This window comes from Oncorhynchus kisutch, linkage group LG8 (assembly GCF_002021735.2).
Source record: "Oncorhynchus kisutch isolate 150728-3 linkage group LG8, Okis_V2, whole genome shotgun sequence".
NCBI lineage: Eukaryota > Metazoa > Chordata > Actinopteri > Salmoniformes > Salmonidae > Oncorhynchus > Oncorhynchus kisutch.
The window spans coordinates 37,616,557-37,688,291 of NC_034181.2; the positions used below are offsets into that span (position 1 = coordinate 37,616,557).

The 71,735-nt window shown below is 44.5% G+C and overlaps 4 protein-coding genes across 6 annotated transcripts in view; 3 read left to right on the top strand and 1 right to left on the bottom strand.

The window, feature by feature from the left end:
* The first annotated feature begins 15,987 nt into the window (after nt 1-15,987).
* On the top strand, nt 15,988-17,096 carry LOC109894875 (protein FAM163B-like). Its single transcript, XM_020488539.2, has 2 exons — nt 15,988-16,096; nt 16,197-17,096. The coding sequence occupies exons 1-2, from the start codon at nt 16,004-16,006 to the stop codon at nt 16,614-16,616; spliced, it is 513 nt and encodes a 170-aa protein (XP_020344128.1). The 5' UTR covers nt 15,988-16,003; the 3' UTR covers nt 16,617-17,096.
* Nucleotides 17,097-20,512: 3,416 nt separating this feature from the next.
* On the bottom strand, nt 20,513-46,963 carry LOC109895734 (ADAMTS-like protein 2). 3 transcript variants are annotated; one of them, XM_031830273.1, is made up of 20 exons: nt 45,697-46,960; nt 44,111-44,163; nt 42,152-43,817; nt 41,592-41,734; nt 41,357-41,432; nt 40,939-41,041; nt 40,684-40,829; nt 40,341-40,464; nt 38,410-38,490; nt 36,240-36,415; nt 34,360-34,687; nt 33,301-33,655; nt 31,249-31,352; nt 31,045-31,171; nt 30,629-30,842; nt 30,293-30,448; nt 29,977-30,147; nt 29,531-29,707; nt 23,731-23,875; nt 20,513-23,335 (listed from the first exon to the last, which is right to left on the bottom strand). In XM_031830273.1, the coding sequence occupies exons 3-20, from the start codon at nt 42,251-42,253 to the stop codon at nt 23,214-23,216; spliced, it is 2,850 nt and encodes a 949-aa protein (XP_031686133.1). In that variant the 5' UTR covers nt 42,254-43,817; nt 44,111-44,163; nt 45,697-46,960; the 3' UTR covers nt 20,513-23,213. The 3 variants fall into 3 exon arrangements, with proteins under 3 accessions (XP_031686133.1, XP_031686134.1, XP_031686135.1); XM_031830274.1 differs by lacking the exon at nt 44,111-44,163 and having other exon boundaries at nt 42,152-42,254; XM_031830275.1 differs by adding an exon at nt 23,472-23,501 and having other exon boundaries at nt 23,222-23,335; nt 42,152-46,963.
* A 3,556-nt stretch (nt 46,964-50,519) lies between these two features.
* On the top strand, nt 50,520-56,043 carry mymk (myomaker, myoblast fusion factor). Its single transcript, XM_020489671.2, has 6 exons — nt 50,520-52,133; nt 52,878-52,992; nt 53,501-53,649; nt 53,874-53,990; nt 54,163-54,303; nt 54,626-56,043. The coding sequence occupies exons 1-6, from the start codon at nt 51,999-52,001 to the stop codon at nt 55,268-55,270; spliced, it is 1,302 nt and encodes a 433-aa protein (XP_020345260.2). The 5' UTR covers nt 50,520-51,998; the 3' UTR covers nt 55,271-56,043.
* A 13,905-nt stretch (nt 56,044-69,948) lies between these two features.
* Nucleotides 69,949-71,735, top strand: part of LOC109895730 (solute carrier family 2, facilitated glucose transporter member 8) — a 23,429-nt gene continuing 21,642 nt past the window's right edge. The window contains exon 1 of the mRNA XM_020489666.2: nt 69,949-70,531. Coding sequence (XP_020345255.1) covers nt 70,434-70,531 — 98 coding nt within the window. The 5' untranslated portion in view covers nt 69,949-70,433. The remainder of the gene's footprint in view (nt 70,532-71,735) is intronic.

Below are 71,735 nucleotides of genomic sequence, written 5' to 3' on the forward strand. Positions count from 1 at the left end.
CAGCCAGCTAGCTAGTTTAGCCTACTCAAGCACCCGCCTCAAACACAGCGGGATGCTATGTGAGCAAGCTGAATTCGTCAAATAGAAACTCTAATTTGCAACTGTTGGACTAATGACTACACCCTAGATTAGCTGGATGCATGCACGGGTGTGCAAGACGGTATTGAATGTGTCACTGTCTGTCACCTTGATTACTAAAAATGATCTTGAACCTACGTTGTAAGCTTTCATTCATAGGCTAGGTTGTAGCAACCTCATGATGGGTACGGGGAAAATGTTAGTATAGTGTAGTAGCCTAAACCTACAGATGTTACATTGAGCTGGGTGAATGGAATATGAATGACAGTCATCCAATATGCTGCAATAGACACAAGGCAGTTCATACATGTTTTTATCATCCTCTCTCATCTTAAACGGCACCGACGTGCACAGAAACACGCACACAAGCTGTCTCCTGGGTCAACAGTTTCATTGTCAAATCCACAAACAAGTCACTTCACTGAGACTAAAAATTGCGTCTCGCTGCGACAAACTCTTGTTCCTGAAATGATCTGTTACGTTTTGATCCTTACAGAATCTTACATGAGTTAAACCATAAAATGCGGCGTCTGAATTGTTCTCTGCTCCCCAGTAGTGCAACTGGATATCTTCAAGAGAGAGGGGGCATCTGTGCCCGCTACGGCTACAGCCAGGGATCAGCAAAAATTGCAAAATAGAATTACAAAATACAGAATCAAAATTCCATAAAGATCATGTATTTTGAAATGTATTGTATTTTGTAATGTATATAATTAAAATACATTAATTTTGTATTTTATTATACAAAAAAAACATTTGTATTTAGCTAGCCCGAACAGCAACAATGGTTACAAAAGCATTTTTCTTGCTATGACTGTGAAATGTTGTTTATCTAGCATAGATGAGTAATTCACTCTGGATAAGAGTGTCTGCTAAATGAACAACATATAAATGTATCTATGAAAATGAACATACCAAAATGAACTGCAAAGCACACTGGCTATTATTATTATTGCCGTTGTTTTGGGGCGGAGTTCATTAGTACAATACTCAGCATGCTTTGCAATCTTTCATATTTACATTTGTCATTTAGCAGACACTCTTATCCAGACCGAATTACAATTCGGGCATTCATCTTAAGATAGCTAGGTGAGACAACAACATATTACAATTATATCAAGTACATTTCCCTCAATAAAGTATTTATCAACATTTTTACATATACATTTATATTTAGTTCATTTAGCAGATGCTCTTTAAACAACAGTGCTATCAGACTTCTGATACAAATGCAGGGTGAAAGGGGGCCACAAAATGTGAATCACAATTTTTTAAAAATGGTATAGGAAATGTATTTTGAAAATACAAATGACAGTATTTAAAAATACAAAATACATTGGAGTGTAGTTCAGCCCAGTGTAATTAAAATGACCAAATTCATATTTCAAATACTTGTAACATAAATACTGCCGATCTCTGGCAACAGCGCATCCCAGTGAGCACACACAAGTGGTCACTGTCACACAGCAGAAACTAAGCTGCCTTGTTCTCCATTAAATATGCATTGACTTTGTCTTTCAGCACATTTGCATTTCAAGGCCTCAACGTTACTCGGTAACCTCCATCAGAGCTGTGTGCTCAGAGCTGTGTGTGTGTTTGTGTGTGTGTGTGTGTGTGTTTGTGTGCTACTGTACATGCATGTGAATGTGTGCATGACGCATGAGTGTGTGTGATAGTTGCAGATCTAAACCATGAGCCTCGTCATCTCAGATAAGCATTACAACTCCAATGAACTTTCTCTGCCACCTCTCTCTCCCCTCCCCAGCTCAACCCTCCCAGCTCAGGCAAGTAACGAATGCTGACCTGTCCTCCCTTTGAGCCAGTTCAGCCCACACTCCCCATGCCATCTGATTCATCTGCCCCCTCTCTCTTGATGCCTTTGTTTGTGTCGGAGGAAATGTTAATCTATATGAGGAAAATGCTAATGTCATGAATGCATATGAATGAGTTTATCATTGGCTTAAGGAGTAAGGACAGTGGAGCCAGAGAGTGATGTCATAGAGAGACTCTAAGGGGGTGTCAGGAGGACATGTGTCTGAGCCTGCTGGACAGAATTACCGTCTAACAACAGCTGCAGCATTACTCACCACTGTACTCCAATAGTACCGTTACAATAACTAACATACTAAGAATGCTTTGATTTGTGGATAATACGGTCCACCATTTTGAAAGTCCAAGTTGAACCCACCCCTGACTATAACGAAATAATATAAGTACACAATGAAGCATAGTATGGCGTATGTATGTCACAGAATGCATGTTATTGGTGCTGAGATGTATGTGGTGGTAATTGAGGCTGTGTACTACAGGCCAGGTGCTCTTAAGCGCTGTATACTTTAATAGCCTTCCAGTTCCTCTCCTCCAACGAGAAGTTCCTCCTGGGATGCTTTCCCATGCGCTTCAATGGATACGGGCCTGAATTCTTTGAAAAGCCTCTTCTCAAAGTAGGGGTCGCAGAACAGCTTGTAAGAGTATAACATCAAATTGAAACATTTTGATTCATTATTTATCTCCTGTTGGTTCCTAGTTATGTGCTCTGAGTGGGTTTGGGGAGTTTGTAATCAGTTGGGACATGGATGGTCTAGGAGATTAACTGAAGTGATGTAGCTTGGATTCACAAACTATACTGGTGTTTGTGTTTGACATATATATAAATTCTACATATAAATCGTGCATTTCCTCTATTTCTGAGTAGCTGCTCCAGTTATGTCATAGATCATACAGTGAATAACTAGAAACCAACATACACACTGTATTCAGTGCTGCTTTGTTATTATGTATACTCAAAGCAAGTGAGGGTCAAATGTCAGCATTCTGCTCTGAGTAAAGTTCTCCAGGGGAATTTAGGTTGAAGTCAGAGACAGCACACTTGCAGTGTTGAATTTACTCCAGTCAGTGCATTGAAACGCTTGACCCCAAACAGAAAACCATGTTGAGTGGTTCCGAAAGACATAGATCTAGCAAATTACTGGAAACAAATGAAAAGAAAGGAAAAACACAGTGAACCGCAAAGACAGGTGGAAGACAGGTTCTTACTTTGTTTTGTCTACAGGTGAGGGTGTTTTTCTAATGTCCGGGAGCTGAAAGATGTTTGAATGAATCCAGACTCTGAACCCTCATACCCAGACCCATTGGTGACGCATGGAGAGGGCGCTAAGTGGTAACCTCCCATGCATTCTGACATCAGAGACAGTAACTCGAGGCTAACTCTATATATTTTATAAACATTGAGGTTTGGGATTTTGGGGGCAGCTATGAGGTCTGGTATTTCCTTGCCCGCAGCACTTTTGGCGATTTCAACTAAATCCGTTTACACCCACCTAACTGAAACCTTCACACTAAAGTCACTGTCTAGCCAGGAGCCTGACCTTTAATGGACTACCTCCTATCCCCCTGAAGTTAACAAAAATATAATAAAGATACACAAGTATGTGGACACACCTTTAAATGAGTGAATTTGGCTATTTCAGCCACACCCGTTGCTGATAGGTGTATAAAATAGAGCACACAGCCATGCAATATCCATAGACAAACATTGTCAGGAAAATGGCCTTACTGAAGAGCTCAGTGACTTTCAACGTGGCACCGTCATAGGATGTCACCTTTCCAACAAGTCAGTTCATCAAATTTCTGTCCTGCTAGAGATGCCCTGGTCAACTGTAAGTGCTGATATTGTGAAGTGAAACGTCTAGGAGCAACAACGTCTCAGAAGCGAAGTGGAGGCCACACACGCACACAGAACGGGACCACCAAGTTCTGAAGTGCGTATTGTGTAAAAAAAAAAAAAGGTCTGTTGTTGACTGCAACACTCACCACCGAGTTTCAAACGGCCTCTGGAAGCAACGTCAGCACAAGAACTGTTCGTCGGAAGCTTCATGAAATGGGTTTCCATGGCCGAACAGCCGCACACAAGCCTAAGATCACCATGCTCAATGCCGTTGGTTGGAATGGTGTAAATCTCGCCGCCATTGGACTCAGTGGAAATGCGTTGTCTGGAGTGAGGGATCACGCTTCACCATCTGGCAGTCCGACGGACGAATCTGGGTTTGTGGATGCCAGGGGAACGCTACCTGTTCCAAAGCATAGCGCCAACTGTAAAGTTTGGTGGTGGAGGAATAATGGTCTGGGGATGTTTTTCATGGTTCTGGCTAGGCCCCTTAATTTCAGTGAAGGGAAATCTAAACGCTACAGCATACAGTGAATTCGGAAAGTATTCAGACCCCTTGACTTTTTTCACATTTTGTTACGTTACAGTCTTATTCTAAAATTGATTAAATCGTTTTTTTCAAATTTTTTGCTAATTTATAAAAATACAAAATTAATGAAATGTCACAATTACGGAAGTTTTCAGACCCATTACTCAGTACTTTGTTGAAGCACTGGTGCTACAAGTTTGGCACACCTGTATTTTGGGAGTTTCTCCCATTCTTCATTCAGAGCCTTGTCCCAAAGCCACTCCTGCATTGTCTTGGCTGTGTGCTTAGGGTCGTCCTATTGGAAGGTGAACCTTCGCCTCAGTCTGAGGTCCTGAGCTCTATGGAGCAGGTTTTCATCAAGGATCTCTCTGTACTTTGCTCCGTTCATTTTTCCCTCGATCCTGACTAGTCTCCCAGTCCCTGCCACTGAAAAACATCTCCACAGCATAATGCTGCCAAGTTTCCTCCAGACGTGACGCTTTGCATTCAGGCCAAAGAGTTCAATCTTGGTTTCATCAGACCAGAGAATCTTGTTTCTCTTGGTCTGAGAGTATTAGGTGCCTTTTGGCAAACTCCAAGCGGGCTGCCATTTGCCTTTTACTGGCTTCCATCTGGCCACTCTACCATAAATGCCTGATTGGTGGAGTGCTGCAGAGATGGTTGTCCTTCTGGAAGGTTCTCCCATCTCCATAGAGAAACTCAAGAGCTCTGTCAGAGTGATCATCGGGTACTTCGTCAGCTCCCTGACCAAGGCCCTTCTCCCCCGATTGCTCATTTTGACCGGGTGGCCAGCTATAGGAAGTCTTGGTGGTTCCAAACTTCTTCCATTTAAGAATGATGGATCTGTGCCTCGACACAGTCCTGACTCAGAGCTCTACGGACAATTCCTTCGACCTCATGGTTGGTTTTTGCTCTAACATGCACTGTCAACTGTGGGACAGGTGTGCCTTCATGTCCAATCAATTGAATTTATCACAGGTGGACTCAATTCAAGCTGTATTAACATCTCAAGGATGATCAATTGAAACAGGATGCACCTGAGCTCAATTTCAAGTCTCGTAGCAAAGGGTCTGAATACTTATGTAAATAAGGTATTTCTGTTTTTTATTTGTAATACTTTTCCCAAAAAATTTGAAGATTAGGCAGGTTGGATGCCGAAAAATAAAGGTAATTCTTCCCTATTTCACCCATATCTTTTCTTTTTGCAAAAAAAGTAGTATGTAGTTCCAGTAGTTAGCTACACCGCTAAATGGCAAATGATTTGATTTTAGTTCAACTACCACCAAGCTACTGCAAATATGTAGTTAAATGACTAGTTGACTACATGCTGTTTACTACTCCCCAACATGGCCAAGAGGTTGGTCACTGAACTTCTCATATTGAAACTTATACACTACTAGTTGTATGGATCTGTATCGATTCAATCAATCAGGAAAATGGACATTGCAAACAAGCAATGAAACATGTTTTCCCCAATTCTATCCATCAATATGCCAGTACACTCTACCCAGACAGGTTTCAGATAGGAGTACATGACTAAGGCCAATTGGTCTGGTTGCTCATGCAATGTGACCTCTCTTTATAAAGCCCTATACATTCATTGTAGGTTGGGAAACTGGCAAACAAAGGAGTCAACCACAGCAGCCCTTCTTCTCAATAGCTCTTTGGCTTCTGCGTCTCTAGTCTAAACTCTGTGAAGAACTCCCTCAAACTTGCCTCGTACCTCGTGCGTGGGTTATCTGGATGTGAATCTTTCCCAAAACTGCAGTTCATTAGAGCCTGCCTTGGGCTTGTTAGTCAAAATCTGATTGGGCAAAGCTGGAGCTGGATGCCACAAGCAAGAGGACTCATCTTGTCAGCCTAGTTATTTTGGCATTAACAAACTGCAATGTGTGCTGAAGAACTGTCAGTAACTATCATCATAACTGTGAAATGCAGCGTTGTCCATATGCCAAAAGTAATTGGTTATAAACATAGGACTATTTCTACCCCAATCTTATTCGGACAGTCACGATACACCACCAAAATTCACAAACGATCCTTAACATTCAAATTACTTCTGACTGGTTGATGTTTGAGATAGACTCCTCAGCAGCTGTATCAATCTGTATATCTGCCAGTTGCAGGAGCTCCTCTCATTCAGTCATTCGGTATGAGTGATCAGATGGGATGGGCAGTGCCCAGAGGGAAGTTTTATGGGCCCCGGGTGTCCATAGACTCAGCACTGCAGCACTACAAATCAATACCCGCAGCAGGGAGATAGTGTAGGGTTCTGTCAGGCCCATATTGAGCTCAGTTTTTTCTATGGCTATCTCTTATGATTGATTCTGCATAAATGGTTATTGCTATAATTATGGAGAATAAGCCTCAAGTGCAGCCGAAGAGTTACACAAGGAGGTAATATAGTGGAGCTGCAGGAGCAGCTGTGTTTGTACGCTACTGTACTGCAGTGGAGGCTGGTGGGAGGATCTGTAGGAGGATGGGCTCATTATAATGGCTGGAATGGAATCAATGGAACGGAGTATATCATGTGGTTTCCATATGATGTTTGATGTATTTGATACCGTTCTATTATTTCCATTCCAGCCGTTACAATGAGCCCATCCTTCCATGGCTCCTCCCACCAGCCCCCACTGCTGTACTGTAGCAAGCCTGCTGTTGCTCTTGTGGTCTCTTGTATAAGGAGTCAGACATGCTTTGGGTTTCAAATCATGTTCTCCGTATCCCTCTGAATGAGCCCATGCGTGTACAACACATCAGTGCTTCGGAACAGGGGACTTGTCAGAATGAGAGATACAGGAAGCGCAATAACAGTTGGTGGGTATCATTATGCCTGGCCACATTAAACATTCACCAGCTTGTTCATGCCTTTGTGTCTTTTTCTCAGTTCTAGTCAGTTAGGTAAGTCATGCATACATCTGAGCTTTGGAATGACACGAACCCAGATGGAGGGATCTTTTTTGAACCTCACATTTTCATAGACAGCAAAGAAAGAAGATCAGAAGGGAACATCATAGTAAGAGAAAGAGTAATGGAGAAATAGTGAATCCATATGATGGATTTGATTGAACAATATAAACAGTTTTACCAACCCTCGAAAAAAGGCATTTATAAGTCAAAATGGTCAAATCGACGTTGTATAGAGATTACATTTATTATAAGCACGCCACAAGCGATTCCAAAGACTCATGTTTCAGATGAGTGAACATCCATTCAAACCTATAGTGTGAATCGATTCAATTCAGAGGATACAAAGGGTTAGTTAGTGCACCACATATTAAACAGGGTTGGTATCTGTGGACTGGGCTTGTTAGGTGACCTTGACAGTAAGTGTCCGTACCCTAATGTACGACATTACCGATTGAACCAATGCTAAGTAGATGACAACACTGGATCCATGTTTGTTGTATTGAACTGTGAACAGCACAGCCAACGTTATCGGACATGCAATCAAATGAAAGAGGGGGGAAGAGAGAGAGGGGTGGGAGAGAGAGGGAGGGAGGAAGGGGTATGGGGTGGAGAGAGCCCAGGCAGACGCCAGAGCAGGGAGGGATATTGACAAGTACACACAGATGAGGTGGAGAGGATTTTAAAAAAGGGAAAGAAAGTCAAGTGAGCAGCAGGAGACTGTAGTGTATTTCTTTGCAGTTGGGTTTGACTTCATGAAGGCAGGAGCAGAAAAGTATTCCTTTACTTGAAATTGCTGAGAAGTTCTGAACACAGGACGCATACTTGCCCCGAACCCTGCCTCAAAGCCGTGTTTTATTTGTTTATTTAGACATGGACCATGTTCACTTGATTTTTGTATCTGCAGTTTCAGCAGGCCTATACTGTTCTATCATATTGCTGAGACCTGTAGATGCTGTACTACAATGGCTGACCCTGTAAAACAACACATTTCACTGCACCCATCCGATGTGTGACATATAATTATTTTTGATAGTCCCAAGGGAACGTTCTCTGGGGGATCTTTGTCTAGTTCCCTGTAAGTTCCCAGGACGTCACTGAGGACCATTTCAGGACCTTTTTAGGACGTTCTCAGGACTTTCATTTTACTAGTCCTTAGGACTTCGCATGATAGACCCAAGGGAACGTTCTCTGGGGACCTTTGTGTAGTTCCCTGTAAGTTCCCAGGACGTTGTCTCATGGTCCTTTGGAGGTTTTTGTCACATGATGGTCCCAGGTGTCCCAAACCATTAGAAGTAATGTAATGAAATGGTATGGGGATTTCAAGGTAAGTGGTGTAACGCCCGAAGAGGATGGGTGTGGAGTCAGGCGCAGAGAGCAGAAGTATCTGGGGAAAAAACGCTTTAGTGTCCAAAACAGGAACACGTACAATGGCTGACGCCGAACACAGGCGTAACATACCAAACCCAAGTGCAACTGGTAATACCGGACAGTAAAAACCCAACAATAATCAGAGTACACCTCTAACATAAACAGTTACAAGCCCGCACAAACACAGGCGGGCTAACCAAATTTAAATAATCCCAACCCAAAAACCCCAACAAGGAACAGGTGAAAACAATTAGACAAAACCAAACGAAAAGGGAAAAGAGGGATCAGTGGCAGCTAGTAGACCGGCTACGACGACCGCCGACCGCCGCCCGAACTGGAAGGGGAGCTACCTTCGGTGATATTTGTGACAGTACCCCCCCCCCAGACCCTGTCCCCCGTTGCGAACACGGGGGCCTCATTGCGGTGACGGTCAGCGCTCCTCTTCTGCCATCCACTCGCCTGACGTAATGACTCCTGGACGGGCCTCCAGGTCTTCTTAGAGTGCTGCACCCACTCCTCCACTGCAAGGAGCCTCGGTCTGGCTCTGATGCCATGGTGCCAGGACCGGCTGGTACACCAACATGCACTGAAACAGTGGCTTAGTGAATTCTGGGCCATTTCAGCCCAGGGGATGTATCTCGCCCACTCCCCCGGCCGGTCCTGGCAATATGACAGCAGAAACCTACCCACCTCCTGGTTCACTCTCTCCACCTGCCCATTACTCTCCGGGTGATACCCCGAGGTCAGGCTGACCGAGACCCCCAGACGTTCCATAAATGCCTTCCACACTCGTGATGTAAACTGGGGACCCTGATCAGAAACGATGTCCTCGGGCACCCCGTAGTGCAGGAAGACATGGGTGAACAGAGCCTCCGCAGTCTGTAAGGCCGTAGGGAGACCGGGCAACGGGATAAGACGGCAGGACTTAGAGAACCGATCCACAACGACCAGGATCGTCGTGTTTCCCTGAGACGGGGGAAGATCAATGAGAAAGTCCACCGATAGATGGGACCACGGCCGTTGTGGAACGGGGAGGGGTTGTAACTTCCCTCGTGGCAAGTGCCTAGGAGCCTTACTCTGGGCGTACGCCGAACAGGAGGAGACATAGAATCGCACGTCCTTAACTAAGGTGGGCCACCAGTACTTCCCCCTAAGACTTCGCACTGTCCTCGAAACACCCGGGTGACCCAACGAGGGTAGACTATGAGCCCACCAAATCAATTGATCATGAACAGCGAGCGGCACGTACCTACGACCCTCCGGGCACTGTGGAGGCGCAGGTTCCTCCCTTAGCGCCCGCTCGATGTCCGAGTCCACCTCCCATACTACCGGTGCCACCAGCCTAGCCGCCGGTATGATGGGAGTAGGATCGATGGACCTGTCCTCGGTGTCGTAGAGACACGAAAGCGCGTCGGCCTTAGTGTTGAGGAAACCTGGTCTATACGAGATCGTAAATCAAAATCTGGTGAAATACATGGCCCACCTTGCCTGACGAGAATTCAGTCTCCTAGCTGCTCGGATACACTCCAGATTACGATGGTCAGTCCAGATGAGGAAAGGGTGCTTAGCCCCCTCGAGCCAGTGTCTCCACACCTTCAGGGCCTTAACCACAGCCAACAACTCCCTGTCTCCCACATCATAGTTTTGCTCCGCCGGCCCAAGCTTCTTCGAAAAAAAGCACAGGGGCGGAGCTTCGGTGGTGTACCCGAGCGCTCTGAGAGCACGGCTCCAAACCCAGCCTCAGATGCGTCCACCTCCACTATGAACGCCAAAGAAGGGTCCGGATGCACCAACACTGACGCGTCGGTGAACAGCGCCTTCAAACGACGGAAAGCCCCATCCGCCTCGGCCGACCACTGCAAACACACAGGCCCCCCCTTCAGCAGTGAGGTAATGGGAGCCGCTACCTGACCAAAACCCTGGATAAACCAGTAGTAATTGGCAAACCCTAAGAACCGCTGCACCTCCTTTACCGTGGTCGGAATCGGTCAATTACGCACGGCCTTGACGCGGTCACACTCCATCAACACCCCCGAGGTGGAAATGCGATAACCCAGGAAGGAAACGGCTCGTTTGGAAAACTTACATTTCTCCGCCTTCACGTACATGTCATGCTCCAGCAGTCGCCCAAGAACCTTGCGCACCAGAGACACATGCGCGGCTCGTGTGGCGGAGTAGATCAAGATATCGTCAATATATACCACCACACCCTGTCCGTGCAGGTCTCTGCGAATCTCGTCGACGAAGGATTGAAAGATGGCTGGAGCATTCTTTAAACCGTACGGCATGACGAGGTACTCATAATGGCCAGATGTGGTACTAAAAGCGGTTTTCCACTCATCTTCCTCCCGAATACGCACCAGATTATACGCGCTCCTGAGGTCCAGTTTCACGAAGAACCGCGCCCCGTGAAATGATTCCACCGCTGTAGCGATGAGAGGTAGTGGGTAACTAAAACCCACCGTGATGTAATTGAGACCTCGATAATCAATGCACGGACGCAAACCACCCTCCTTTTTCTTCACAAAAAAGAAAATCGAGGAGACAGGGGACATGGAGGGCCGAATGTACCCCTCATCATCCCTTAGCACTAACTTTTCAATATGACCACACCTGCGATTTTAACTCACAACCTCTGGATTTGGGGCATGCTATTCATTCTGCTGCACCACAAAGTGTATAATTTTGGAAGTCCCTACACATATATTGCCTACAATACACTAGATAAAACATCCAGGCGACCATGACACAACGTCCCAAGAACCAGGAACTAGACAAAACCTTCAGGGGACCATGACACAATGTCCTAAGAATGTACTAAAAACGTCCTCGGTACAAACTGGGAACTAAACAAAACCTCCAGGTGACCATGACACAACGTCCTGACGACTTTAGGCAACCATTTTGTGACTTTCCGGGATGTCCTAACAACTCATTTTTGTTTGCAGAGATGTTGTGACATTATGGTTCAGGTTATATGAGTGTGTTCAGGCCATCTTACACTGATCACAGTCGATATACAGTACACCACCAGTGCTTCATGGGCTCCTGATGGGGTGATGGGGATAACGCAAGCAGACCTGAATGGAAGACGAACCAGAACAGGACAAGAAGGAAAATAACCCAACCATCATCACACCACATCTCTACTCATAAATATTACACGTCCTTGTCTGTACAATACAGTGGAATCTCAGCCTCCTTTAACATCTGAATAATTAATGCAATAAAATCTGTGTTTTTTTTCACTTCCCTCAGACTATCTTCTTTTCTTGGCCATTCTCAAAGTGGTAGCAGTGGGGAACAAGATTTCAGGGCCAGGCAAAGTGCTGGGAGAGAGTAGAGGTGAAGGGGATTGTGTGTGTGCATGCGTGTGCGTGCCTGCCTGCCTGCGTGCGTGCGAGATAGAGAGAGAGAAAGGTTGTTAGATAATAGGAAAAGGTTAGATAATACTTGTGGAAACTAAGTCCATGATTCTGACTAAGTGCCTCTCCCAGCTGACAATTTGATTATTTCTGACTCATTGAAGGCAATGTTTGATGATTTCTCTACTATTGAGATCAGAAGTTCAAGCTCAAATAATTACAGATATTTAAGTGTTCCTATGAACATTGTTAGTGCTAAATTGATATGATAAGGGATTCAGCATTTCTATTCTATCTTTATAGTAAATGTTGTATTTCCTTCTGAAGAAATACCATCAAATTGTAATCATTAGGTCCTATCCCACACAGCTCATCCAGTTGTCCTAATAACTGTCAACACTTGGCAATTCTTCAAGGAAACCAACCAAGGATCCTTTAATCAATTACATCCTACTCCATATCGTTGTGTGGCAACTGGAAAGAACGATGACCCTGTAGATGCACAGTTATTCTATCATGAAAGTCAACTGTATGCCCTTTAGTAAAAGTGCGTCAATGAAAAACAACGCACCGCTGCTTTGCCGCATGGCCACATTTCGTCAGATCAGCAGAGGAAACTAATGCGCGCGTGGTCCGATGTCCTGCTAAAGTGCAATACATAGGGGACGGCACAGGACAACGCACGCGGAAAAGATAATACATTTCATGGTATCCGCTGTGCAATTACCAACCTTTTTTCTCTTTTTGGGTCGTCATCTTTATTTATTTTTAGCAGTTTATTTCATTTTTTAGTCATGTATTTTGCATCATTAGTGCCATTCTTCAGCGTTCACCTATCAAATGTCCCTGATAAAATTGCGCGGTAAGGAGAAAATGTACTTGGGAGCGCGGGAAATAATTCAGTTGCGCATAACCATTCTTGCATAAGCGTCCAAATAAACTTGTAGGCCTACTTCAGTTATCTTTCAATATTGCTTGCAAGCACCCATCTCTTCAACCCTTTTTGGAAATGAAGACAGATGGCGATAAACCTGGGAAATTGTGATGGGAATTTAATTATGTTTGGTTTCTTTTAGATTCGACTCGTTTTTCCCAAGGAAATAAGTGCTTTACCACAGAAGATCCACAGGGATAGTCACTTTTGTGGTGTTCAGTGTTAAAGGTACAAGACAAATGTGTGCTCCGAAGAGTAGCAGTAGTTTATGAGAGGTCCATTCCTCTCTGTTGAAACTCTATCAATCACCTTCAGACGCGGCTGCCTTTGAGCGTCACGTGGCTGCCACACGGATGCCCAGAACCGGTGTTGCAGGAGCCGTAGGCGCCGGAGAAGCAACATGGGACGATTCAAATACTTATAGAGGTAAGATTATAGACTGCGCGTGAGTAGTTTATTCATGAAGTAGTTTGATTGGTCTGGTGTCTTTGTTTTAACAAAATGAATTGACCGTCTTGCTTGTGCTCATGGAGTTGGCTAAACTTGGCTAATTTGGGCATATTATAAAAACCTTTGCTTTTTGCAATTGGTTTATTATATATTGAGAAAAGTTTGTGTTTCTTTGTTCTGTCATATTCGGGTGATTATGGCCTTTTTAAATAACTGTACGTGGACTAAGTGCTATCTTGAAGGCAGAAGTTTGGATCATGAAACTGGATAGATAAAGAGATCCGATGAGACAGAGATAGAAAGTGAAACGTGTCATGAGAGTGAAAGAGACACTATCTAGGCTATCATGATCATTTAATACGACATGTATGTGATCAATCCAGTTCACTGGTCGCGTGCTCTGGGCACTGAGCGGCTGTCCATGGTGCTGATATGCTCTCCATGCAGCCGTGCGGTTAAAACCTAAAGCAACTCTGTGCAGACTGGTAGATTGGCTGAAGTGCGTAGCCTGTGGGGGATATTTTTCACTCGTGGCCCGGATATGCATCTCTGTCTTGGACCAAGCGATTATTTAATGTTATAGCCTATATCTGTAATGTGCTGTGGGGGTTTTAGCAAAAAAATTTCAATGGTTCAACACTGCAATGGTTTATTATGGTTAGATGCCTTGTACAAATCTGTTAAACAAATAAACAATTGAACTTTCTCCAACGAAATAGCATTTTGTCAGTCTGAGGGAAACGTTCATGGTTAGTTGATGATAGAATACCAAGTGTAAAAGCCTGTCCATTGACTTAGAGAGTCGGTTGAATGTCTTTAGAGTCTCTAGAGGTCATGTCAGAGATTGTTCTCAGAAATATCTATTTCAATAGATTCCAATCTGAGAGCCATGGTCAATACAATAATGTCAGCTCTACTGTGAAAGTAATTGTGTGTTCTACAGTGTGGATCATGATTACCTTTTGAGTCTTGGCCGCATGTCTTTGGCCAGTGATTTGTGTTTGATGGTGAATCTATGGGTGAAAATGACTCCCTACGCTCAGGGACACTGATGTCCATGCCAGCTCGTCATGAGAACAGAATGCAATATGTTGGGTTGACTCTGGATCCTGGGGCTGATGAAGTGCTTAGGTCTGAGAGATGTGGCAAGCTGAGCTGCCACACTCAGGGAGGATAGGATAAATAATGGTCTGAGCGTTTGTGGTGGCCACCATTTTCCTTATCTGTCACAAGATATCTTCAGCAAGGTTAGCCATTTTTCTGTTAGAGAATACAGTATCTGTATGGTCATCGCGAGAAATTGTGTAGCTCTACATACAAGCTAGTCTTTCATAGCTATTGAGATGAGATACCAGCTGAGTTTGACTATCAAACCTATCACATATCACTTCTAACTGCTTTAGAAGTGACCATTCCATTAACGTTTGCTTGAGCAGGGGACACTCAATAGAACAGTCCAGACATCTACAGCATCAAGCATCTTCAACTTTGATCCATAAGTACTTTGGTCTGGTGAAATTTTCTACAATATTCCTGATTAATATTATGTGTGAGTGGTTGTTTTGGGCTTTGATTGCTTTTATTTAGTAGGAGGTGAGAATCAGGTGGAAAATGAGCGTCTTATTGAAATTCACATGGGAGCCTTTCTCTGTCTCTGCCTTAGTGTTGGGGCTATTTCTGGGTTTGATGTCATTTCTGCTGTGTAACTCCCATGCATTATTCCATGATGGTCCCAAGGACATTTTCCAAGAACCTTTCCCACAGTATCTAACAGTCTCAGCAGTAGGAAAAGCAAGCTAAGATGGACTCAGGATATCAGGAGAATATGATTTAATTTAAGAATCGTACAACCGTGTGTATTTATAGTATATGCCACAGTTCTTTTACCATGTCTCTGCGCAAACCATTGGATTTGAGCTTGATTTTCTCTCTAAAACTAGTAAATCGATGGCTTTTCAATATCCCCTCTAATGTACATACTATATTTCCGTGAAATAGCTTAAAGCACTCATGCAGTCTTTTCAATTTCATTTTTAAATCATCCCTGTATCTCTAATACATCACTGTGGGTTTATTTCATGAAAATAACTTAAAACATATTTTTTATAATTTATTTCCCTGAGCCTCCTTTCGCCTTTGAAATGCTCAGTGTGATCGTTCAGGCGTGTTGATGAACATTTAAATATATTAACATAAACAGCCTTGATTGGTGGATAGGATCTTCTAGACTCTAGAGCCAACCCCACTTACCCCTTCAAAGTAGGTCACATATGCAAATAAAACATGACTGGTCATTGGTCAGAATAATCAGATCAGATTTTGATGTCATGCTGTGGGCCAAAACTCCATCCCACCTGAACAGGCTGAAACTCCCTCCCACCTGAATAGGCTGAAATTCCAGGTGTTTTTTTCCCCAAAACATTCTTATGCTAAAATGGCAATATCACCATTTTGACTCTTTAAGTTGACCAGATGATCTGAAGGAATGTGCAATTACTGCACTATGACCAGTCCTTTGATTCAAAGAGTGGAAGTGATCACTAAAAGCAGCAACATCAGATTCCCAATGAGGGCTGTTGGCAAGGATACAAATCTACAGTACATAACTGACAGATGATGTAAGTTTAAGCACCGCACCCCCTTTCAATCCATCTCTCCTCCTATCCTCTTCTCCTGCAGAGTGTTGATGGAGAGGACTTCGAATGTCAGCCGGGACAGTGGTTATCTGTGGTGGAATTCTAGCTACAGTCATCTTACTGACTATCGTTGCAGTACTGTGCTACTGTAGGTTGCAGGTAGGTTATAGTTTTGTCTAACTTAGCTATGATAAGTGCATGTATGCTCAGGGTTTACGGCGACCAGCTTGTTCACTCTTTCATATGATTCTCTCTGCAGTATTATTGCTGTAAGAGGGAGGAGCCAGAGAGGGAGGAGGAGGAGCAACCGGACATCACCACCATGTCCTCTCTCCCCACACCAGTACACACAGCTGGGGACCTCGACGTGATGACCACGCCCCCCTCCGAGCCTAACGGGCCCGCCTTTGTCTACACTCCGCCCCTGGTCCGCAAACCAGTGACACGCTCCCATACATTCTGCCCCTCCTGCACGCCTTACTCCCTGCCCTTCTACCTGCAGCACCCCTCTGAGAGGCTGCGTAACGGCGGTGGGCGCATCAGCTACAGGACTGTGCAGCAGCAGGAGCTGGACCTGCCCATGGACCTGGCCAGCTTCAACCACAAGCTCAACCTCATCCGCTCTGTCACCATGAGGGAGGTGGTCACCCATAGCCACAGTGTCAGCACTGACGTGTAGCCCCCTGGTGGCTGGGAGGACCAATGTCAGTGACCTGACCTGGCTGGAGGGAATTTGATTTAACTCTTACTTAGTGTAGATATTTTCCACCTCAACAAATCGATGGGTACGTTCACTCACTCACATGATGTAAAGAGTTTATTTTTTTGGTCTCACGTGTAGATATATGGACACCTAGTCCTGAATTCACCTTTTTCTTTTCTCACGTCATGCTTTCACTTCACAGGTTAATTTGTCAGTATGTTGATGGCAATGTGTCAATCTGCTCGTCTTTCTTTAGAGGATTATGATTCAGACAGCAAGAACACAGCAAGGACATGGTGTGTGTGTAGGTGTGTGTGTTTGTGTGTGGGGAAGCACATGAACAGTATTTTAAAAAGGGCTTAATATCATAGGCAGCATAGAGGATCTGTGATTGTGAGGGAGACATTTTTTCTCAAGAAAAGCTTAAGCTGGCAGAACAGGGCCGCTGGAAAACGTGTGGCGAGCTGGCATTTGCACCAGCATTTTTTTATCAGATGTGGCAGGGCTCCACAACTTCTGATTTAGTTTACAAAAAAATATTGACGTGAAAAGCGTAAAAAAATAGGGGAAATGTGCAGTTTTTTTAGACCGATTTGCCTCATGATTTGTCAACTCACTCACAATTTCTCTGTCCTTCACATCGCTGTGCTGCTGCAGTGTCTTGACAAAAAAGATGAATGGAAATCACAGGTCTGGCCTGGCACACCCTCACCTGAATTGCCAACAACCGGATGCACCCAGTTTTCGGGGACACAGCTAACTCAACCTAGCTTCCTTTTCCATTGATAACCGGAGCTCCGCTTACACCTGCTACATTAGGTTAGGCCAGGCACAAAGCTCAAGGCACGTTTCACTCAGTATTTATTATTTATTTAGCAAATGTGATAACATATCATTCCCGACAGACACAAGCAAAAAGTCTTTACATAAATGTTGTAGCAGCCTACACCTGAACATTAGCAATCTGACGAGACGATTCTTCAGTCTGATCAACTGTAGGCTACTAACAACAGCAGCTGCAAACAGTCTACTACACCCTGTCCATCTAGCCTAGCTCAACCTGCCGGCAAATTGCGCTATTATTAATTTGACTTAATTTGTCCTCCATTCAGGCTGCAAGGGCGTTGATTGCCTCCTCAACAAGCTTTAATGGTGAGCCGCCTGAAAAAATACCCATGAAAAATATGCGTACTGCCTTAATAAAAGGGAAACACTCTTTTCACGCCACTTCAATAACAAATTGATGTTTTCATAGTAGGTTAGGAGAACATACACAGCAGGTTAGGAGAATTACCATAGAAAGTTATGAGACTGAGGTAAAGGTTAGAAAAAGGGTTAGCATAAATTCTCTCTTATCCTGCTATGACAATCACTTTGTATCGGAGTGTGAAAAGAGTGTGTCCCCTTAGGAGAATTACCATAGAAAGTTATGAGACTGAGGTAAAGGTTAGGAAAAGGGTTAGCGTAAATTCTCTCTTATCCTGCTATGACAATCACTTTGTATCGGAGTGTGAAAAGAGTGTGTCCCCTTAACCCCCTCGAGTCGATTTCCACGGCAAAATTGTAATTAGCATAATATCAAAATCCCCATCAAAATCCATCTGTTAAAGCTAGATAGATTTGTTTGGATGCTTTGGATGCCTTTCAATCCACCACATTCGCATCTGTGGTGAAAGGTGGCTGAGCTACAGCAGTGTTTGGTGTTTGTCAGACCATGAGACATCCCGAAAATCGGTCTTCTCACGAAAACGTCTTTAGCGCTTTGGCCTACGCAAAAATATGACCCATTCTTGTTTTGCTCTAGGACGATTTTCAAGCCTCGCCTGAAGGTACCCTGGTACAAGTTTAAAAAATGAATGGAAGTATATATGGAAGTAGTTTAGTGCCTAAAATCTAGGATTAAATAGGTGTACAAAAATATATCTATCTATCTTATATCTCTCAGATATATTTCAGAACAAACTTCCTTTTGATTTTTTGGGGACTATCTGTTGTCCCATGCAGTGAATCTGTTTCTATGGGCTAATAGCAGTAAGGCCAAATTCAATGTTTCATCAAATATTCTTTTAAATATATATTTTGGATACCTTAAGAGGTCTTAAAATTCTAAATCAAATAGCAAAATTACCATTGGTATGGCCATATTAAAACAACTCCATATGCTAGTTTAATAATCCTGTTCATAAAACACAATTTTCCACCACCATGCTAGAGTGGCTGATGCTACTTCCTGATGTTCAGCCAATCAAGTTGCAACAGTCGGTTGCGTACCCCTGTCTGAACGCTGTGTACAACACCAGGAAGTAGCATTATCCATTTGAAAATGTTTTATTAAGACAATACATATTTTTCCCATATTTCTTTTTTTGCCGGCTTGGCATTAAAGCTAGTTAACAAGGCAACTGACGCCTTTGCAGCCTGAAAAAAAATTGGTTTAATGTACGAGCCAATGGCCAGGGGACACAAGTGTATAGCCGGCTGAATTACATTTCTGTTGGACGCAGATGACAAACGACGTACAAGGCATAATAACACCATCTGCCAGCCGGTTGGTCTACCTCTGGCCGGGGTAAACGAAGTGGAAACGGTATGTATTTATTGCTCCATTTGTTTGTGTTAGGAACGGATCATATTTGGTTTATATTCACACTTGGGCTGCCTAGACCTTTTCTATCCAAAATGATTAACCAGAATTAACGAGTAAACACAATAGCTGACATAGACTGTGAGTTCAATGTTTTATTAGGCCTACAGTTGCAGAGGGCAGGCCTCCACAATGCAAACTTGCATTAAGCAAGCTAAGCCCTGTGAGTTCTATTATCCAATCATATTGCTGTATCTATGTCTGTGTAGAGAGAAACCCTGTTAGTCTAGCTTTAAAATATAACTCATATGAACAGGTTGCTGCAGTTTAACAGGGTTTTCATCCTCCCCACTGCCAGGTTCTTTATCTCCTGGTTATTATAAACGTGACCTGATTAGAAAACGCTGCTCTCATCATAGCCCATATTAAAGCTTTTATTTAATTTTTTACAACTGATGAATCATGTCATATCATATAAGGTACAGAGTTTTACCTCGTTAGGTTACCAGATCAGGAAAAACTATGGGCCGCAGGAAAAAAATAATCGCCCCACCCCCTCTGGGACATGTGGTGCCACCTCCGAGGCATAGTAATAACTGTGTCTGTTGTGTGATATCTGTACGGTACATTTTCTTGGGGTTTATGTATAGGTGATGACACATAAGGCACTGTAAGCTGCTAAAATAAGGACAGAACCCTAATATCTTGGTCTCATTAGCCTGATTCTCAAATCCTCTGAAGTGTTGTCGTTTCAGTTTTGAGTGTCCTCTCAATATATTCTTAATCGAGAGGAAGCGTAACTATTTTAAGAGCTCATTTGGTTCAAACTTAAAGGGAAAATATGTTTAAATATATATTTGAAGTGATTTTCATGTAGCTCATTGTCAAGTCATATACATCAAGTTCCACAATAAAAAGTTAGTGTATGTAAATTGACTTGGTTGCTCTAGTAATGTGTGTACTGTTTACTTGGCAAGTATGGGTGGCCAAACTCTTTTTGATTTCCCCCCCAAAATGTAACATAGCATGTCTTGTTTTGATTTAACAGTGTTTTGTCTTCTTGGTGTATGGGATATTTGTGTTTTATTTCAGCAGTAAATGAGAGAGGGAGAGCCCTATACATAAACCAGCAGGTGGCATCAGGCCCTGGTATATGCATTTCCCATCAACTACTATGGATGAACCATATGTGGAATACAGCGTTTTACATTGTACAAAATAGCGTCAACAATAAACAGAACAATTGTTTTCGTATGCTGAACACAACAAATCAATCAAAGAAACAACGATAATTTACAGTTTTTAATCGAAATACAGGTAAATACATTGAGGACTTCAGTTAACGACAGTACAAAAGCTCAATGATTACTTCTTTGTACAAAGAGGTATCAGTTACACAAAAACAGTACACTGGATATATATATTGTAAAAAATGAGACACAAACTCTTCAATGTAATTCAACCTTTTCAAGTGTCAAGAATATTTCAGTCCATGAATGGGATAACTGTATGGCCATACCATGTGTCTTTAGTCTTAACCTCTAAATTCACTCTCTCATTCACACTTAACTACCTGGCATTTAGTAACTTCATGAATTATATGCCATGATTGATAAAATCATGTGTGATGAGCAATAAATAAATTGTATGTTCTGCAAAAAATAGCAGTATGGGCCCAATAATAAAAACTGAAATGGGGCAGTTACATTGTATTGTACTATTTCTCATATCATAGTTAAGGATAACACTCAGTATGGACACCTTTCCTGTGCCACACACTAATTTAAAAGATAGTTAAATAATATTCATAGTCAATATTTATCTTAAATTCAGACTAGACATGCAGTATAGTCAACCAGGAAATAATTTAATATCTTTCCACATTAGTGTGGACCCTTCTCTAAATAGGTTGTTCATATTTGGAGCAATGACAACGATGGTTTAAGAGATTTCTGGTGTATGATTCTCTCTTCAAAAGACACAAATAGACGCACCAGTTCACTCTTCGCTCTCTCATCTATCCCCCTTAACTCTTAGTACTTCAGGGTGTCATTCTTTGTATGTGCCCAATTGACAACCTCTCTGAAAGAAAGGTATGTGGTTGTGGTTCAGACTGAAGCCTTTATCATATTCTACTGTTCCTTCTCATTTGGACCAGGCCCTTTAGCTATACTGTAGCCTACTGGGGGGTAGTAGAGTAAGCTACTGGGGGGGGGGGTAGTAGAGTAACCTACTGGGGCGGTAGTAGTATTGTAACCTCTTGTGGGGGGGTAGTAGAGTAACCTACTGGGGGGTAGTGGAGTAGCCTACTGGGGGGTAGTGGAGTAACCTACTGGGGGGTAGTGGAGTAACCTACTGGGGGGTAGTGGAGTAACCTACTGGGGGGGTAGTAGAGTAACCTACTGGGGGGTAATATAGTAACGTACTGGGGGGTAGTAGAGTAACCTACTCGGGGGTAGTAGAGTAACCAACTGGGGGGGGGTAGTAGACAAACCTACTGGGGGGTAATATAGTAACATACTGGGGGGTAGTAGAGTACCCTACTGGGGGTTAATAGAATAACATACTGGGGGGTAATAGTAACCTACTGGAGGGGTAGTAGAATAACCTACTGGGGGGTAGTAGAATAACCTACTGGGGGGTAGTAGAATAACCTACTGGGGGGTAATAGAATAACCTACGGGAGGGTAATAGACTAACCTACTGGGGGGTAATAGAATAACCCACGGGAGGGTAGTAGAGTAACATACTGAGGGTAATAGAATAACATACTGGGGGTAGTAGAGTAACCTACTGGGGGGTTAATAAAGTAACCTACTGGGGGGGGTAATAGAGTAACCTACTGGGGGGAGGGGGGTAATAGAGTAACCTACTGGGTGGTACTATAGTACTATAGTAACCTACTGGGTGGTAGTAGAGTAACCTACTGGGGGTAATAGAGTAACCTACTGGGGGGGGGGGGGGTAGTAGAGTAACCTACTGGGGGGGGGGGGGTAATAGAGTAACATACTGGGGGGTAGTAGAGTAACCTACTGGGGGTAGTAGAGTAACCTACTGGGGGTAGTAGAGTAACCTACTGGGGGTAGTAGAGTAACCTACTGGGGGTAGTAGAGTAACCTACTGGGGGGGTAATAGAGTAACCTACTGGGGGGGTAATAGAGTACCCTACTGGGGGTTAATAGAATAACATACTGGGGGGGTAGTAGAATAACCTACTGGGGGGTAATAGAATAACCTACGGGAGGGTAATAGACTAACCTACTGGGGGGTAATAGAATAACCTACGGGAGGGCAGTAGAGTAACATACTGAGGGTAATAGAATAACATACTGGGGGTAGTAGAGTAACCTACTGGGGGGTTAATAAAGTAACCTACTGGGGGGGTAATAGAGTAACCTACTGGGGGGAGGGGGGTAATAGAGTAACCTACTGGGTAGTACTATAGTAACCTACTGGGTGGTAGTAGAGTAACCTACTGGGGGGGTAGTAGAGTAACCTACTGGGGGGGGGGGGGGTAATAGAGTAACATACTGGGGGGTAGTAGAGTAACCTACTGGGGGGGGGTAATAGAGTAACGTACTGGGGGTAGTAGAGTAACCTACTGGGGGGGTAATAGAGTAACGTACTGGGGGGGGGTAGTAGAGTAACCTACTGGGGGGTAGTAGAGTAACCTACTGGGGGGGTAGTAGAGTAACCTACTGGGGGGGTAGTAGAGTAACCTACTGGGGGGTAGTAGAGTAACCTACTGGGGGGTAGTAGAGTAACCTACTGGGGGGTAATATAGTAACATACTGGGGGTAGTAGAGGAACCTACTGGGGGGTAATTTGTCGACGAGTAGTCTGGGGTAGAGGGCTCTTTGGCTGGAAGTAAGTGGGTATGGGTTTGCAGTGGTTGGAGTTAAGGGGTTTGTGGGGGTCTGCTGGAGGTAGGGGGTGGGGAGTGGTGGTTGGAGAGCTGCAGGGTAAGGTTTTGTAGGTGTCAGGCAATACTAAGAGGCGTGCTGGGCCCTGCAGGAGTGGCAGCAGGCCTTACTGTAGTACCAGTGACTGCACAGGTTCACCTTCAGAGCCAGAGAGCAGTTGGTGGTGGGACGGTCCTGACAGCTCTCATCTGCATGGCAGAGAGACATATATGACATGTTCAATGATATGGAAAAAGTAGCCTCATCACGACCCAAAAATACTGCAATGATAAACCTATCAATGAATGAATTAATGAATGAATTAATCAATCAATGCCTTTTTACCTCCACAATCTAAATGCTCAGGACCTTAGGCTGTTATGAAAGAAAGAGGTGTACTTAAATAATACAATTAAAAACAAGTGCTTTAAACATGCTGTATTCTGCGGTTGACTTTTGCCTGTGACTAGACTTTAACTCTCCTAAAGTTTCCAGAGTGATTTGCTGCTTACAGAGCCTGATCCCAGATCAGTTTGTGTTGTCTTGCTAACTCCTATGGTCATTGGAGTTGGCAAGATCTGGGACCAGGCTTTTGCTTACGTACCTGGGGGTTCAGTGGGACAAGGTTGCAGGGCACAGGTCTGCTTGGCCACAGGCTTGGTCAGGGGGTCACAACCTCTCACGATCTCCCTGCCCTGGTAGCACTTCACGTCTCTCATCCGGACACCCACACCACATGTCTTAGTGCACTGGGGAGAGAACACACCACACGTCAGCACTATACCAGGTTTATACCAGGGGTACAGTGCTGCCGTTGCACTGAGGAGCGGCGCTCCCTCACTTTTTTCAATTTGAGATAACACAGAGCTGGAAATTCAAATTCTGATCAATTATAAATAAATTATATTTAATTACCACAAACATTCCATGGAAATTATAGAATGATAAACTAAATAAATGTGTAGCAGCCTATAGGTATGTAAATGGTGGTTTCTTCCCTGTCTTCTCTCTCTCTGGCGGTGGCGCAAATGATGAATAACTGTAGGCGTGTGTACAGGGGCCCACTTTTCAGAGGCTTGACCACTTTGAGCGGGCCAAATCTGATGTAACAGGAACAGCCAGAGGCAGAAAACTCTGCCAGGGGTTGCTAAAACATCTTTCCTCAAAGCAGTTTGTTATGGACTTGGGGCTCATGTACGACACACTTGAACTCGCCCTACTGTCCGAGTGCTTAGCTTACGGAAACGTACCACCTATATTGAGTATGCAGACAAACTGATCCACCGCATGGATCTAGGATCCAACTTCACGGCGTGTCTGCCTTGATGTTCATAAGACTACATGGACCCCCTCTTGCGCAGTCGAACCCAGAACAATATGCGACCACTTGGTTACGGTGCTGTTCTTTCAGCACCACAATTAGAAAGTCACTCAAATTGCTTAAAAATAACCTTCATCAAGATCTGTTCCCTACACCTAGTAGTCGTACTCATCACTTATTATTATTATTACAAATAGAAGATTATCACTTCTCACAATGGTGCTCGTTTAGAAAAGTTAGATCAAAGCTGAATCAATGTTTCCCAAGATCACAATGATTAATTACCATTTTACATAACAGAACTGAATATAAGAGCATATACAGTTGAAGTCAGAAGTTTACATACACCTTAGCCAAATACATTTCAACTCAGTTTTTCACAATTCCTGACATTTATTCTGAGTAAAAATTACCTGTCTTAGGTCAGTTAGGATCACCACTTTATTTTAAGAATGTGAAATGTCAGAATAATAGTAGAGAGAATGATTTATTTCAGTTTTTATTGCTTTCATCACATTCCCAGTGGGTCAGAAGTTTACATACACTCAATTAGTATTTGGTAGCATTGCCTTTAAATTGTTTAACTTGGGTCAAACGTTTTGGGTAGCCTTCCTCAAGCTTCCTACAGTAAATTGAGGAGAATTTTGGCCCATTGCTCCTGACAGAGCTTGTGTAACTGAGTCAGGTTTGCAGGCCTCATGCTTTTTCAGTTCAGCCCTCAAATGTTCTATAGGATTTAGGTCAGGGCTTTGTGGCCATTCCAATACCTTGATTTTGTTGTCCTTAAGCCATTTTGCCACAACTTTGGAAGTATGCTTGGGGTCATTGTCCATTTGGAAGACCCATTTGCGACCAAGATTTAACTTCCTGACCGATGTCTTGAGATGTTGCATCAATATATCCACATAATTTTCCTACCTCATGATGCCATCTATTTTGTGAAGTGCACCAGTCTCTCCTGCAGCAAAGCACCCCCACAACATGATGCTGCACTCCCGTGCTTCACGGTTGGGATGGTGTTCTTCGGCTTGCAAGCCTCCCCCTTTTTCCTACAAACATAATGATGGTCATCATGGCCATACAGTTCTATTTTTGTTTCATCAGACCAGTGGACATTTCTCCAAAAAGTACAATCTTTGTCCCCATGTGCAGTTGCAAACCATAGTCTGGCTTTTTTATGGCGGTTTTGGAGCAGTGGCTTCTTCCTTGCTGAGCGGTCAATATAGGACTTGTTTTACTGTGGATATAGATACTTTCGTACCAGTTTCCTCCATCTTCACAAGGTCCTTTGCTGTTGTTCTGGGATTGATTTGCACTTGTCGCACCAAAGTACGTTCATCTCTAGTCTCCTTCCTGAGAGGTATGACGGCTGTGTGGTCCAATGGTGTTTTACTTGCGTACTATTGTTTGTACAGATGAACGTGGTACCTTCAGGCATTTGGAAATTGCTCCCAAGGATGAACCAGACTTGTGGAGGTCTACAACTTTTTTTCTGAGGTCTTGGAGGATTTCTTTTGATTTTCCCATAATGTCAAGCAAAGAAACACTGAGTTTGAAGGTAGGGCTTGAAATACATCCACAGGTACACCTCCAATTGACTCAGAAAATGTCAATTAGCCTATCAGAAGCTTCTAACGCCATGACATAATTTTCTGGAATTTTACAAGCTGTTTAAAAGGTACAGTCAACTTAGTGTATGTAAACTTCTGACCCTGGAAAAACTACTTGGTCATGCACAAAGCAGATGTCCTAACCGACTTGCCAAAATTATAGTTTGTTAACAAAGAAATCTGTGGAGTGGTTGAAAAACGAGTTTTAATGACTCCAACCTAAGTGTATGTAAACTTCCGACTTCAACTGTAGGATAGTTGGCCTAGAAAATGTTACACCCAAAACAACTCCTCAGTCATTTCTTATCTGAAGCTGAATGATCTAATTGTTTTCCTCATGTGGCCAAAACTTAACAGAGCGCCACTAGGCAGGATATATGCTAAGATTGAAAAAAAAAAAAAATAGGCCTACAAGCAAGGCTAATAGTTGTTTATCACCATCTGCTTTAATTCATTCCAGAAGATCTAAAAGCATATTCCCATGGTATGCCTAACTTAGAGCGTTTGAGCTTATGAAAAAATTTTACAATATGCGTGGGCATAGGCAGACGTTGCAGTTTGAGGATGCTTTTGATGCATAGGTCTATTCTAAACTCAACAAAAAATAAACGTCCTCTCACTGTCAACTACGTTTATTTTCAGCAATCTTAACATGTGTAAATATTTGTATGAACATAACAAGACTCAACAACTGAGACACAAACTGAACAAGTTCCACAGACATGTGACTAACAGAAATTGAATAATGTGTCCCTGAACAAAAGGGGGGGGGGTCAAAATCAAAAGTAACAGTCTGAAAAAAGTAACAGTCAGTAAAAGTAACAGTCAATCAAAAGTAACAGTCAGTATCTGGTGTGGCCACCAGCTGCATTAAGTGCTGCAGTGCATCTCCTCCTCATGGACTGCACCATATTTGCCAGTTCTTGCTGTGAGATGTTACCCCACTCTTCCACCAAGGCACCTGCAAGTTCCCGGACATTTCTGGGGCGAATGGCCCTAGCCCTCACCCTCCGATCCAACAGGTCCCAGACGTGCTCAATGGGATTGAGATCCGGGCTCTTTGCTGGCTATGGCAGAACACTGACATTCCTGTCTTGCAGTAAATCACACACAGAATGAGCAGTATGGCTGGTGGCATTGTCATGCTGGAGGGTCATGTCAGGATGAGCCTGCAGGATGGGTACCACATGAGGGAGGAGGATGTCTTCCCTGTAACACACAGTGCTGAGATTGCCTGCAATGACAACAAGCTCAGTCCGATGATGCTGTGACACACCGCCCCAGAGCATGAGGGACCCTCCACCTCCAAATCGATCCTGCTCCAGAGTACAGGCCTCGGTGTAACGCTCATTCCTTCGATGATAAACCGGAAACCGACCATCACCCCTGGTGAGACAAAACCGCGACTCATCAGTGAAGAGCACTTTTTGCCAGTCCTGTCTGGTCCTGCGACGGTGGGTTTGTGCCCATAGGCGACGACGTTGCCGGTGATGTCTGATGAGGACCTGCCTTACAACAGGCCTACAAGCCCTCAGTCCAGCCTCCCTCAGCCTATTGCGGACAGTTTGAGCACTGATGGAGGGATTTGATTTGATGATTGTGCATTCCTGGTGTAACTCGGGGAGGTTGTTGTTGCCATCCTGTACCTGACCCGCAGGTGTGATGTTCGGATGTAATGATCCTGTGCAGGTGCTCTGCCACTGTGAGGACGATCAGCTGTCCATCCTGTCTGCCTGTAATGCTGTCTTAGGCTTTTCACAGTACGGACATAGCAATTTATTGCCCTGGCCACATCTGCAGTCCTCATGCCTCCTTGCAGCATACCTAAGGCACGTTCACGCAGATGAGCAGGGACCCTGGGCATATTTCTTTTGGTGTTTTTCAGAGTCAGTAGAAAGGCCTCTTTAGTGTCCTAAGTTTTCATAAATGTGACCTTAATTGCCTACCATCTGTAAGCTGTTAGTGTCTCAACGACTGTTCCACAGGTGCATATTCATTAATTGTTTTATGGTTCATTGAACAAGCATGCGAAACAGCGTTTACAACCCTTTACAATGAAGATCGGTGAAGTTATTTAGATTTTTACGAATTATCTTTGAAAGACAGGGTCCTGAAAAAGGGACATTTCTTTTTTTGCTTAGTTAACAATGATATTTAATAGGCTACATCTGCCGGTACAAACTTGAGAAACTTGCGCTCCCTCACCAAAAAGAAATAGCACCACACCACTGGAACACACCCTCTCACAATCTCCCTGCCCTGGTAGCACTTCACGTCTCTCATCCAGACACCCACACCACATGTCTTAGTGCACTGGGGAGTGAACACAACAGCACTGCTCTTTGACTCTGTACTGGTATCCCTTGTATAAAGTCTTGTTATTCTTCATTTATTGTGTTGTTCTTTTTTCTTTAGCTCATTTAGCACATCTTTTCTTATTTACTGTTTAAAGAGGAGGTATTGTTTAAAGAGGTATTGTTGTTTAAAGGCTCGTGAGTAAGCGTTTCATGGTAAAGTCTACTACGCCTTTTGTATTTGGCGCATGTGACCAATACAATTTGATTGGATGATTTTGTTGTCTTTAATAGAACACCATCTAGAGTGAGCTCCAAAAGTATTGGTACAGTGACACACTGTACTCCATCACTTTGGATTTGAAATGATACAATCAATATGAGGTTAAAATGGGCGGCAGGGTAGCCTAGTGGTTAGAGTGTTGGACTAATAACCGAAAGGTTGCAAGATCGAATCCCTGAGCTGACAAGGTAGAAATCTGTCAGTCTGCCCCTGAGCAAGGCAGTCAACCCACTGTTCCTAGGCCGTCATTGAAAATAAGAATTTGTTCTTAACTGACTTGTCTAGATAAAAGGTACAAAAAAAAAGTGCACACTGTCAGATTTAATGTGATGATATTTTGATCCATATCGGGTGAACCATTTAGAAATTACAGCACGTTTTGTACATCGTCCCACCATTTTAGGGGCCCAAAAGTATTGGGACAAATTCACTTATATATGTATTCAATTAGTCAAAAGTTTAGTATTCGGTCCATATTCCTAGCATGCAATGATAACATCAAGCTCGTGACTCTACAAACTTGTTGCTTGGATTTGCTATTTGTTTTGGTTGTGTTTCAGACTATCATCTTGTGCCAAATAGAAATGAATGATAAATGATGCATTGTGTCATTGTGGAGTCACTTTTATTGTAAAATAATATGATTTGTTTCTAAACAATTCTACAGTAATGTGGATGCTACCATGATTATGGATAGTTCTGAATTAACTGTGAATAATGATCAGCTAGAAAGTTACAGCAGTACCAATATCATACCTCCCCCTCAAAAAAAAATGCTAACCTCCGCTGTTATTGTAATGGTCAGAGGTTAGCATATCTTGGGGATATGATATTTGTAGCAGGTGAGTTTGACCGACTGCCTTTGTGAACAATGTCATGGTTGAAATTTTATTCACCTCAGACCAGGGCGTGGTGTACCACTTGAAACAGGGCCTCTCGAAGCAGGTGTTCTCCTCCTCGGGCCTCTTACTGGCACCACAAGCCTCGTCGTCGTGGGCCTGGAACTTCCCAGCAGTGATGCCGGCGCACTGCACAATTCTCCACTTCACACCGCGGCCACATGTCGTGTTACACTGAGAGGAAAAAAAGACTGCTCTCAGCTAATGAATCTCTAACCAAGAGAACATCAAGAAAATGTATATAGAACATCAACAGAACATTGGGATAGCATTGTCAAAACATCAAGAGAACACCAGCAGAACATCAAGAGAACATCAAGTAAACATTGTCAAAATAGGACACAAACAGAGCATTAAGAGACCATATATAGATCATCAGAACATCACTAAAACATCTGACAGAACATCAACAGAACATCAACAAAATGACCCAGTTGCCTTACACTCTCCCAATCCTGAGTGAGCCAGTGTGGAGCACAGTCCTTCTCCCCACAGGGGTGGATTGCCAGGGGCTTATTCTCCGGAGAGCACTGGGATTCAGGCACCACACGGCCCTCTGGTGTCTTACAGTACACGTGACGTACCATCTTCCCTTGGCCACACGACCCAGAGCACTGCAGAGGTCACAGTTTCAACGGGGATGACACGGCAATAACACATAGTATTACTGATCCAGAGAAACAGCCAGTGCAATCACTATTTGTATCAGTCATCAACGTACCACAGAATTGTAGTAGTGAGTGGAAGTAGTGTACTCACCGGCCCCCACTCTGACACAGTCCACTGGCGCTCGCAGGGCGGGCCTGTGCAGTTCTTGGTGTTAAGGGGGCGGGTCAGGGGATCACATGACTTGGTTTCATCTGAACACCTGACCTCCCGGGTCACCTGGGCCCTGCGGCCACACTTCGCTGGACACTGTACAGGAAAGAGGAGAGAGGACACACTCACCTTCAATATCACCTAAAGTTGCTCAAACAGTAGGATGCAACAATCTACCTACTATAGTGTTCCTACTCAGTCATTAGTCACACACACACACACACACACACACAACCCCTGTCCCACCATCCACTCCCACAGTATAGCTCCACCCACCTCAGTCCACTCGGCCACCTCCCATTGGGGGCCACAGGTTGGGCTCTTACAGGCGCGGCGCTCCAGGGGCCTCTCCAGCTCTGCCAGGGTGCAGAGGTCACTGTACACAGAGCTGTCCAGCCCGGGGGACAGCATCTTCCAGCAGCGCACCAGACGGAACTGGAAGCCCTCACCACAGGTACGAGAACACTCACTCCAGCTGCTCGCCTCCCACCTGAGGGTGAGGGGATGCAAATAGAGCAGAGTTCAGGCACAATTAGTTATCTTCGGAAGTAAATGAAATCGAATCTTAGATAAAATGGTAATGGCCAAGAGGCAAACATTGTTCTCAAAGAACTTTGCATCACTTCAAGAGTCGTCCGACCGGTAAACAGTCCTTTAAGTACTTTCTCAGCGTGTTGTTTTCTGGTGCATACCTGGGCTGGCACTCCCTCCCAATGCAGAAGTCATGAACAGGCTCAGGTCGGGTCATAGTGTCACAGTGCATGTCATTCACCTCAGCGCCGTCGTAGCGAACACACATGGCAAAGGACTTTGACACTCCTGCAGCAGAAATTATAACTTACAATTTCATAACTAATCCATACATACTGTGTGTGTGTGTGTGTGTGTATGTTTACCTATAGAGCAGGTGGAGGAGCAGGGTTCCTGAGAAGACAGTTTCCAGCGGTACATGTCTGCAGGGCTCAGCTTGAAGTTCTTCTGCAGGAACCTCTGATTAGTCCTGTCAAACACAACATGACAATAAGGTTAAGGTTTTCAGAAGGTTTCACACTGTCAAACAAGACATGACCAGGCTTTCACAGTAAACCCACTGAACCCCAGCTCTCTCTCTCTGTCTCTCTCGTTTACACACACACACACACACACACACACACACGGCTGATTCACCTCACCCTCCAAATCATAACAGCCAGCGACATTCTGTTTTTCATTAATTCACATAAAAGTGACATGAACATTCTTGTCATATCACTGGCTGTTTTTTTTATAGCCAGAGCAGAGATGTTTATTTGAAAATACACAGGAACATTGAATCATTCCTAACCGGCATATCTCAGTGCAACTGTGACTAATTCCTGCACATTTATCCCTGGAGGTGACTACAGTCTGACAGTATGTTTCTTCCCAGTCATATTTTTCACTTTGCCGCAAATACCTTGAATTATTTGCTTTTAAGTGGACCGTATCCCATTTTTATTCCTCCTCCTTCCCTTCCTCCTTTTCCTCTCATCTGTCCCCCTCCTTCTCCTACTCGTCCTCCTCCTCTTTTCCTCTCCTCCCCCCCTCCTCCTCTTCTTCTTCTCCTCCAATCCGTTCTTCTCCCCAGGGCAGGGGAAGACAGGGTGTGTCATGTGATGTGTTTTATGGGGCTCTGGCAGGAGAACTGGCAAAGCGGTGTTTGGACACAGTGCAGGGAAGCCAACATGAATTATAAATATGATGGAATGCTACCCCAGCCAGCCCTGCGCTTTGGCTGTCTCCTCTCCATGCGATTCTTTGGCTGTCTCCTCTCCATGCGATTCTTTGGCTGTCTCCTCTCCATGCGATTCTTTGGCTGTCTCCTCTCCATGCGATTCTTTGGCTGTCTCCTCTCCATGCGATTCTTTGGCTGTCTCCTCTCCATGCGATTCTTTGGCTGTCTCCTCTCCATGCGATTCTTTGGCTGTCTCCTCTCCATGCGATTCTTTGGCTGTCTCCTCTCCATGCGATTCTTTGGCTGTCTCCTCTCCATGCGATTCTTTGGCTGTCTCCTCTCCATGCGATTCTTTGGCTGTCTCCTCTCCATGCGATTCTTTGGCTGTCTCCTCTCCATGCGATTCTTTGGCTGTCTCCTCTCCATGCGATTCTTTGGCTGTCTCCTCTCCATGCGATTCTTTGGCTGTCTCCTCTCCATGCGATTCTTTGGATGTCTCAAAAAGAAAAAGAAGTAAGGGATGGATGGGGCCAGAAGCCAGCCTGGAGCACATTCCATTCCCCCAGCCAGCCCAGCCAGCAGCATGGGCCCTTTTCCTGACGAGAATATCCAGCCCTTTTACATGCCTTGAAATGACTCACTCCAGTAGGGCCGGGACGATACCAATATCGCGATACGTGTCAGTATCGTGGTAAGGAAATAAAACATGAAGCGAATTTAACTTCTTTAGGAAAACAGCCTTAATGTTGGAAACAAACATCATTATGTTGTCATCCACAGTCACATGTATATATTTTCCAAGCTATATTTTACAAAGCAGGCTTTTAAAGGACCAAATAGTTCGGTCTGTTTCGTGTTTTCCTTTTTTCCATGAAAAACATATTGCTATACTGGTATTGTCACAGCCCTTCACTTCAATCCTTACTTAGAGAGAGAAGGACTCCCCACTGGGCACAGACATCAATTCAACATCTATTCCACGTTGGTTCAGCGTCATTTCATTGAATTAACAAGGATCAACGTTGATTCAACCAGTGTGTGCCCAGTGGGTCTGTTGTGTTCACTCGAACCCCTCAGCAGCAGCATCAATAAGTGAAGAGTATTAGAGGTGGAAGATGAAGACCAGAGGGGTTGTGGATGGGATTCTGAAGTGATATTGTTTTGATGGGTTCCTATACCAGATAGCAAGCTGACGTTGGGTCAACATTGCCTCTTTACTTCTGCTCAACATTGTGTGGATCCCTCCTTACTCTACCTGGTTCTGTTGGTGCGATTGTTGCTCCTCATCCCCGTCAGCAGCGTCCTGTTGGGGAACAGCAGGTCTCCAGTATCATTCCTCCGCACGCCCAGACTGAACTCCCCCAGAGAGCTGTTGAGGGGGAACTGGCCTCCCTGCTCCACACTGCTATAGTCCACCTCCAACGAGAACACTCCCTCTCCCTCCGTCAGGAGCTGATTGGTTGAGATGTTGGTGAGCAGCTCATCTGGACCAATCTGCTTGCCCAGCAAGACTCTCCAGATGAGGTTCTCCGAGTCTGGTCCCTCCTCTAAAGGCCTGCTGGCTGCCGGGGCAGGGACTGCTACGCTACCTGTGTGACTACTGTTGCCATCTGTTGGGATAACAAGAAGGGTGTGGAAAGATAGAGAAATTATTAAAGTGGGAGAAAGCCTTATACTAAGTCCCACCAGAGGTGTTTCCTGATCAGGTGGTCAGGAAAAACTCCTGGTGCTTCTTTAATAAAAGAGGAGTTTTATGTGCAGTTTGTGCACTACAACAAAACAGCACACAAAGCCTTTCAACATATTCCTTAAGGCAGTAGAGGGCCTCGGTCTCACCCAATGGCCAAACTCCCTGCATAACTGTCCCACAGTCTAAGTGGAAGGGCTGTCTGAGAGCTTGGTACAGGCAGGTCGGCTTGCACTCATTACCACTCATGTTTGTGATGCAGCCATTTAAAAAAAGGAGAAAATGCCATAGCTCTCTGAATTTTTCATCTCCCCCAGCTCCTCTTTGTATATATGCCTGTGAATAATGCAGGACTCCAAAGGGCCAGCAGCGAGGACTCTCTTTTTTTAAAACAACATTTTATCTCATCTGATATCTGAGTGGTGAACTGATTTATATGGAGATACATACAGTAGTTCAGGGGGAGAACTGCACAGTCTGCAAGTCGAGAACAAATCTCTCTCTCCCATCCTCCCTCCCTCCCAGTTACCTGCGTTAATCACTTGTGCATTGGGGTTATGTATAATTAGGATTATTTGTGTTATGTTCATTGTATTGGTTTTTTGGTTTCTAGTATGCTGGTGTTACCTGTGTATTGTGGTGGGGTTGGGCTGTCCTGGTGACAGTCGATGGCTCCTGTCTCCTCATACACCTCGTTGGTCTCCTGGCCTTTCTGGCCCTCGGCCCCTGACGCCTTGGCCCCCTGTTTCAGCACCTGGTTCCTCTGGGTCTCAGGGGCCACCTTGTCATACGTGCTCCCGTTGGGGGCCACCATACTGCCCATCTCCACGGAAACCCCTGGGGCGGTGCTGTCGGGGCCAGTGTAGACGGGAGGTTGAGGGACAGGGGACAGGGACTCTCTCAGGACGGTGTACTCGTACGTGATGTAAGGGATACGACCATTCTGGTTCCAGACCTATGAGGAGTCAAAATAGTGAGTGAGTGAGGGGGGGGGGGGGGGGGGGGGGGTCAGACGGATTCTTTGGATTAAATGATGTTGGTTATACTTCTCTTTTACAGTGTCTTACACCAGAGGTAATGCTCTGCGTAATAAACTACATTGTGCACAAATACAGCACAGTCAAACAGAATTATTACTGACCAGGTATTTGCCAAGGTCTTTTTTTGGATGACTTAAGAGAGAACATGCAAGCAGCAGAGACAGACCAGAATAGCACCAGAGACCGAGAGCTCACCCATTCCCTCCTCCCTCCTATCAAACTCAGTCAATTGCACAGATACAGTAAATACTGTACAGTACATGACTGCTGTTAGAGTCAGCCGTCTAGCCTGCCTGCACTCATTCAGACATGGGGCTTGATTGCCAGTGAGTGAGGCCATGAAAGAAAAGATAAGATACAGTGCCTTGCGAAAGTTCAATTTTGGTTTCATCTGACCAGAGCACCTTCTTCCACATGTTTGGTGTGTCTCCCAGGTGGCTTGTGGCAAACTTTAAACGACACTTTTTATGGATATCTTTAAGAAATGGCTTTCTTCTTGCCACTCTTCCATAAAGGCCAGATTTGTGCAATATACGACTGATTGTTGTCCTATGGACAGAGTCTCCCACCTCAGCTGTAGATCTCTGCAGTTCATCCAGAGTGATCATGGGCCTCTTGGCTGCATCTCTGATCAGTCTTCTCCTTGTATGAGCTGAAAGTTTAGAGGGACGGCCAGGTCTTGATAGATTTGCAGTGGTCTGATACTCCTTCCATTTCAATATTATCGCTTGCACAGTGCTCCTTGGGATGTTGAAAGCTTGGGAAATCTTTTTGTATCCAAATCCGGCTTTAAACTTCTTCACAACAGTATCTCGGACCTGCCTGGCGTGTTCCTTGTTCTTCATGATGCTCTCTGTGCTTTTAACGGACCTCTGAGACTATCACAGTGCAGGTGCATTTATATGGAGACGTGATTACACACAGGTGGATTGTATTTATCATCATTAGTCATTTAGGTCAACATTGGATCATTCAGAAATCCTCACTGAACTTCTGGAGAGAGTTTGCTGCACTGAAAGTAAAGGGGCTGAATAATTTTGCACGCCCAATTTTTCTGTTTTTGATTTGTTAAAGTTTGTTAAGTTTGAAATATCCAATAAATGTCGTTCCACTTCATGATTGTGTCCCACTTGATGTTGATTCTTCACAAAAAAATACAGTTTTATATCTTTATGTTTGAAACCTGAAATGTGGCAAAAGGTCCGAATACGAAGGGGGCCGAATACTTTCGCAAGGCACTGTACATGTAGTTTTACTGTGTAACACATTAACACGAAAAGATGCACAACGAAAATGAAGGAGCATTATCAGTTTGCAGGTATCTATCTCGCAGAACTTTTCCTTCTTCTACCCTGCACCTGCAAGCTACTGGATACGTGTACACTACTTCTAAACTAGACATTACCCAGAGGCCCTGGCTGCCAGATGAGGGGAGGGAGCAGAGCAGACCTCAGCAGGCTACAGTACCAGAACATTGATGGCCTGGTCGATGGGCCCTTTGGCTACGATGTACTCGATCCCCGTCTCATACACATCCATGGGCCGCCGGTATTTGAAGACGGTCCCCGCCGCATGGAAGTTCTGGGGGCTGTCCACCTTGTAGTTCCCATTGAAGAAGAAGTTCCCTGCCTGATCGGTCACAGCTGTGGGGGGATAGGATAAAACAATCTCATTGAGGGGATGGACGACCATTGGAGGAGGACCGGTTGGTTGACTCTACAGAAAAGGTCATATCTTTAAACTTCTTCACAACAGTATCTCGGACCTGCCTGGTGTGTTCCTTCACCCTACACTGGAATTTCTCCTCCCCATACATGACCATAAATGGATACAGTCAATTCAAGAGATCGCAAAGGAAATAAAAGTATATACAGTTGAAGTGGGAAGTTTACATACACTTAGGTTGGAGTCATTAAAACTCGTTTTTCAACCACTCCACAGATTTCTTGTTAACAAACTATAGTTTTGGCAAGTCGGTTAGGACATCTACTTTGTGCATGACACAAGTAATTTTCCCAACAATTGTTTACAGACAGATTATTTCACTTATAATTCACTGTATCACAATTCTAGTGGGTCAGAAGTTTACATACACTAAGTTGACTGCCTTTAAACAGCTTAGAAAATTCCAGAAAAGGATGTCAAGGCTTTAGAAGCTTCTGATGGGCTAACTGACATCATTTGAGTCAATTGGAGGTGTACCTGTGGATGTATTTCAAGGCCTACCTTCAAACTCAGTCCCTCTTTGCTTGACATTATGGGAAAATCAAAAGAAATCATCCAAGACCTCAAAACAATTTTAGACCTCCACAAGTCTGGTTCATCCTTGGGAGCAATTTCCAAACGCCTGAAGGTACCACGTTCATCTGTACAAACAATAGTATGCAAGTATAAATACCATTGGCCCACACAGCCGTCATACCTCTCAGGAAGGAGACACGTCCTGTCCCCTAGAGATGAATGTACTTTGGTGGGAAAAGTACAAATCAATCCCAGAAAAACAGCATAGTTTGGTAGGAGAGTATCTATATCCACAGTCCTATATTGACATAACCTGAAAGGCCGCTCAGCAAGGAAGAAGCCACTGCTCCAAAACCGCCATAAAAAGCCAGACTACGGTTTGCAGCTGCATGTGGGGACAAAGATCTTACTTTTTGGAGAAATGTCCTCTGGTCTGATGACACAAAAATATAACTGTTTGGCCATGATGAACATCGTTATGTTTGGAGGAAAAAGGGGGAGGCTTGCAAGCCGAAGAACACCATCCCAACCGTGAAGCACGAGTTTGTCAGCATCATGTTGAGTGCTTTGCTGCAGGAGGGACTGGTGCACTTCACAAAATAGATGGCGTCATGAGGTAGGAAAATTATGTGGATATATTGAAGCTACATCTCAAGACATCAGTCAGGAAGTTAAAGCTTGGTCACAAATGGATCTTCCAAATGGACAATGAACCCAAGCATACTTCCAAAGTTGTGTCAAAATGGCGTAAGGACAACAAAGTCAAGGTGTTGGAGTGGCCATCACAAAGCCCTAACCTAAATCCTATAGAAAATGTGTGGGCAGAACTGAAAAAGCTTGTGCGAGCAAGGAGGCCTACAAACCTGACTCAGTTACACCAGCTCTGTCAGGAGGAGTGGGACAAAATTCACCCAACTTATTGTCGGAAGCTTGTTGAAGGATACCCGAAATGTTTGACCCAAGTTAAACAATTTAAAGGCAATGCTACCTAATACTAATTGAGTGTATGTAAACTTCTGACCCACTGGGAATGTGATGAAAGAAATAAAAGCTGAAATAAATAATTATCTCTATTATTCTGACATTTCACATTCTTAAAATAAAGTGGTGATCCTAACTAACCTAAGACATGGCATTTTTAGTGGGATTAAATGTCAGGAAATGTGAAACAGAGTTTAAATGTATTTGGCTAAGGTGTCTGTAAACTTCAGACTGTAGATCATCAGAGTTTAATTTCAGTTGATTAATAGGGATCCCATTGCTGTATTTTCTGAAAATCTTGAATAAATGTTTTGCACCTTATATGCAACATAACAACATCACACCGTACCAACAGCGAACATTAGAGATGTGTGTATACATGGCATGGTGAGCAGGATAAGAAGGAAGTACCCACCCAAAACATCAGCTGACTTCTTCCTCTCAATGATCTGAATGTCCCAGGAGCCCTCAGGGATTGATGTGATGAAGGAGTAACCTTGGAGACAGGAAACATTATGATGACTCCATTTTACCTGCAACTAAATAGCCTGAACATCAGAAGAGTTGGCTAAAGAAGCACATATTGAGCTTGTTGTCAGACTAACTGGCTATAGTTCTCTTTCAGAGACATACAGTGGGGCAAAAAAGTATTTAGTCAGCCACCAATTGTGCAAGTTCTCCCACTTAAAAAGATGAGAGGCCTGTAATTTTCATCATAGGTACACTTCAACTATGACAGACAAAATGAGAGAGAAAATCCAGAAAATCACATTTGCAAATCATGGTGGAAAATAAGTATTTGGTCACCTACAAACAAGCAAGATTTCTGGCTCTTACAGACCTGTAACTTCTTCTTTAAGAGGCTCCTCTGTCCTCCACTCGTTACCTGTATTAATGGCACCTGTTTGAACTTGTTATCAGTATAAAAGATACCTGTCCACAACCTCAAACAGTCACACTCCAAACTCCACTATGGCCAAGACCAAAGAGCTGTCAAAGGACACCAGAAACAAAATTGTAGACCTGCACCAGGCTGGGAAGACTGAATCTGCAATAGGTAAGCAGCTTGGTTTGAAGAAATCAACTGTGGGAGCAATTATTAGGAAATTGAAGACATACAAGACCACTGATAATCTCCCTCGATCTGGGGCTCCACGCAAGATCTCACCCCGTGGGGTCAAAATGATCACAAGAACGGTGAGCAAAAATCCCAGAACCACACGGGGGGACCTAGTGGATGACCTGCAGAGAGCTGGGACCAAAGTAACAAAGCCTACCATCAGTAACACACTATGCCGCCAGGGACTCAAATCCTGCAGTGCCAGACGTGTCCCCCTGCTTAAGCCAGTACATGTCCAGGCCCATCTGAAGTTTGCTAGAGAGCATTTGGATGATCCAGAAGAAGATTGGGAGAATGTCATATGGTCAGATGAAACCAAAATAGAACTTTTTGGTAAAACCTCAACTCGTCATGTTTGGAGGACAAAGAATGCTGAGTTGCATCCAAAGAACACCATACCAACTGTGAAGCATGGGGGTGGAAACATCATGCTTTGGGGCTGTTTTTCTGCAAAGGGACCAGGACGACTGATCCGTGTAAAGGAAAGAATGAATGGGGCCATTTATCGTGAGATTTTGAGTGAAAAACTCCTTACATCAGCAAGGGCATTGAAGATGAAAAGTGGCTGGGTCTTTCAGCATGACAATGATCCCAAACACACCACCCGGCAACGGAGTAGTGGCTTCGTAAGAAGCATTTCAAGGTCCTGGAGTGGCCTAGCCAAAATCTTTGGAGGGAGTTGAAAGTCCGTGTTGCCCAGCAACAGCCCCAAAACATCACTGCTCTAGAGGAGATCTGCATGGAGGAATGGGCCAAAATACCAGCAACAGTGTGTGAAAACCATGTGAAGACTTAGAGAAAACGTTTAACCTCTGTCATTGCCAACAAAGGGTGTATATAACAAAGTATTGAGATAAACTTTTGTTATTGACCAAATACTTATTTTCCACCATAATTTGCAAATAAATTCATAAAAAATCCTACAATGTGATTTTCTGGATTTGTTTTCTTATTTTGTCTGTCATGGTTTAAGTGTACCTATGATGAAAATTACAGACCCCTCTCATCTTTTTAAGTGGGAGAACTTGCACAATTGGTGGCTGACTAAATACTTTTTTGCCCTACTGTATTTGTGGGGCTCGTCCCGGATAGGTGTGCTCAAGGTTTGGAATAGATGGAGAGACATATCTCCTCCATCAGTACCCTCTATCCATGCCACCCACCCATCCATCCATCCACACACCCAAACTATCTCAGTTTGTGGTTGAGGTTGAACACACTCCTACCCAAAGTGGTGGCCCCGCGGCGGAAATTTCCATTGACCCTGCTGCAGCTGCTGCCATCCCCCTGACACACACCACACTTATCCAGCATGTTGGGTGAGAAAAGTACTCCATCACACCCGATTGGCTGCAGAAATGATGTTAAGACAAACAGGATGATTATAATTTTGAATCATTTCAGCACATGCAAAGCAAGTTGAACGTATGACACTCACGGAATATAGCAAGTAAACTGAATTATTTTATTGACACTATCATGTGACCAGGATAATGAGCATTTCGGCCATTCTCACAGAATATGCAAAGCAATCTCCTCAGCAGATGTAAGAAACAAGCGTTCCCTGACCTCACATCTGCCGTCCACACAGACCCCTCTGTAGTTGCTGTACTTGCAGGACGTTCCGTCCCGAGCAGGAACCATCAGCTGTCTCTGGCCGTCGGCCGTGGTGCAGTGCAGGTCACATGGGTTACTGGAGATATGGACATAGTCATCTGTAGATGGATGGATACAAAGGTCAGTCACAGTGTAATAACAAGCTTCGAGGACAGGCCACACAGGAGGGAGTGACACAGAGCAGAGCGGGTTTATTATGGGTCTTACCCGGATACAGGGGTTTCCAGTGGTAGTTCCTGCCATTGTAGACCTGTGAGTTGAACGACCAGCACTGCTCTTCCCTGAAGCTTCTCCCAGAGGAAGGGCAGTCCTGCACAAGAAAGAAAATATACACACACTTTTCTGTCTGCTTCATGTATTTTTAATTTTAGAATAGTTTTACATTATATTATGAAAGGGTGTGACAACTCTAGGACAAAAAGGCCGTTCACCCTGTACCTCTCCAGGACCAGGCTTTGTGGCCGCTGTACTAAACCTTAAGCAATTTGTATCTCAATTGATTACAAAAAAAGCTTTGTGGTCTACATTGACTTCTGCATCATAGGCTTCGGGTTGTGGGGTGTTGTGTCAACATGTATTTTGCTAACGGCAGGAAACGGGGTGGCAGTAATAGATGCATGCTAACCTTGGTGTTACAGAGGAGGTATTTCTTCGAAGTGCCAGTGCAGGTCATGTTGTCTCTAGCAGCGGCTGCTTTCTTTCTTTGGATAGAAAATGAATGAATTGAGTAAACCTGCATGTTGAGATTTGAAGATAAATAACACCTTTATTGAGTAAAATAGAATGCAATGGAATAGAACAGGTTAGAATAGAATGGAACAGAACAGTATAGAATCGAAACTGTCTGTCAGCGGACTGACCTCTGTTTGAGACAGTGCCTCTCCTGGGACATGACCCCCCCTCCGCAGGTGCGTGTGCAGGCGGTCCACTTGGCCCACTCCCCCCACCAGTATGTGGTGGACTCCAGCTCGTCCTCCAGACTGTTGGAGGCTCCCCCTTCCTCCTAGACACAACACAGAACCCTTAGAGAGAAGCAGCAGAACAGGGCCCTGTACACACTGTGACTAATTATAAGCATGTCTAGCCACTCTGCCAATCTGGGTTAAGTGGAGACAAGTGATATGTACTGTGCTCTCCTTGTAAAAGGTGTGAGAGAAAACAGCTGTGGGTTTTTATAAGAAGACATGTAACAAAGAATAGTCTGGAGATGTGAGGGCCAGAAAGAGGGAGCAAGAGTGAGTGAGGGAACAACTGGCAAATAGAGAAGAAGAGAAAGACAGAACAACAGACAAGCAGTGTGACTGACTGACTGAAATGATGCCAGTGATAGAGAGTGTGTGTGTGTAAGAGAGAGGCCTGAGTTGGGCGAGCATGTACTATGTAGAGAGAGAGAGAGAGAGAGAGAGTAGGACAAGCGTACCTGTCCCCTGGTTGAGAGGTTCCCTACAGACAAAGCCAAGGTGAGAAACCCCAGTAGCACCAGGCTGGTCTCCCCACATTGTTCCCACGACCAGATCCTCATCCTGACACGATCAAATACACAGAGTGACCTCAATGGGACAGAAAGGTAGGAGCTGAAGACTCACACCGATAAACCTGAACTAGGTACAGACAAACAGGATGGGAAGAACACTGGAAATGAAAAGACATCTTTAATGAACTTACATTGGTATATCTGATACAGCAGACCCCTACCTAGAGCATAATGCACTGTACGATTAGTGCGAAGTAAACTCAGTTCACAGATCACCAGTCCCAATTCCAATACAACATTTGGATATCTGTATGCTGTGATATAAAACAGGCTTTTATAACCGTCCTTAGCTTTTGCGTATATCAGGGATCTACTGTCCTTGCAAGGGAGAGCACTTAAACGTGTTTCAGAGGAAACCTATTCGTGCCACATCTGTGTGGGCTTCAACGTAAATGTCTTCAGACTTTTTAGTGCACTGGCAATCACTGTGTACTTGGATGAAAACCTTCAGACGCAGACAGGTGGTGACAAAGACAGGCTGTTGAGTGAGCACAGGTGTTGGAGACAGGATTTGGAACATGGAAGCAGCATGTCAAACAAGGCTCAGTGCTGGAGGGACTAAGGTAAGTTTCCTAACTGAAGGCCTAGCCCTTCCACACACAGGTAGGCCTTTGTTTCCTCCACCTTAGTGTGAATGCACCGGCTGCCCAGACGTTTACTGTAAGGTAACATACACACGTTCATGCAAACACACACACGTGCACACGCACGCACGCACGCACACACACACACACATCAGGTCAGTGACATACACACGCTCTGACTCTAGAAAAAGCCCCCTTGCACATCCCCCTGTCCCACCTCTCCTCCTCATCAGGCCCACAACTCCAGTTAGGTAGGCTTCTTAAAATAAGCAAACAGATCGTCTAGCCCTGTTTGCAGTCTGGCTTTTTCTGGCACTAAATATTGGTGACAGGTGTCTTAAACTACCCGCTGGAACACCTGGAGTTCATTATCCTCCCAGACACAGCTGGAACGTGTCCAGCTGCCAAACTCTCTCGCTCTCTTTTTCTCACTCTCCCTTTCTCTCTCTCCCTCTCCCATGCCTCTCTTTCTCGCTCTCCCTTTCTCTCTCTCCCACAGACCACGCAGTCTGTCGCCGTCGAGACAGGCCTTCCTCCTCACATGGCTTCACAGGGCCACAGAGGAGAGTAAACACAGCCCTGCGCGTCTCCCCCCTAGCCACACCCCCCTGCGTCCCCCTTTCCCCTCCCGGCCCTCTGCCCCCCTGGGGCCCCCTGTTCAGGGTAGGAGGGGTGTTTTTCTTTCACAGGCAGCAGACAGACAGCAGGCTATCCCTGGGGAGGCTGTGGGGAGCTGGGGCCGGTCGGATCGGGGCTGTCTGGTCTGGATGGAAGGCCCAGGCAGACTCATCCTTTCTGGAGGAGCTGTTTAACCAGACTGGGGCTCCTTCCTCCTTCGTCCTTTCGTAGCAGCCTTCTCACGTTCATATGTGAAGTGGAAAATTGATGTTGCTCCCACTCAATCGCCTGTTGCTCTCCACGAGTCCTTGACCTCGCTCTGCTTATACAACGTGCACACAGAGGCATGGCTGAGAGAAGGAGAGGAGAGGACACTGGTGTTTTGGAGTGGAGAGAGAGAGAGAGTGCATGTGGTATGTATTTGCAGAATGAGTGACATTTTAGACATTGTTTCGAGTAAACACCACTTTGGGGACTCAGTCCTCTTTGTGATAGAGTGCCTTCCACTAGTTTGTTCCACACCTCATTCTGCGTACATTGTTTTCCCTCAGTGACCATAACAGCAATTGATGTGTCCTTTGTGAGTAATGATCTAGCTACCAAATACTTCTCCATCACACCGAGGCACTTCCAAACAGCCTACCTTCCTCAGAGCAGCTGGTGGTATTCCTCCTTTACCAGGGAAACTTCCTGGAGCTGTGTCATTAACAGGAAAAAGCAACAGGTGGATCATCTCACTAGTGCCACTATTCATTACCCTATGTATCTGTTGCTCTGATATGGTACATTTCCCTATGTATCTGTTGCTCTGATACGGTACATTACCCTATGTATCTGTTGCTCTGATACGGTACATTTCCCTATGTATCTGTTGCTCTGATACGGTACATTACCCTATGTATCTGTTGCTCTGATACGGCACATTACCATATGTATCTGTTGCTCTGATACGGCACATTACCATATGTATCTGTTGCTCTGATACGGTACATTACCCTATGTATCTATTGCTCTGATACGGTACATTACTCTATGTATCTGTTGCTCTGATACGGTACATTACCATATGTATCTGTTGCTCTGATACGGTACATTTCCATATGTATCTATTGCTCTGATACGGTACATTACCATATGTATCTGTTGCTCTGATACGGTACATTACCCTATGTATCGGTTGTTCTAATACGGTACATTACCCTATGTATCTATTGCTCTGATACGGTACATTACCATATGTATCTGTTGCTCTGATACGGTACATTACCTTATGTATCGGTTGCTCTGATACGGTACATTACCATATGTATCGGTTGCTCTGATACGGTACATTACCCTATGTATCGGTTGCTCTGATACGGTACATTACCCTATGTATCGGTTGCTCTGATATGGTACATTACCATATGTATCTGTTGCTCTGATACGGTACATTACCCTATGTATCTGTTGCTCTGATACGGTACATTTCCATATGTATCTGTTGCTCTGATATGGTACATTTCCATGTGCTTTTTCCCCAAAAACAATCCCCACTCCTTTAACTCCAAGCAATTCACTAATTTCACTCTTGTAAAACATAATACTACAGAATGTACACGGACTCTCTCTTAGACTGGTGCTTGTTGCTTCACTGACGCCACAATCATGGTGTCATCATTTGTGTACATTTTCAACTCAAGGTTATTATGCTGCTGCAGTCGCCTCCCCGAGAACAAGATCTGACCATCTTCACACTTCACACTGGATACCTATGACCTAGACATGACTGAACACTTGTCTTTCTTAGATAGAACAACTTACATCATCAGAACACACTGCATGTGGTAAACTATATGACACATTATCACCTTTCCAAATCACAGTTTCATTTGGGAGCACCAAATTATTACATCACTTTCAGAAATTGAATTAGCATGAAACCTTCACCTCATCCGTCTCTCCCACAGCAACAGAGAGCTCTCCAGACAGAGTCTGGCATTAGCACACACACACACACACACACACGCACACACACACACACACACACACACACACACACCGCTGTAGGAAAGTAAACATCATTGTGAGGATTTGTTTTGGTCTGGAACAGGAGACAAGTCCCATTGGCTCGCCTGCCACCTCACAAAACGCCAGACACACACACACAGAATCACATATGAACACACACACGTATACACACTTAAACACACAGACAGGCTGGAGGAGTGTAAATATTTACCCACTCACCTAGCTGCAGTCCAGGGGCCGCTGAGCTGTGTGATGCCGGGTCAGAGTGGGTGGTGTGGTGGTGGTGGTGCTGTAGAGATGTGTGTGCAGAGGGAGAGAGAGGGAGAGAGGTAAGGTGTGTGCCTTGCATCCCTCTTCCCCTCCCTCCCTCAGCCCCTCTCCTCCTCCCCCCCACCCCTCCTCCTCCGAGCAGCAGGAAGAGAGTGGCAGTAGGGAGGAACGCCTAGACAAACAGGAGGCTCCTGCCCAGTGCCAAGCACTGGGGTCTGCCTCTCCTGCCTCTGCTGCTGCTGTATGTGGTGGGGACTCTGTCCCATTGACAGCCCAAAGCCAAGCCTGGCAGCTCAACTTTCTCTCTCTGCTCTCCCTGCTCTCTCAACTCTCTCTCTCTCTCTCTGCTCTCCCCCTCCACTCCACTTCGCTCCACTGGCAGACAGACAGAGGAAGTCGCTGTTTCCCACAGTGCGACCCCCCCATACCCCCTACCCCCCATATTTTTTTTACCCCCTTTTTCTCCCCAATTCTGTGGTATCCAATTGTTAGTAGTTACTATCTCATCGCTACAACTCCCGTACGGGCTCGGGAGACACGAAAGTCAAAAGCCATGCGTCCTCCAAAACACAACCCAACCAAGCTGCGCTTCTTAACACAGCGCGCCTCTTAACCCGTAAGCCAGCACCAATGTGGTGGAGGAAACACCGTGCACCTGGCGACCTGGTTAGCGCACACTGTGCCCGGCCCACCACAGGAGTAGCTAGTGCGCGATGAGACAAGGATATCCCTACTAGCCAAACCCTCCCTAACCTGGACAACGCTAGGCCAATTGTGCGTCACCCCATGGCCCTCCCGGTCGCAGCCGGCTGCGACAGAGCCTGGGCTCGAACCCAGTGTTTCTGGTGGCACAGCTAGTACTGCGATGCAGCACCCTAGACCACTGCGCCACCCGGGAGGCCTCCCATCACCCCATCTTATCAGTCCCCCTCACGTCCTTTGTTCCATCTCCTCCTCAGATGCTGGTCTCTTGCCCTGTGTGCTCCCCTCTTTCATCTCATATGTTTTTATATGGAGAGAACACACCTGGAAATGGCCTACCTAAGTCTCAACAAATATTTCCATTAGAAAGCATATGCATATCGAAAGCTACATGAACCAAAAGTGAATGAAAAACAGAAAAGAAAATCTATGGTGAAAGTGAGAGAGTTTGAGTCTCTAGAATGTATTGAGCAGCACAGAGAGAAAGAGAGACAGAGAGACAGAGAGACACACACAGAGGTTGAGTCTCTAGAATGTATTGAGTAGCACAGAGAGAAAGAGAGAGAGAGAGACACACACAGAGGTTGAGTCTCTAGAATGTATCGAGCAGCAGGGAGAGAGAGAGTGACAGACGCTGGGACAGGGAGGACCACCATGCCTGCCCACGACGTCTGCACCCAGCAGCCACATGTTCTCTCTGTTGCGCTGCCTCGGTGTCTGCTACGTGCATTAGGCCTGCTCTGCTACACTACACTGCTAGGCATCAATCACATCCTCCATGCCATCACAGATTTATATGGTGATAGACATACAGTAGTTCAGGGGGAGAACTGCACAGTCTGCAAGTCAAGAAGCATGCTCTCTCTCTCTCTCTCTCTCTCTCTCTCTCTCTCTCTCTCTCTCTAAATAGAGGAGGAAATGGGTCGTGGAGGGCTAACAATAGTCCCTAGGTGTTGTGTTGTGTGGAGAAACATTTTGGAAACATTGTGGTTAGTAGGCTACACACAGACAAGAAAAAACAGAGTGTGTTTTTTCCCCTCCACAGATGTTGGAAAATAAATATACACTGTTTAAGTCGATGACACTCTTTCAGTGAGAGAAATGTTCTAGAATAAAAAGGTGTATTCTCAAACTGAGATATAACAATCCACAAAAAAACGTCATTTACTGTGTATTATAATTATATAATGTCTAAAGTCGGAATTATAAAACCTATCTGAATTGTTTAGCGATAAACCTCTATTCATTTGTGAGATGTCTTTTCCACATTTCTCTTAAATGTATATCAGCTATCTAGGTACCTGGTAAATTGATTTCCAGTCCATTTCAAAGGTTATAGTCTTATATTTTCAAATTCCAACCTTTTTCTTCTGAGTTTAGAAGCACAGAGACTGCTCTTCTTCAGCAGGAGAGGAGAGGAGCTGTCATAAAATTCTCTGATGTCCTCTTGGCTCACAGCCCAGGTTTATTCAGGCTTGTACTGCACTTTAGACAGACACATTCATGCTCGCAGACAGACAGACAAACAGGCAGGCAGCAAGTCAGACAGCCAGACAGATTGGCAGACCTACACATCATCAAGCAGATGACACAGACTGACACACACACAAAATACAACTACATACCTACATACCAACACACACACACACGTATGCACGTGCCCTGGAAATAATTTCTCAATGGGGCACAATGCACTCGCAATAACAGTTTATACACAAAACTATTCTATACTATTCTATATTCTATACTGTTCTATAAGTATATCTATGTTATTTTCCAAATATACAGTGCATTCGGAAAATATTCAGACCCCATGACTTTTTCCACATTTTGTAACGTTACAGCTTTATTCAAAAATGGATAACATTTTTTAAAAGTCCTCATCAATCTACACACAATACCACATAATGATGAAGCAAAAACAGGGTTTTAGAATGTTGGCAAATTTATAACAAATAAAAAACAGACGTACCTTATTTACATAAGTATTCAGACCCTTTGATATGAGACTCAAAATTGAGCTCAGGTGCATCTTTTTCCATTGATCATCCTTGAGATGTTTCTACAACTTGATTGGAGTCCACCTGTGGTAAATTCAATTGATTGGACATGATTCGGAAAGGCACACACCTGTCTATATAAGGTCCAACAGTTAACATTGCATGTCATAGAAAAAAATCAAGCCATGAAGTCGAAGGAATTGTCCATAGAGCTCCGAGACAGGATTGTGTTGAGGCGAAGATCTGAGGAAAGGTAGAAAAACATTTCTGCAGCATTGAAGGTCCCCAAGAACACAGTGGCCTCCATCATTCTTAAATGGAAGAAGTTTGGAACCACCAAGACTCTTCCTAGAGCTGGTCGCCTGGTCAATCTGAGCAATTGGGGGAGATGGGCCTTGGTCAGGGAGGTGACCAAGAACCTGGTGGTCACTCTGACAGAACTCCAGAGTTCCTCTGTGGAGATGGAAGAACCTTCCAGAAGGACAACCATCTCTGCAGCACTCAACCAATCAGGCCTTTATGGTAGAGTGGCCAGGCAGAAGCCACTCCTCAGTAAAAGGCACACGACAGCCCGTTTGGAGTTTGCCAAAAAGACACCTAAAGGACTCTCAGACCATGAGAAACAAGAATCTCTGGTCTGATAAAACCAAGCTTGAACTCTTTGGCCTGAATGCCAAGAGCCATGTCTGGAGGAAACCTGGCACCATCACTATGGTGAAGCATGGTGGTGGCACCATCACTATGGTGAAGCATGGTGGTGGCACCATCACTATGGTGAAGCATGGTGGTGGCAGCATCATGCTGTGGGGATGTTTTTCAGCAGCAGGGACTGGGAAACTAGTCAGGATCGAGGGAAATATGAAGGGAGAGAGGTACAGAGAGGTCCTTGATGAAAACCTGCTCCAGAGTGCTCACGACCTCAGACTAAGGCAAAGGTTCACCTTCCAACAGGACAACGACCCTAAGCACACAGCCAAGACACCGCAGGAGTGGCTTTGGGACAAGTCTCTTAATGTCCTTGAGAGGCCCAGCCACAGCCCGGACTTGAACGCGATCAAACATCTCTGGAGAGACCTGAAAAAAGCTGTGCAGCGACACTCCCCATCTGAGTAAAGGGTCTGAATACTTATGTAAATGTAAGATTTCCGTGTTTTTTATACATTTGTAAACATTTCAAAAACCTGTTTTTGTTTTGTTATTATGGGATATTATGTGTAAATTAATGAGGGAAAAAATATTTAATAAATTTTAGAATAAGGCTGTAACGTAACAAAATGTGGAAAAAGTCAAGCGGTCTGAATACTTTCCGAATGCACTGTACTTTGGATACATTCCCACAGCTTTAAAACTAATATATTTTTTGTAATTGTGCGCTCACAGAGAAAACTAACTAAAACATCTACTTTTCAATTATTTATAAAAGAACTAGAGGGCAGAACTATTTATGAGAAAATCAAAAGGAAGCCCAGTGTTTTCTCAGATGCTTACAGGAAGTCCCTGGCTGCCACATTCCCACACTACCGTCCATGCCCATGTTTAGACAGGGACTGAGCAGGGGCATGGGCCTGCTGGGGTGAAAGTAACAATGACACACTTTCATTTTGTTAGCTATCCCCCTGCTCTCACATTGTACTCTCAACAAACTCGAACTTGAACGGACTTCAACCTCAGAATCCTGGGACCAGCCCACCCCATTCCAGGGGTCATTCCAAATTCCAAAGTCTGTACTTGTTGTATTGGCTGTATTGTTGTCTCTACCTTCTTGCCCTTTGTGCTGTTGTCTGTGCCCAATAATGTTTGTACCTTGTTTTGTGCTGCTACCATGTTGTGCTGCTGCCATGTTGTGTTGCTAACATGTTGTTGTCATGTTGTGTTGCTGCCATGCTATGTTGTTGTCTTAGGTCTCTCTTTATGTAGTGATGTGTTGTTTCTCTTGTCGTGATGTGTGTTTTGTCCTATATTTTTATTTATTTTACATTTTTAATCCCAGCCCCTGTCCACGCAGCAGGCCTTTTGCTTTTTGGTAGGCCGTCATTGTAAATAATAATTTGTTCTTAACTGACTTGCCTAGTTAAATAAAGGTAAAAAAATTAAATTAAATTAAAACTATGGGCTGGTATAGAGAGGATACTGACAGAGCGCAGGGTCCAGCCAATAGGGGTCCCCAAGCCGAGCCTGAGAGTGCCGTTTTGACCATGTCCCGAGTGCTCATGTTACGGAGTCCCTCCAGGAATCTGAGGCGTGGGGTGTGTTCCCAACTACACTGCACCCTTTGTGTTCCCCCCGTCAGCCCCACAGGGCAGGTGCAACAGCTGAGCGGAGAGGAGAGGAGAGGAGAGAAGGAACAGAGGAGAGAAGGAGAGGAGAGGGCAACTGCTGCACCACCAGCTACGTCGAAAGGCTTAAAGAGCTCCCTCTCGACCGTGACCTCTTCATTTAATTAGATCCATGCGAGTTTAACATTTACTACTTCACAATTGGCTCTGGAAAAACATTGATCCAATGTACAATACATACTCAGAGAAATACTTTAAGAGTGCTGCCTGGGGTGGACTGTTATTGCATGGTCACCATTGGCAAATTCAGACGAGCAGTGTTTCTCTGTATGGGACACTAACAGAGCCACTAAAAAGTTGACTTGTCTGGACTGACTGCCACAAGAGATGGAGGTTCTCAACAACAGTCATACAACCACAACAAAACCCATGGCAGCGCTTCGAATCTAACGTGTGCCTCACCATTGACCTTGATAGGCTTGGTTTCTGAGCTTGAACTATTACCAATCATTAGTTCTGAAAGAGACATGAGGGGGGGGGCATAATGAAGCTTGGGAGGCGCTGAGTACAGGGAACATGGTCACATGTGGCAGTACTGATAAGAGGAGGAACCATTTAAGGACAATTTCACTCAGCTCCCTGCCTAGCAATAACGATGCAATGTGTAGCGATAAGGAGGAGACTCCACCCAAAGTGGGGTTTGTATACTACCATGGCTGAAGCCATGTCTTTGTCTGAATGCAGTTGTATTGACCCTCTGGGCAGAATTATCTTGGTTTTAAAGCTTTCATTGTCTCCGTTGAGTTTGTGCTCTGAAAATTAGAGCCTAACAACCTGAAACACGACACTTCACAAACATGCCGCAATGCCATGGCATGCGACCACTCTCCCCACCCAGCCGTGCCTGCCAGACCTGGTATGCAGACAGCTGTCCTACGACGACAGCGCACATACACGCCTCGCTGGGGCAAATGAAAACTTTAAAGAGCTCCAACAGGACAGCTGTGTGTGAGAGTGTGTGTGGTGTGGTGTACATTTCCCTGTCCACTTACCAGCTCTCTCATTTCACTGGTAGAGGACTGAGGGACTCAAGGATATCTTCCAATCCAGCGCTGCCAGACAGCCACAGAGCAGTACTACTGTAGACAGCCTGTATCAATATCAATTCAGCTGAGGTGTGATTATTGCTGGTTGAAAACTCGGATCAGATCAACCTATCATCTGCACCAGATACCCAACACCCAGTGAGTCAGTGTTGCTGTAGTTAGCCACCATGGGAGCCTACATTGCCAAGATGCTGCTGCCCACCGTTAGTAGCCTGGTGTTCCTGCCTGCAGCCAGCGTGGCCACCAAGAGAGGCTTCCACATGGAGGCCATGGTCTACTTCTTCACCATGTTCTTCACCACGGTAAGAACCATGGCATGACGCTGAGATGTTGACAATGTGCATTACTGTATTATGGAGTCTGTCTGTGTGTTACTGACACTGCTTGTGAGTGGGGCTGTGTGTGTGTACTATATTTGTGAGTGTGGCTGTGTGTGTGTGTACTATACTTGAGAGTGGGGCTGTGTGTGTGTACTATACTTGTGAGTGGGGCTGTGTGTGTGTACTGTACTTGTGAGTGGGGCTGTGTGTGTGTACTGTACTTGTGAGTGGGGCTGTGTGTGTGTACTGTACTTGTGAGTGGGGCTGTGTGTGTGTGCTGTACTTGTGAGTGATTGTGTAGACAACTTCAAACAAGCTATGATTAGTACTGTAATACTGAAGAAAATGCATTGCACAGTGACCAGTGGAGGCTGCTGAGGGGAGGACGGTTCTTAATAATGGCTGGAACGGAGTGAATGGAATGGCATCAAACCATGTGTTTGATGCATTTGATACCATTCCATCATTAAGCTCCAGCCATTACCACGAGCCCATCCTCCCCAATTAAGGTGCCACCAACCTCCTGTGGTACAGTCCCTTGTATAGTCATTTGAGCCATTCCGTAGGGGTGCTTATGATTGCAACCTAAAGTGTGGGTCTACTTTAACTTTGTGTCTCTGCTAACCTACCAGAGACAGGATGTCCTATCAGAACTGAAACGAGCAGAAAGGAAGTGGCTGTGTAATACTGTTGTATGTGAAACCCATGGGATGTGTTCGACCCTAGATTTACCATGCGTGTGATGGGCCAGGCCTCTCCATCATATGTTTCATGAAGTATGAGATCCTGGAGTACTTCAGCGTGTACGGAACAGCCATCTCCATCTGGGTCACACTGATAGGTGAGTGTACGGAACAGCCATCTCCATCTGGGTCACACTGATAGGTGAGTGTACTGAACAGCCATCTCCATCTGGGTCACACTGATAGGTGAGTGTACGGAACAGCCATCTCCATCTGGGTCACACTGATAGGTGAGTGTACGGAACAGCCATCTCCATCTGGGTCACACTGATAGGTGAGTGTACGGAACAGCCATCTCCATCTGGGTCACACTGATAGGTGAGTGTACGGAACAGCCATCTCCATCTGGGTCACACTGATAGGTGAGTGTACGGAACAGCCATCTCCATCTGGGTCACACTGATAGGTGAGTGTAAACAGCACGCTGTTGTGTGATGACACTTTAATGGCTTACCCTCGGAGTGTGTTAAGTGGCCTAAAACTATGTTCAGAGAGCTCGTGAGTTCTGCATTCAGTACCACTGAGCAGTTGTTCGGAAGCATGTGCTGTGTCTGTCTCTCACTCTCTTGTACGCACACACACACACACACACACTCTCTTCTCCAGCTTTAGGGGATTTTGATGAGCCAAAGCGTTCTACTCTGACCATGTTTGGGGTTTTGACCTGTGCTGTGAGGATCTACCAGGACCGCTGGGGCTATGGGATCTACTCTGGACCAATAGGATCAGCAGTATTCATAATCACTGTCAAATGGGTGTGTGAAGACAACTTACAATATGGCTATGACAAACACTGATAACGATATGCCCTAATATGGTCATGTTTACAGTAATTTGATAAGAGATCTCATAATCTCGTCAATGTGAAATGTACACCGAAGTCCATACTTAGTTGAGGTATTGCCTAGCAACATTGCATTGACAGTCTCTCCAACTAAACCTATTTTGTTCTAAACACATCCCGTGCATGATATTTCAGTTACAGAAAATGAAAGAGACAAGGGGCCTCTACCCCGAGAAGAGAGTATATACTCAACAGGTGGGACCAGGATGCTGCTTCGGTGCCCTGGCTCTGATGCTCCGCTTCTACTTCGAGGTATCAGAACAACTCCATCTCCCTCCTTCCCCTCGCTCCATTCACAATCAAGACAATAACTAGACGGTCAACTGCAAAACACCTTGTTGAGATCTGTGTTTCGTTTGCACAAGTGGGAACAACATTGACATTTGGGGTGGGGGGGACTTATCGATTTCAATTTGTTTGTCAGGAGTGGGACTACGCCTATGTCCACAGTTTCTACCACCTGTCTATGGCGGTGTCCTTTGTCTTGCTGCTACCCAAAAAGAACCGCTACGCGGGGACCGACGGCAACCCCGCCAAGCTCAGCTGCTACACGCTCCTCTGCTGCGTATGTCTCCCTTTATATCTCACCAATGCACGGGGTTTCAGTGCTATGAACATGTTGCATGACGTACAGAACAAGTTCATTTCAGCTTGTTCAATGAAAAGTTGGATTCTGCCTATAACTTAGATAATCAGTCGCAGCGACTACAATGGTCCTTGTTCCCGGAGCTGCCGTGTCTTTTACAGTTGAACCAAACACACTTGCTGAATTGCTAGTCAGAGAAGGTGCTGTAAGCTCCTATGGTCACATTTGTTTCAAAACATATTTGTTGTCTCTCCAACTCTCCTTACCAAGGTTTCTCTAACTTTTCTCTCTGTACTATCAGACACCATTTCCTGCTTCTACGAAGGAGAAGAAGGACAAGAAGAAGACCCCGTCTCGAACCATTTGGACCATTCCCACTGAGCGGCCGTGGACACGGGCCTGCAACTCACCAACTCTCCCTCTGTACAACCCACCTAGTACACCTGTTAAGAAAGCACTGGACATCACTACATCTGTTAAGAAAGGATGGGAGATCATCAACACTACACCTGTTAAGAAAGCACTGGACATCAACACTACACCTGTTAAGAAAGCACTGGACATCAACACTACACCTGATAAGAAAGCACTGGACATCAACACTACACCTGTTAAGAAAGCACTGGACATCAACACTACACCTGATAAGAAAGCACTGGACATCAACACTACACCTGTTAAGAAAGCACTGGACATCAACACTACACCTGATAAGAAAGCACTGGATTTCACTACGCCTGTTAAGAAAGGATGGGAGATCATCAGTACTACACCTGTTAAGAAAGGACTGGACAACAGCACTAAAACTGTTAAGAGAGCACTGGACTTCAGCAGCACTAAACCAGTTGAGAAGGGACTGGACATCAGACTAGATATTAGCAGCACTAAACCTGTTCACAAAGGACTGGACATCAGCAAGCTCAAAGAACAGAATGGGTGGAAGTGACCCCACAAGACAGATAAACTTTTATGAGTCAGTTGGTCTTGGTGATGTCCAGAGAAAAATGCAAATAGAGAGAGAACGATGTCATACAATACGGGGTTACAGGAACACAGACATCATCCACGAAGGTCAAGCCCTGGCCTGTGCCCCCAGGGAGACAAAGAGTATGGCTGTCTCTTCTGTCTGTACAGAAAACAGGAGAGAAGCCCTTTACTTCAAAACATGAGGAGAGTGACAGGGAGAAGGGTTCCTGAGGCAAGCCAGTAAAACTGACTGGAAAATTTGTGAGTAGCACAGGCGGCAGACATTTTCTCTCTCCAAGATGAATAAATTGTCTTTCAAATGTTTCTCAGGAGGGACCTTTCGTCTGCTGCTCTCTCTCTCTGAGAAAGGAACTATGCAGTTAAATTCAGTTATGAAAATTACAAGATTGTAAAAGCACATTTTACTCGCTTTATATATCCCCTAGGTGCCAAACATGTCATCTGGTGCATCAGACATTTGAGTGCAGCAGAATCCGGTCCAGACACTAGACTGTAAACCAACTGCAGTGTTTTAGAATGTTTAGAATGAGGTGGCAGGTATTTATTCCAATATATTGGAGTGACCAAGCAACTTCGACTTTGTATCCTTCCTTTTCAGCCTCACTCTCGCTAAGCGTTTTCATGATGAACTTTACATAATGCTTATTTATTGCAATGGGAAGGGTTTTATTTAACCGTGATGGTTTCACTATAATGTATGTAATTATTTTTCAAATAAATATTTGAAAAATCCATGGTTGATGTTTCCTTTGATATGATTCTGTATCCTTGTTTCATGGATGGAGTTGAGCAGACACCCCTCATGTGAAAATAACTACCTGTATCGGAGTCATTTTCTTTTGCACAAGAACAGCTCTTTCACCATTGATACACACCCTGACTGGCACATACTTAATTCAAGCAGCACTAATCCACTTAAAGCCCTTCACATCATAAAACTGCAAGAATTCTACATTTCCCTTCGGGAGGAAAAAGCGGCGTGCGTTAGCTGCACGTCACCTGTTCCGAACACTACCCAAAGATTACAAACGTGTTCTGCAAGTCTTAGACAAAACAGTCTCTAGCCAAACGTGAATGAAACTCCTCCGGTCCACCAATCATTTTTTGACTGGGGGCAAAGCCACCAGCTCCTGTGCCCAGAGAAAGGTGTTTTTGTCTGGGGTAGAACCTGGCGGCCACTAGGCTCTCCTGGCTGCATTTCCCATTCCTGACAGGACAGTAACCTTAAACTTTTATTGCGAGGGGGTGAAACACTTTTCAGCTCCTTTATGACCACTGTCTGTCCCAGACCACTTTGTTCAAGGGCTGCAGCCCACACATACTGTCTGAGGGAGCTGAACCAAGCACCAAGCCCCATCCCCACGCCGACGTCGCATTGTGAGGCGGCGGTCGACCACGCTCTCCAAATGGAGCCACAACATCATCACCACATCTGATGATTGACAACAGTCTAGGCATGGGCTCCGTGGTCGTCTGCACAAACATTGGGCAGACACCACTGAGAAGATTTGGGTGGTACCGGGCGTACTGTGTGAACATGTACTTTTAAACTAGCTTCTCTGCTACGCCACACTCCGCATGTGATTATGCCACTGCTCTCAATGACGTCTTATACATGCAAGGGGGGAGCCTGAGTCGAATTTGTACTGTACGTTCATCACAAATGATTGTATGTTCAGTAATTGAAACAATAGCTGGTGTGGATGGAATGCATGTGATCAGATGCTGTTGGGGTGTTTCCTACAGGGTTGAGTGTCACAATCTCCTTATCGGCTGTTACTATAGCTGCTGTCAGAGCAGGGGGGGGGGGGGCAGCTGCTTCTCTCTCAAAACAACCCCCTCTCTTCTCCAGTCTCCACCATGTACAGTATGCTACAATACCCAACTGGTACACACTGTAAACCACATCATTGACACACATATTCAAATCTTTTAAACTCGAGATACATTTACAGTTTCAGGGTGAATTCAATCTATACACTTGTCTATAATCTTGATACATATCTTTCTTTTATTTGTCAAGGGAAAAAACCATTTTCAGGCAAATTTACACAGCTAAATGATCTTGTTAAAAATAAAGATGTACTGTAATGTTGAGGGAAAAAACGTTCCAAGGCACAATACCTTTGCCATTCAACTAAATTCTCAAGGGAATATAACGTATACAAAAGAGCTACAGCTTCTCCATCATTTCTATCTTTTTTTTAAAAATCTATCTTCTATCTTTCTAACTGGCCCACCTCTTGCTTTTTGTCATACGCCCTTTACATGTCTCCATTTGCCTGTCAATCAAAGTTATAGACATAAACAATACAAAACAATCCCATTAGAAAATCCTTGAGCCCTGACAATCTAGACTAATGGATAAATGACTGTAAATCCAAACAGGTGAGGTGGAACTAAGGAAAACTGGGCCTCTACTGACACCTGTTGGATTTGAGAATAGTGTTGTGCCATGACAACCTCAAGCTATAGTACTATGGCCACACTCCACCATGTCACCCTAAGAGTAGTAAACACCATAGTGTTGCTGCTTATGTGGAATTCACTCCAAACCCCCCAAACTTCCTACTAGTGGTACAGCCTGTCCTTAGAGACCAGTGCAGACTGCTCCTGTTCCACTGTGCGGGTGGGGGCCAGACTGGACCCATCATACTGCAGAGGCTGTCGCCGTTCAAGGGCCAATCGCACTGCTCGCTTCACCTGGCACAGCCAACACAGGAAGTGCACCTCTGCTCAGTATGAGAGACTCTTTCAATGATCTCTACGGGTGGAGGACCCAACTAAAACAAATACTGATCAATGGTGAAGCATAAGTTGAGTGTTTTATGTGATTTTGTGAATAAGAGGTATGGAAAGAGAGTTTGAACTGAAGGGCTTTATTAAGTGACCTCACTAGATGAGGGTAGATGAGTTTGTCTGTCCCAGTGTCTGGGTGTTTTTCTGGTCTAGTACCCGCTGGTTGATCCTGACGATCTGCTTGTACACGTACTGGGGTGCCACACAGGCTTTAAGCGGCTCCGCCACCTGGTCAGACTGGTCCTCTGAGGATTGGATGTCAGACTGGGTGTCTGTGTCATGTGACAGGGTCATCTTGTCAAGCCCACTGCAGATTCTGGGGAAACACATCTGAAATGAGCATCAACCACAATTAGTTTGTACACTTTGGGACTGGTGTACACACCCATATTTGGCCTATGTAAGGAAGGACTACAAAGCACTTCCAATTGAGACTCTCTATTGAACAGGCTTCTTTTTAGTCCAGGAGAAGTGTTCATCTGGATCTGTGCAACTGCCCTTTTGACCATTTTCAGACCCGAGTTAAATAAATATGTTTAAAAAAACACAAAAGTACATGTGCTTGATTTAGCTTTGATTCTGTACTTTGGGGGGTTTTCCATTCTATTGTACCTGGAAAAGTAAACCAGGTATTTATATATCTTTCTGATTCAGGTCTGACCACTTTTAGCCGTGGCAGGGAGGGGTTGTGGACAAACAGTGTTAGCCTAACCTCACTTTAGCATGGAGGATGCAGTGTTTCCAGGCCTGGATGTTGTCCATCAGCTCGGCTTTAACCATTCTGGCCGTCTCACTGGACAGCACATCTGACACTGAGCAGCCTGGGAACAGACTCAGCAGCAGAGGGGCCACCTACGCACACACAAAATGGCTACACGGACTCAGAGTTGACCACAATCAGAGTTGACCACACTCACAGAGCCCTATACACTTACGCACACTGACACTCGAACACATACAAACAAACACTCACTCCATCATTTGCTCACACATAATAATGCACACACATTTACAGTGCATTCGGGAAGGATTTAGACCACTTGACATTTTGTTACGTTAAAGACTTATTCTAAAATGGATTAAATTGTATTTTAATCCTCATCAATCTACACACAGTACCCCATAATGAAATATCAACTTTACATAAGTATTGAAACCCTTTACTCAATACTTGGTTGAATTACCTTTGGCAGTGATTACAGCCTTGAGTTATCTTGGGTATGATGCTACAAGCTTGGCACATCTGTAGTTTCTCCCATTCTTCTTTGCAGATCCTCTGAAACTCTGACAGGTTGGATGGGGAGCGTTGCTGCACAGCTATTTTCAGTCTCTCCAGAGATGTTCGATCCAGACTCTGGCTGGGACACTCAAGGACATTCAGATACTTGTCCGGAGCCACTCCTGCGTTGTATTGGCAGTGTGCTTAGGGTCGTTGTCCTGTTGGAAGACTTTGGCCCAGTCTGAGGTCCCGAGTGCTCCGGAGCAGGCTTTCATCAAGGATCTCTCTGTACTTTGCTCTGTTCATCTTTCCTCGATCCTGACTAGTCTCCCAGTCCCTCTCGTTGAAAAACATCCCCACAGCATGATGCTGTCACCACCATGCTTCACAGTAGGGATGGTGCCAGGTTTCTTCCAGACGTGACGCTTGGCATTCAGGCCAAAAAGTTCAATCTTGGTTTCATTAGACCAGAGAAATTTGTTTCTCATGGTTGTTGTTTTGCTAACGTAGACTGGAATATGTTCCGAGATTCATCCAATGGCATTGAGGAGTATACCACCTTAGTCACCGGCTTCATTAATAAGTGCATCAACGACGTCCTCGCCACAGTGACTGTATGTACATTTCCCAACCAGAAGCCATGGATTACAGGCAACATCTGCACCAAGCTAAAGTACAGAGCTGCCGCTTTCAATGAGTGTCCTGCTTTCAAGGAGCGGGACACTTATCCGAACGCATATAAGAAATCCCGCTACGAACCATCAAACAGGCAAAGCGCCAATACAGGACTAAGATTGAATCCTACTACACCGGCTCTGACGCTCGTCGGATGTGGCAGGGCATGAAAAATATTACGGGCGACAAAAGGGAACCCCAGCCGCGAGCTTCCCAGTAATGTGAGCCTACCAAATGAGCAAAATGCCTTTTATGCTCGCTTTGAGGAAAGCAACACTGAAGCATGCATGACAGCACCAGCTGTTCCGGACAACTGTGTGATCACGCTCTCTGTAGCCGATGTGAGCAAGAACTTTAAACAGGTCAACATTCAAAATTCACAGGATGTGTACTCAAAGCATGTGCGGACCAACTGACAAGTGTCCTCACTGACATGTTCAACTTCTCCCTGACCGAGTCTGTAATACCTACATGTTTCAAATAGACCACCATTGTCCCTGTGCCCAAGAAAGCAAAGGTAATCTGCCTAAATGAATACCACCCCGTAGCACTCACGACGGTAGCCATGAAGTGCTTTGAAAGGCTGGTCATGGCTCACATCAACACCATCATGCTGGAAACCCTAGACCCACTCCAATTTACATACCGCCTCAACAGATCCACAGATGATGCAATCTCAATTGCACTCCACACTGTCCTTTCCCTTCTTTACAAAAGGAACACGTATGTGAGAATGCTGTTTATTGACTACAGCTCAGCATTAAACAACATAGTGCCCACAAAACTCATTACTAAGGTAAGGACCCTGGGACTAAACACCTCCCTTTGCAACTGGATCCTGGACTTCCTGACGGGCAGTAAGGGTAGGCAACAACACATCTGCCACGCTGATCCTCAACACTGGGGCCCCTCAGGGATGCATGCTTAGTCCCCTCTTGTACTCCCCCGTTCACCCACGGCTGCGTGGCCAAGCACGACTCCAACACCATCATTAAGTTTGCTGACGACAACAGTGGTGGGCCTGGTCACTGACAACGATGAGACAGCCTATAGGGAGGTCAGAGACCTGGCAGTGTGGTGCCAGGACAACAACCTCTCCCTCAATGTGAGCAAGACAAAGGAGCTGATTGTGGACTATAGGAAAAGGAGGGCTGAACAGGCCCCCATTAATATTGATGGGGCTGAAGTGGAGAGGATCGAGAGTTTCAAGTCCCTTGGTGTTCACATCACCAACAAACTATCATGGTTTAAACACACCAAGACAGTTGTGAAGAGGGCACGACAACACCTGTTCCCCCTCAGGAGGCTGAAAAGATTTGGCATGGGTCCCCAGAATCTCAAAAAGTTCTACAGCTGCAACATATAGAGCATCCTGACCAGTTGCATCACCACATCCTGACCAGTTGCATCACCACCTGGTATGGCAATTGCACGGCATCTGACCGTAAGGCGCTACAGAGGGTAGTGCGTACTGCCCAGTGCATCACTGGGGCCAAGCTTCCTGACATCCAGGATGTACTAGGTGGTGTCAGAGGAAAGCCCAAAAAATGGTCAAAGACTCCAGTTGCCCAAGTCAGAGCAGACTGTTCGGTCTGCTAACGCAAGGCAAACAGTATCGGAGCACTGTCTAGAACCAAAAGGCTCCTTAACAGCATCTACCCCCAAGCCATAAGACTGCTGAACAATTAGTCAAATGGCCACCCAGACTATATACATTGTCCCCCCCTCCCCCGTATATAGCCTCGTTATTGTTATGTAATTTTCTTGTGTTAATCTTTTACATTTTTAAAATTTAGTTTATTTAGTAAATATTTTCTTAACCCCATTTATTTGAACTGCATTGCTGGTAAAGGGCTTGTAAGTTAGCATTTCACGGTAAGGTACACCTGTTGTATTTGGAGCATGTGACAATTTTATTTGGTCTGAGAGTCTTTAGGTGCCTTTTGGCAAACTCCAGGCGGGCTGTCATGTGCCTTTTACTGAGGAGTGGCTTCCATCTGGCCACTCTACCATAAAGGCCTGATTGGTGGAGTGCTGCAGAGATGGTTGTCCTTTTGGAAGGTTCTCCCATCTCCACAGAGGAACTCTGGAGCTCTGTCAGAGTGATCATTGGGTTCTTGGTTACCTCCCTGACCAAGGCCCTTATCCCCCGATTGCTCAGTTTGGCCAGGCGACCAGCTCTAGGAAGAGTCTTGGTGGTTCCAAACTTCTTCCATTTAAGAATGATGGAGACCACTATGTTCTTGGGGACTTTCAATACTATAAATGTTTTGGGACACTTCCCCAGATCTGTGCCTTGACACAACCCTGTCTCAGAGCTCTACGGACAATTCCTTCGACCTCATGGCTTTGTTTTTGCTCTGACATGCACTGTCAACTGTGGGACCTTATATAGAATCATGTCAAAGTAATTGAACATACCACAGGTGGACTCCAATCAAGTTGAAAAAACATCTCAAAGATGATCAATGGAAACAGGATGCCCCTGAGCTCAATTTCAAGTCTCATAGCAAAGGTTCTGAATACTTATGAAAATAAGGTATTTCTGTTTGAAATTTTTTATAAATTTGCAAACATTTCTAATAACCTGATTTTGTTTTGTCATTATGGGATATTACGTGTAGATTGATGAGGATTATTATTATTATTTTTTAAATGTATGTAATCAATTTTAGCATAAGGCTGTAATGTAACAACATGTGTAAACGTCTGAATCCTTTTGGAATGCACCGTACAGAGTACCAGTCCAAAGTTTGGAAACACCAACTCATTCAAGGGTTTTTCTTTATTTTTTTTCTACTTTCTACATTGTAAAATAATAGTGAAGACATCAAAACTATGAAATAAGTTTAACAAATAAGTAAACAAATCAGATTTTCTTTTTTACATTTTAGATTCTTCAAAGTAGCCACCCTTTGCCTTGATGACAGCTTTGCACACTCTTGGCATTCTCTCAACCAGCTTCGTGAGGAATGCTTTACCAACAGTCTTGAAGGAGATCCCACATATGCTGATGCAACACTCAATCACTCTCCTTGGTCAAGTAGCCCTTACACACCCTGGAGGTGGGTTTTGGGTCATTTTCCTGTTGAAAAACAAATGATAGTCTCACTAAGTGCAAACCAGATGAGATGGAATGCCTTGGTAGCCATGTTGGTTAAGTGTGCCTTGAATTCTAAATAAATCACAGACAGTGTCGCCAGCAAACCACACATGCAGAGATCATCTGTTCACCTACTCTGCGTCTCACAAAGTCACGGTGGTTGGAACCAAAAATCTCACATTTTGACTCATCAGACCAAAGGGACAGATGTCCACCGGTCTAATGTCCATTGCTCGTGTTTCTTGGCTCAAGCAAGTCTCTTCTTCTTATTGGTGTCCGTTATTAGAGTTTTTTTTTTTGCAGTAATTCGACCATGAAGGCCTGATTCACACAGTCTCTTCTGAACAGTTGATGTTGAGATGTGTCTGTTACTTGAACTCTGAAGCATTTATTTGGGCTGAAATCTGAGGTGCTGTTAACTCCAATGAACTTATCCTCTGCAGCAAAAAAAAAGTTTTGATGGCCTGTTTCTCTTTGCTTATTTGAGCTGTTCTTGCCATAATATGGACTTGTTCATTTACCAAATAGGCCTACCTTCTGTATACCACCCCTACCTTGTCACAACACAACTCAAACACATTAAGAAGGAAAGAAATGAACTTTTAACAAGGCACACCTGTTAATTGAAATGCATTCCAGGTGACTACCTCATGAAGCTGGTTGAGAGAATGCCAAGATTGTGCAAAGCTGTCATCAAGGCAAAGGGTGGCTACTTTGAAGAATGTCAAACATAAAATATATTTAGATTTGTTTTAACACTTTTTTGGTTACTACATGATTCCATATGTGTTATTTCATAGTTTTGATGTCTTCACTTTTATTCTACAATGTAGAAAACAGTAAAAATAAAGAAAAACCCTTTATTTTATGAGTAGGTGTGTCCAAACTTTTGACTGGTACTGTATATATCTACCTCTATCGATCCAGTATCCTTGCACATTGTTAATAATGGTATTGGCACTGACCCTGTATATAGTATGCTTACTTAATTGTGTTCTTATTTTTTATGTTTATATCTCACTTGTTTTTGTTCTACCATGTTATTTGTTGTATTACATTGTTATTGATTACTGCTTTGTTGGTTACAAGAAAGACATTTCACTGTACCTGTCCATGTGACATTAAAACTGGAAACACACACATGCAGACAGAGGTACAGATTTACTACAGTAGTCAGTTCTGCACCAAGTGGGAGTTTCACACCACTTTATGAAACATGTATTACATAAAATGAAATGTGCGTTAAAAGAAAGAATAATCTGTTAATATACTTGTAAAAAACATGGAAACAAGTGGTGAGAGCTTAGTACTTGCATAACTAGGGTCTTTAGTCCACATTAGACCCTAGCTATAACAGCTCAGTATTATGGATAGAGTTGATGAGACACACAGTACAGGCATTGAGGGTCTTGCCTGATCATTAGTGGGGTCCAGGAGAAGGGTACTGATGGCATCCTGCTTGGCCCCCTCCACGTTGGGCACTTTATGGTGGGGCTTTGGCCCAGTTCTCATAGTACTGTCTAACTCCAGGGTTGTACTTGATGGCCTCAGAGAACTTGTCAGAGCTGCCTCATGGTACTTCCTGCGGTGAAGACAATACACCGTGTTATGGATGACAGACTGAGACTCACCGGTCCTGGTAGCAGTGTGTGCCCAGGGTGTTGAGGATGACAGCGAGGCGGATCCAGATGGCCTGGTCATCAGGAGACATCTCCTCCGCCTGCTGGTAGTCAGCCAGGGCAAACTCCCACTCGTCCTGCTGGAAGAAACAGTCTGCACAAACCACAACCACCTCTGTAAATATCAGAGGTGATATCTACTGTCGACTCAGATGCACTCCTTCCTGAAATTGGATCTAATGGATATAGGTACTAACTTTATGCATTGATGTATTCAAGGTCTGTGAGGTGATATGAAATCAAATCTCCAGTCACTTTAAACACATCCTCTCTTGATCTCAGAGACTCCTGCCCACCGTCCATATTCACACACTATTTCTATTTCACAGAGCCAGACATCAATTGCACCTTTTTCAAGAGGGAGCCCACAACCTCTCTCATTTTACCTCAGCCAAACTCACCCCCTTCGCCTCCACTTCCTCCCACCCCCTTAAACATACCTCCCTTCCCTCATCTCTCCTCTGCTTTCCTCTCCCGTCCTCTCCTTTCCCCTCCCCTCACCTCCTCTGTTAATGTGGAGGCCGCTTTCCTCCTTCTGCTCCTGGACGGCCTTGCTGAGCAGCATGGTTTCCTCGGCGTAGAAGCTATGGGAAGAAGCACGGCACGGCAAAGTCGTTATAGGTGAGCACCAGCTGGGCCTGGGCCGCCTACTGCACGGCCCTCAGTTTTTCCTGGTTGTGTCCGCTCGGCTCCGCCCCCTGGACTCAAGCCTCACCCAGCTCCACAGCCAGGACCAGGTCCTCAATGACAGAAGTGAAGTCTTTCAGCCTGCGGTGCAGAATACCCCTATGGTGCAAAATACTACATATTAGTGGATAATAGACAGTATGGAGCATATCACAGCAACACAATGTAGATGATGTATCCACATTTGTTTACTGTAAATTGGTAGACGGGAATCAGTCTGAAAACGTGTCAACATTATCAAGCTTGTAGCTTCTAAAAAGAACATTATGAACACCTGCTCTTTCCATGATCTAGACTGACCAGGTGAATCCAGGTGAAAGCTATGATCCCTTATTGATGTCACTTGTTAAATCCACTTCAATCAGTGTAGATGAAGGGGAGGAGACAGGTTAAAGAAGGATTGCTAAGCCTTGAGACAATTCAGACATGGATTGTGTATGTGTGCTATTCAGAGGGTGAATGGGCAAGACAAAATATTTAACTGCCTTTGAACGGGGTATGGAAGTAGGTGGCTTTTCACACCCAATAGTTTCCCCATGTGTATCAAGAATGGTCCACCACCCAAACGACATCCAGCCAACTTGACACAACTGTGGGAAGCATTGGAGTCAACATGGGCCAGCGTCCCTGTGGAACACTTTCGACACATTGTAGTCTATGCCCTGACGAATTGAGACTGTTTTGAGGGGAAAGGGAGAAGGGGGGGGGGGTTCAACTCAATATTATGATTGTGTTTTTAATGTTTTGTGCACTCAGTGTATATCTCTTCATTGGTAGAGGAGAATGGTCTGGTAAAATGGGATCAACCAGACATCAACTAAACCACAACACTCTTGCTTGCTGTATCAGAACCTTTACACGTATAGATAAATACTCTGTCAACAAGATCAAGATTCTAGCTTCTAAACAAGAACCTTATGACCACCTGCTGTATCAGTACCCCCCTGTATATAGTCTCACTATTGTTATTTTACTGCTGCTCTTTAATTACTTGGTACTTGTATTTCTTTTTTAGTCATATTTTTATTTATTTATTAAACTGCATTGTTGGTTAGGGGCTTGTAAGTAAGCATTTCACTGTAAGGTTGTATTCGGCGCATGAGACTAATAAGATTTGATTTGAACACCTGAAGAGGTAGTGCTGCTCAAATGTATTTATAAAGCTCTTTTTTTCCAGATTTATTCATAAAGCTCTTTTAACGTCAGCAGATGTTACAACGTGCCTATACAGAAATCCAGCCTAAAACCCCAAGCAATGCAGATTTAAAGGCACAGTGGCAAGGAAAAACTCTCTAGAAAGGCAGATCTAGGAAGCAACCAAGAGAGGAACCAGGAACCAGTCCTCTTCTGGCTGTGCCGGGTGGAGATTATAAGAGTGCATTGCTATTAAGGCCAGATCGTTCTTCAGTCTCAGTGCAATGCTCCAGGGCCATGTTGATCTTGGACAGGGCCTCCGTGAGCTTCCCTGCCAGGGCCCTGCTGATGGCCTGCTGCCTGGCCCTCTCACAGGCCTCCTCTAGCCCAGCAGGGCACCTGCCTCTAGGCACGATGGACTGAGGACCAAGGCTGACCTCAGATCAGGGTAGCACAGTGTTACCTGTATGGAGAAGAGTCCTGGTAATTGCCAGGGACCTTACGATATGATATTATCACGATACTTAGTGCCAATAAGATATGTATTGCGATTTTCACGATTCTATATGTATTGCGATTCCATACTGACATTTTATTGCGATTTTATGTTCCAAACATATTGCTCACTAAATGTCTGCTGCAGAGAGACAAGAGAAAACAAGTTTTGATCAGTCAGAGAAATAAAAGTGCTGAAAACATGTTGGCTCCCTATTTAAAAAGAAGATGGAGAACAAGCTATAGGATGAAAAATACTTACGTTTTGGAAGAGGCACAGCTGACTAGCGCTAGTTAACGCTACCTATGGTAGCAATTTTTGGGAGTCAAATATCTATATATCTTCCAAAAATAATATTGCGATATGTAACTGTATAGGTTTTTTCCCCCATCACTAATGAAGAATGGTCCTGTCATTCCATTAGAATGCATGTACATTTGGCTTTTTAAATATGTTTTATAGGTAGTCACTAGATGGTCCGAGAGGACAAAAGTGGAAATGATGTCACAAGTGTTGAACTGGTACATAAGCAATTTTTCCCAAAGGTTACAGCTCATAAGGTTAGTGGTTGAAATTACATTTGGTGCTAGAAATCGTCACCCCTGCGTTCTTTATAGCATGGTATTGTCAGATATTGCCAAGCGTTAACACCGAGGAAACAGAGTGTGAGAGTGTACTACTGACCTGGTTGAGCTGTTTGTGGAGACGTGCTCTGAGGTTGAGCAGATCTGCGGTCTCAGAGTCTACCTGATGCCAGTTACTAACCAGCCTCAGACAGTCAGAATAGCGGCCCAGGGCCGTCAGACATGCCAGGCTACAACAGCAACAAAGAGAGACACTTCCGTGGTTCACACCCGTGAAACATTGTTTTAAATCTTAGGTGAATAGCACCATCTGTTGGCTGTGCAAGGAGTGTCTGTCTGTAGAGATGGCTGAGGTCAAAGGATTTCACATGCCCTCCTTAGGCAGATAACATTTGGATAAAACCAAAGAAAGTGTTTGTATATGGTGGAAACAGTAACAACTATATTCATTTTCATGCACATAGCTATGTGAATACCTCAAATTTCACACTGACCTCCTCATGTGATATGATCTGCAGCAAGGCCTTGGCAAACAACTCCAGAGCATCCAGGAACATCCCCTGTGGAGTGGACAAAACTCAATATGATCTATTTTCTCTAAACAAGACAATTACAACAGTTTTTTCAAGTGAAAGCAAGAGGTATTTCAACAGTGCTGGGTGCGTGCTTGACTGTGTAGGGATGATCATTATGTCTGAATGTTTTCCCAGACTGTTCTAAGAAGATCACAGGCCAGAGGTTTGTGGAGGGCCTTAGCCTGAGGCTCCAGGAGGCAGGCATGTCTGCATCTGATGGCTGTAGACTGGAAGTCACACATCTGAAGTCCTCCACCTGGCTCACATAGAGCTGGAAGTCAGAACACATGACTTCAGACAATTATTTTATACAAATCAGACTATATTTATGTAGATCTATACCTGTTTCTCCTGAATATGTTTTTTATTTAACCAGGCAAGTCAGTTAGAACAAATTCTTATTTACAATGACAGTCTACACAGGCCAAACCCAGACGACAATAGGCCAATTGTGCACCGCCCTACAGCACTCCCAATCACATCCAGTTGTGATACAGCCTGGAATTGAACCAGGGTGTCTGTAGTGACGCCTCTAGCATTGAGATGCCGTGCCTTAGACCACTGCGCCTCTCGGGAGCCCAACTATTGATGACTTTGGCGAAGCAAGTCACAGACTGAAAATTGATACGGCTATTGGCATTGCCTCTTCTCCATAGCTGCAAATTGCTAAATCTAGGTGAATGCCCCTTAAGGTAAACTCAACTCATCTTCAGAAATCATAATGTGATTAAAGTAGCTAATATACATTCATGTCAAAGCTACAACTGTTGGATCCTGTATTTTACATGATAGCCATTACCATATATATGATTGAATATTATCTGCTGTTGGCTTGTGTGGATGTATGTATGTGTTATGCAACATAGCTGACTTGAAACATTGTTAAATGTATCAGGGCCATGGGACTTTCTCATGATGGAAAAATACAGAGAAGCATGAAGACATGAACTGTTCAAATTAGTTGGGAGTGGGGCACATTCAGAGCGGGGTGTTGCGAGAACAAGCGGTCTTTTGTTAGATAACAGGAGCCAGGTGCGAGATAACGGTATGGAGCATGAGAGCCTGGATGTTCTTCACAAGCAACATTTACATCTATCAACAGAAGCGCCAAGAGGCGGGGACCCGCCTGAGCGCCTGCAATAGGCTGAGCAAGTTTAAACCACGCCCAGTCTCTACTGTGATAGGCCAACAGACGGGTTGGAACTGTCTATCACAGTATAAAGAATACTGTTTTACATACATCTTGTCAGTTCTCTGTTCTGCCCTGCGTGGTATTAGTGAGCCCGTATATACGAAAGTTGCATTTGCCATTTATTACTTAGCTAATAAAAAATACATTGTATAAAATCGGTGACTCATTGTTATATTTATCCTGATACCAAATTCGAATTTACGCAACTCTAACACAACAATCTATTGACATGTTAAACGCATTGTTCAATGGCAGCCTTTCAACTTAAGAAAATGCTTATTGGGTTTTTATGCCGTATTTCCAAAGGTATCTCACCTGCCTCCACTACTAAGGCATATACAGATGTTGATAATTACAAATATTTTTTTAATTTAACTAGGCAAATCGGTTAGTCTTATTTTACAACCACGGCCTAAATGCACCAATACACATCCTTAAAGCTATATACTGGATTCTGTCCAGCCTCTGAAGCATAGTCTTCCGCGCTGTCCCATAAACTCTACACCCGTAATCAAGTGTTGTCCTGATCAGAGCTCTATAAATATCCATCAACGATTGTCTATCAGCACCCCTTTCACCAACTTCTTGTACTTTGTTTCAAAATATGATGACATTTTCTTTATACGGAACACCTTGGGAACGGCTGCAACTTAACTTTTTTTAAACGGAACCGGAAATATGAATTTATAGCAAGAATGCGAATCAGCTGATTCTGTGAAAGTATATGACCCAATTTGACAATAACCGTCCGGTCGGTCAGTTGACAAAAGTGAAACGGATATATTTTGCTTACAAAAATAGTAATATTATTATGATTTTCATAAGTTCCTGAGAATGTTCTTGTTGAATTGAGGGTTTGTAGTCTCGCGTGCGGCGGTTTTCCCTTCGCGAAGTGTTTTTGGCAAAGATTTTCGCTGGCTCTGCATGTCCAGCATCCCTGGCCTTTGTTGTTAAGTGACCGCAAACAACAGAACAAAACATGATGGAAATCCAAAATAATGAGTCGAGACGATTGCTTGATGCAGAAAATGGAGAAGAAGAGACAGGCGTAAGGTCGGAACAGGACGAATATCTTGAGTAAGTTTGTGTTATGATTATGGCAAGAAAAGTTTTAACCCAGTGTCTTCGGTGGCCCTATACCACCCAGCACGATCAAATCAAACTTTATTTGTCACATGCGCCGAATAGAACAGGAGTAGACCATACCGGGAAATGCTTACAAGCCCTTAGCCAATAACGCAGTTCAAGAAAGATTTGAGAAAATATTTACGAAATAAACTAAAGTAAAAAAGTAACACAAATAAATAACAATAACGAGGCTAAATACAGGGGGTCAATGTGCGGGAGTACGTTACATGTTAGTCGAGGTAATTTGTACATGTAGGTAGGGGTAAAGTGACTATGAATGGATAATAAATAGCGAGTAGCAGCAGTGTAAAAACATAGGTTGGGGGTTCAATGTAAATAGTCTGGGTGGCCATTTGATTAATTGTTCAGCAGTGTTATGGCATGGGGGTAGACGCTGTTAAGGAGCCTTTTTGTTCTCGACTTGGCACTCCGGCACTGTGCTGTAGCAGAGAGAACAGTCTATGACTTGGGTGACTGGAGTCTTTGACATTTTTTTGGGCTTCCATCTGACACTGCCTAGTATATAGGTCCTGGATGGCAGGAAGCTTGGCCCCAGTATGCACTACCCTCTGTAGTGCCTTACGAGCAGTTGCCATTTCAAGCGGTGACGCAATCGGTCAGGATGTTCTCGATGGTGCAGCTGTAGAACTTTTTGAAAATCTGGGAACGCATGCCTAATCTTTTCAGTCTCCTGAGAGGGAAAAGGTGTTGTCGTGCCCTCTTCACGACTGTCTTGGTGTGTTTGGACCATGATAGTTTGTTGGTGATGTGGACACCAAGGAACTTGAATCTCCCAACCCGCTCCACTACAACCCTGTCAATGTTAATGGGGGACTGTTCAGACCGCTTTTTCCTGCAGTCCACTATCAGCTCCTTTGTCTTGCTCACATTGAGGGAGAGGTTGTTGTCCTGGCAGTGTCTCTGACCTCCTCCCTATAGGCTGTCTCATCGTTGTCTGTAATCAGGCCTACCACTGTTGTGTTTTCAGCAAACTTAATGATGGTGTTGGAGTCGTGTTTGCCCACACAGTTGTGGGTGGACAGGGAGTAGTACAGGAGGGGACTAAGTACACACCCTTGAGGGTCCCCAGTGTTGAGGATCAGTGTTGCAGATGCATTGTTGCCTACCCTTACCACCTGGGGGTGGCCCATCA

Excerpts from the sequence above, each read along its gene's own strand:
- LOC109895734 (XM_031830274.1), bottom strand. The coding sequence starts at position 42,253 with ATGAGGATCTGGTCGTGGGAACAATGTGGGGAGACCAGCCTGGTGCTA. Across the intron at positions 41,735-42,151 it reads ACCTCTCAACCAGGGGACAG|GAGGAAGGGGGAGCCTCCAA; the intron begins GTACGCTTGTCC and ends TGTTGTGTCTAG. Across the intron at positions 23,876-29,530 it reads ACACCACGCCCTGGTCTGAG|TGCACTAAGACATGTGGTGT; the intron begins GTGAATAAAATT and ends TTCTCTCCCCAG.
- LOC109894875 (XM_020488539.2), top strand. The coding sequence starts at position 16,004 with ATGTCAGCCGGGACAGTGGTTATCTGTGGTGGAATTCTAGCTACAGTC. Across the intron at positions 16,097-16,196 it reads TGTGCTACTGTAGGTTGCAG|TATTATTGCTGTAAGAGGGA; the intron begins GTAGGTTATAGT and ends TTCTCTCTGCAG.
- mymk (XM_020489671.2), top strand. The coding sequence starts at position 51,999 with ATGGGAGCCTACATTGCCAAGATGCTGCTGCCCACCGTTAGTAGCCTG. Across the intron at positions 52,993-53,500 it reads CATCTGGGTCACACTGATAG|CTTTAGGGGATTTTGATGAG; the intron begins GTGAGTGTACGG and ends TCTCTTCTCCAG. Across the intron at positions 53,991-54,162 it reads TGCTCCGCTTCTACTTCGAG|GAGTGGGACTACGCCTATGT; the intron begins GTATCAGAACAA and ends TTTGTTTGTCAG.